The sequence below is a fragment of the Nicotiana sylvestris genome, chromosome 11 (genome assembly GCF_000393655.2).
Source record: "Nicotiana sylvestris chromosome 11, ASM39365v2, whole genome shotgun sequence".
Lineage (NCBI taxonomy): Eukaryota > Viridiplantae > Streptophyta > Magnoliopsida > Solanales > Solanaceae > Nicotiana > Nicotiana sylvestris.
In genome coordinates, this window is record NC_091067.1 from 143,400,776 (window position 1) to 143,472,864 (window position 72,089).

At 36.5% G+C, this 72,089-nt stretch overlaps 1 protein-coding gene and 1 long non-coding RNA gene across 3 annotated transcripts; one reads left to right on the forward strand and one right to left on the reverse strand.

The window, feature by feature from the left end:
- Positions 1-12,408: 12,408 nt before the first annotated feature.
- Positions 12,409-53,043, reverse strand: LOC104246271 (DNA-directed RNA polymerase III subunit 1). Of its 2 annotated transcripts, XM_070162431.1 has the most exons (28): positions 52,701-53,043; positions 52,482-52,611; positions 51,334-51,483; positions 47,637-47,814; positions 44,590-44,759; positions 44,372-44,484; positions 40,919-41,018; positions 39,001-39,216; positions 38,773-38,921; positions 38,548-38,689; positions 38,305-38,445; positions 36,535-36,723; positions 33,346-33,541; positions 32,955-33,048; positions 23,119-23,353; positions 21,723-21,914; positions 20,080-20,178; positions 19,534-19,737; positions 19,172-19,450; positions 18,654-18,801; positions 18,396-18,547; positions 16,091-16,246; positions 15,899-16,012; positions 15,704-15,801; positions 14,151-14,355; positions 13,850-14,052; positions 12,986-13,139; positions 12,409-12,628 (listed from the first exon to the last, which is right to left on the reverse strand). In XM_070162431.1, exons 1-27 carry the CDS (start codon positions 52,769-52,771, stop codon positions 13,091-13,093), a joined length of 4,173 nt encoding a protein of 1,390 aa, XP_070018532.1. In that variant the 5' UTR covers positions 52,772-53,043; the 3' UTR covers positions 12,409-12,628; positions 12,986-13,090. The 2 variants fall into 2 exon arrangements, with proteins under 2 accessions (XP_070018532.1, XP_070018533.1); XM_070162432.1 differs by lacking the exons at positions 51,334-51,483; positions 52,482-52,611; positions 52,701-53,043 and adding an exon at positions 48,258-48,627.
- LOC104246270 (uncharacterized) lies at positions 21,921-23,161 on the forward strand. The gene is made up of 4 exons (XR_715919.2): positions 21,921-22,248; positions 22,336-22,498; positions 22,588-22,652; positions 22,993-23,161. It is a non-coding gene; the product is annotated as an uncharacterized lncRNA (long non-coding RNA).
- Positions 53,044-72,089: the final 19,046 nt, after the last annotated feature.

Below are 72,089 nucleotides of genomic sequence, written 5' to 3' on the forward strand. Positions count from 1 at the left end.
TTAATGTTAGGCATGGGGAACAAGATATAATGGGTTGAGGTTGATGTATTTATTTAATGTAGTGGGGGACAAAGCATGCCATGAGGGAATATTTGGGGTTGGGGATTCAAGACTTGTCTTGCTATATATAGAGTCATTCTTGACATTAAAAGAGGACATTGGAGAGAGAGTTAGAACTTGAACAAAAAGAGAGAAAAGTAAGACTTGAGAGAAAAAAAACTTAGACTAAAAACTTGAAAGATATTTTAGGATTATTTTGAGAGAGGAACACATTCTGAAAATCTGAAGAGAGTGTGATAGAGTTTAAAAAGAGAAAACAAAAACAAAGTGAGAAACGAGTTTAGTTTCGGGTTTTAATAAACGTGTGGTTTGTTGCTGTTTAGTTGGTTTACAAACTTTGGGTTTGTTCTATTTGAGTTGTTCGGTTTTTCTTCAAAGTTTTCTGGGCCTTGAATCTGATTCGAATTGCTGTTGTTGGGTTGTTGTTGTTGCTGTGTATTTACACTACTGCTGCTTCTACTGATCTTCATCTTCCTTCCTTGCTTTCCAAATACCAGGTACACAAACTGATACACTGGTTCATCTTGTAAGCCACTCGAAGCATGAATACAAAAATGAGAAAGATTTGAAGTTGTAATTTAATGTAGCCTTTTCTTTCTTTTCTGTCTGTATGTAGAATATTCTATGCATTGCCATGCAAACTCCTTAAACAACTCACTTTTGGAATTTAACCATAATAACTCGAAAGTATGTAAATAAAGTAGGACCTTATCTTCATTCATTTTAGAAAACAAAAAATAGAAAATGTAGTCGTGCTAAGATTATCCTTTAAAAAAATAATGAGACGAGCCTCGCCAAATAAAAATGCAAATTACGGGGCCCTCAATAATTGATCATAATAAATACTTAGAATTTGGGATGGACTGTTTAGTGAATTTTACTGCCTTCCCCAAAGATAATAACGTGTTAGACTCTTTAGGCGCGACTTAATTAATTACATTCTTAAATTCGGGTGCGCATTTATGTGACCCAAATTCAAATCTCAACGGAGTCGAAATGAGGTAACAACTACGAGTGCATTGATTGTGACGTGGTTCGAGATGCATTTTCACGACATTGCAATTCTATAAAAATAAATGATAATAATAAAAGCGGTTTAAACTTAATAAAAGCACATAAGTCACAACATGTATTTAAATCAAATATTTAGCCATTATAACAATTTAAGCGACAGTGCTAGAACCACGGGATTCGAGGGTGCCTAACACCTTCCCTCGGGTCAACAGAATTCCTTACTTAGAATTTCTGGTTCGCAGACTTCATTTGGAAAAGTCGAATATTTTCCTCGATTCGGGATTCAAGATAAACCGGTGACTTGGGACACCAAAAGCCAAACCATTCCCAAGTGGCGACTCTAAATAAATAAATAATCTCATTTTGAATATTATCACTTAAATTGAAAAAACTCCCTTGCGCATTTAACCCTTCGGGGCGGGCGCGCAAAAAGGAGGTGTGACAGCTCTCTCGAGGTTTAACCCGTTAATTAGGACTACCATTCTCATGGGTCCATCCCAATTCCTTGTTGGAATTAATCTTGGGGTCATAGACTCTCTTTCTCAAGAGGATTCAAGACTCACTAAGCTAGAGTTAGTGTTTGCAACCACCAAATCTTAATGAAAACATAAGATTAATCCAAATAATAAATACCCAACATCATTCATGCACTAAAAAATCACACCCATTAATTACCCACACTAGGGTTGAGCCACAACCCTAGCTAATGGGTTTAGCTAGCCATAATAGAAATAGAAATTGAAGAAATAGAAGATGAAACAACCATATTAATTAATTGCTAATGTTAAACTACAATAATCTATGATGAAACTAAGCTAAAAATGCCCAAGATAGGCCAAAATATAAGTCTCACGAGATCAGCTGCTATCCGCCCAAAAACAGAACTAAAAAACTTCTGCTAAAAAGTAAAATGTTCTATTTATACTACACAGGAAAAACTGGACAAAAATACCCCTGAGGGTCTAGCGCGGACCGCGTACAAATGTCACGCTAGCCGTAGAGGGCAATAAGTCTTCAAGTCTTGCTTCTGGAACTGAGGGATGCGGACCACACAGATATGTCACGCGGCCGCATAGGCTAAGACGCGCGGACCGCGTTGAAATGGGATGCGGCCACGTAGTAGATTTTGCCCAAAACTCAACTCTCTAAACTTTTACCCATGCGGACCGCACTGATTTGATGTGCGTCCGCGTTGTCTTTTGCCTTGATTTTCTGGGTCTCTGAACTTCCATCAGTGCGGACCGCGTGGAATTGATTGCAGACTGCATGGCTTGACTTCAAACTTGCAAGGTCTCTGAACTCTCCTGTGCGGCCGCACATCAAATCAGTTTGATCCGCACAGGTCATCTTGTTCTGTTCCAGCCTCTGAAATCTCCTGCGCGGCCGCGCACCAAATCAGTACGGTCCGTGCAGGTCATCTTGTTCCCCACTTCAGTTGTCTTTTGACACTTGGCAGATTTCACTCCTTTTTGAGCCGATCTTTGATATTTATCATCTTGTCGCTCAAACCTGCAATCAAGTGTAATTTGTAAGCATTTTGGGACTAATATATGGCAATAATGTACAAAGCTCATGTAAGAATGGGTATAAAACATGTAGAAATCACAGTTATCAGTATCGTGCTTGTATAATGTTCTGGAGTCGCAACATATCTATAGGAACTGAATAAATGCAACATCATCCCTTTCTCCTTTTTTACCACATTCTTCCTTTACCATTCCATAGTTACCTGAACCGCTTAACTCTGACTTAATAGCATATTCCCCCCTTTAGGGGAGTACTAAGATTTAGTACTACGACGATCTACCTATAGATGTTTTACCTCTTTATCTTTAGAGTCTTTTCACATCATCAATGAACCTTAATTGCCTTATGGTAACCTTCTGTACCAAGGATAACTAAATTTCTTATGCACGAAGGTGACACTTAGTGTAACTGACACACTTAGTCCCTTAAGATTAACTCTGCTCAGAGTGTTTGCTTTAGGTAAACGACTTCCTAAATGACCTTTAAAGGTTATTCGCCTATTGTCTATTCTATTATTGTTGGAACACGATCTCTAAAATTCTCATGATGTCGACCATTATTAAATTCTCTGGTCCCTAATTCATGTTCGGTTTTATCTTGTTTACTAGACCATACTAATTTCTGTTACTACAAGGGGTCTAACTTAGCCTTCTGGTAATCGCGTTGGACTTACCAACTCATTTCTCAAAATGAGGATATGACCTTTGGCCTATACTTTATTATTGTCTCAAGGCCCGTTACCTCTTGTCTTTTCTTTCACTTGACTATAGACTCTATTATCGTGTCATATTTTAATTTACTGTTATCACCCATTTATCACATCTTACTCATAATATTTTATTTACTCTCTTCTTATTCTGTTACTAATATTTCTGTTTATCACCTTATTCTGGAAACTTCAACAAAACATTCTTTCGCTTTTAGCTCCCCTTGATCCATCCACTGGCTCTTCGGGTCGCCTAACAATCTCTCTTTACTAGGGACAGGAGTCATACAAAGGTAAATATTTATCTCTTCTAGGATTGTGTCGATCATCTAAATTTTCTGGACATTCTAGTATTTCACATCTAAATGTACTATTCTAGAGTGCACCATCGAGCTGTCTCACAAGGAGAACTGTTACCACATTTGCAATATCCTTCGAAAATGTTAGCTAATGCTGACAATCCATCCACCATTTTTTGTTTCTCTAACTCCAACCGGATCCTGATATCCCATATTTCTCTTAAATAATATTTGTTAACTCCCATATGGCATAACTGAGATGGGTGTGGCCAATTGTATAGATCTCTATTATTGTTGAAAGTAACTCATAATACTTATGTTTCTCTGCCTGAATTGTAAAAACTGATAATCTTCACTAACTGGATACCTTGTACCCTTCTTCACCTTGCTTCTTTTGCTTGTTGAAACTTGTATCTACCTACTGATTCTCTTATTAATTTTTACCATATGGGTGGATAGATATTCATGCTTTAGGGCTTCTTATCAAGAAGCTTACACGTCTTAGTACACACACAATCTACTAATGACCTTATATTTACTCATCATAAGCGTGATGCAGAATCGAGTTTCTCTAACTCAACTCTTCCAGAGCCACATTCAATCTCTTAGCAACTGTCTTTGTGGATGTAGGTATCGTTGTATTACAACTAAAGTCAAATTTAGGAGTTTGAATTATTACAACTGAGCTCTACCACACGATCTAGAATAAGAAAAAAGAGTGACAGTCCTAAATGCCATGTAGCCTCCTGCTTATAAGTGTGGTGCACAATATACCCATAAACAAGACTCTACGAGACACGGCTTGTACTCCCTAGGATGAAACTGCTCTAATACTACTTTTGTCACGACCCAAACCAAAGGAGCCCTGATGGGCACCCGGTGCCTTACTCAACCGAGTACCAACATAACATATCTTTCTTATCATACTATAATGAGTAAATGAGCCAGAAAACTCGTCATGAGATAACAAGAATAAAACATAAGGGAATACTCAACATATGACGACCCAACATGATATACAAATTTATACATGTGACATACGGGCCTATAAGGCCGACATGACCATTTCTGAACTCAAAACATAGGCCGACAAGGCCATACAAGTATCCATACACCTGACATCTATCTACAAGCCTCTAAGAGTATATAAAATCATAAAGGTTGGGACAAATCCCTGCCATACCAATCAATACATATCCAAAGCATACTGACCAAATAGGCAACTCCAGAGCAAATGGAGTGCATCAACACCTTTCGCTGAGCTGATAGCCTACTTGAAGGTCTGTCAACCTATCAATCGGGACCTAAGGGCATGAAATGCAACATCCCCAAACAAAAGGGACGTCAGTACGAATAAAGTACCGAGTATGTAAGGCATGAAAATATAAACAAGAGCAGTAATATAAAGAGAGATAGAGGAGATACAACATGTCACATCTGAGTGCTTCTAGGGGCTACTAACATGAAATGCATAATACATATATATGCATAAACGTTTAAAAACATATGCCTCTGTAGGCATCATCATCATCATATCGTACCCGACCTCAAAGAGGACTCGGTAAAAACTTACCTGGCCATCATAAGGCTCGGTAGAATCATACTCGGCCACGTGGAGCTCGGTAAACCCAACTGATCAGTTGTTGCACAATAGGTGTCGTACCTAGCCGACTATAGTGTGGCTCGGTAGAGTAAAATAGATAGTATATATAATGTATGCTAGACTCATAGAATCACGTTTTAAACCTTTTGGAGTGACTTAAGGTCGTTGCACCTTCGATTAACATTATGGACATACATACCCTTAATATGAACCTCAGTAGGATTCAACGATCATACATACTTGCATAGAATAACTTTATAAGGAAAGAACATCATGGGAAACCTTAGTTGCTAGGAGTAGATACGTTATGAAATAGCGTATTCATTTCACTTTAGATCATGCCAAAAGAAAGAAGGAAGTGTCTTAACATACCTTAACTCCTTTGAGTCCTTAATAAATTCCAATCTATTCTTAAAACAACTCAACTTAATCTACCATAGCATACGGATATTCAAAATCAGTGTTGAGTAAAGTCTAAGTCCGCAACTTAAACTAGTAGCTCGTTTATGTAAATTTGGGAAGCATCTCCCCTGTAACAAGGGCCTCATACAATACCATATACCAACAAAAACAACAACCAGAGAAATCCAACAACATATAAATATCAATAACAAGACACCATAAAGCAACAACAAGTCACAACTACTTCACGTCGAGCGGCAAGTTCCGATTGGAATCCGTATACCCCATATCGCCCATATAAACTTCTTAATTCATCTTAAAAGTATCATTAACATGATAATGAAGTCATTAATCAATGATTCCAGCCTTATACTATATATTTATAACAACGAACACAATCCACAACTTCAACTATCCTCAATTAGCAACTTTATTCACTAGTTCATGTCTAATCCATCCATTTAACTTAATCAACATCAAGATAACCTTTGGAACATGCAAGAACATAATATACATACCTCACACAGTAGCTTCAAGTTAAAATCCAAGTTATATTTAGCTTACAACAGCCCTCAATGGCAATATAATACCATAGAAGTGAATTAAGCTAATCCAAATATTATCTTGTAGTATCTTGCTCAAATAATGCTACAAACATACAAACAACTTCAAGAGCATGTAGTAGAGTCTTATACATGCCTAAAACAGCAGCAACCACGTGAAAATCAAGCCAAACACAGCCCACCACTATCCTTAATGACAACACAACCTCAAAGAGGTGTTGTTCTTCACTAGAACTAACTTTTGATGTTGAAATATGGTGTAATCCATTTGCAAAACTAGAAATAACCTAGGGTTGATATAAAAACCATGGGGGAGTATTTTACAGAACTTAAATCACTTAAAACAACCTCCCACACGAGCTGGAACCACCCAAAAATCAGCAACAACAACAAGAACAAGAAACTTACTAGCGCGACGGGCTTCCCGACACTTGAATTATGTTGTTTGTCCTTTGTTTGCGTCTTGGATCATGAGAGAAACTTGAGAGAGTGTTTTTAGGTGTCTAGGGTCTAAATATACCGTAAAACATGAGTTAAAACAGGGTTGAGGCTTCTTATATATATCCATATATCTAAACCGCCTATGTGGGTCTAGGAAGCTGCTTGGCGCAGTCTCACGAAAACGCGAATATCTCTCTACTCTAATATCATATTGATAAACGGTTTAATGAGTTAGAAAATAGACTCGTATATATTTTATTTGATATGTATATAATCCCTTGATTCCAAGTATATTGGGATAAAAGTGTAGCTATATTTGACCTAAATTTCAGCACATTATGAATGCAATTTGTGATGACCTTTGCCAACTTTTGTTCCACAATTCGCTTGACTTAAAAACATAGCACACAACTATCGTACGACTAAAATAACTCATAACTTAACCTCCTCATCATGTTAATCACCCTAGTCTCATCCCAAAAGTATATGTTATAACATTCCAAACTTGTCGAGTTTCGACGAAAGTTATTTTCTTCAATTTGTTTAGCGTCTAAGATTTCCAACCCTTTTGGTACTTGTTATTCATGATCTTAAAGATTTGTAACCTCCAAGATAACATGATGAACTTACATTATGTACTTTCAAAAACGATCTCAATTCCGAGATTACATCAATTGGCTTACGACGTACTCTCACGTACGAAAACTTGTGATGTAACAAAATATCATGTTGGATCGGGTCGTACGACCTCAACATAATTTACGCATGATAATTCTTTGTAACTCTCCATAATTGATATTGCTTAAATGTCTTGAACTGTAAGCTGTTAAATAAACTAAATTTGGAACTAATATTTGTGAAAGAAAAATTTATTATTTCGTGTTACTGAGCTTTCAGTATTATCCATGAAGTCCATGCTTAGTATAATATTTTTAATATATTATTGTTAGCCTATAGTAAGTGTCAAAGTTAACCCCTCGTTACTACTTCTTCGAGGTTAGTCTAGATACTTACTGGGTACATGTTGTTTATGTACTCATACTACACTTCTGTACTTAATTGTATAGGATATGAGGCAAGTGTATCTGGTTATCCGTCCGGTGTGCATTCTTGATCCTGGTTCGAGATTTCACAGTGAGTTGTCCCCCTTCTGAGCTATTTAGCAGCATGCCGGAGTCTCTCTTTTGTTTTGTTGCTATCTATTCTATTTCAGGCAGTAGGATAACCATCTTTTGTATATTCTACTAGTTGCCCACATACTTGTGACACTAGATTTTGGCACACATTAGTAGACTAGTGATTTTTGGGTTCTGTTCCTATGGTTATAAATATTTCTAACTGCTTTCATTTATTTACTTAAATCGGTTTCTTATTAAGTCTTTTAAATTAAGGTAAATTTTGCTACATGGGAAACTCGTGAAAATGGGAAATCACTAGGTTGTTCATTGTTAGTTTGTCTAGTAACGGTGTTGGACGCCATCATGACCTGATATGGAATTGGGTCGTGACACCTAAATTCATGAAGATGTCGTGGATATTAGCACACAAAAAATTAAAAATCGTCTCGAATTCCTATTTTAAGGCCCTAAAACGCAAAAAATAAAAAATAAGGAACGGTCACGGCAAATAAATGACTATTGTTCATTAGGTAATTTCTGATGGGCCCACAAAATTTTAGGCGATTCAGAACTCGTCGCCTGAATTCATGAAGATCGCATGGACGTTAGCACATAAAAAATCAAAAATTGTCCTGAATTCCTGTTTTATGGCCCTAAAATGCCAAAATGCAAGAAACAATCATAGTGAGCAATGACTATTGTTTACTCTTTTATTTCCAATGGACCTATAAAATTTTAGGCGATTCGAAGCCAATCGCCCGAATTTATGAAACGACATGGACATTAGCACATGAAAAAACGGAAATCGTCTTGAATTCCTGTTTTGTGGCCCTAAAACATCAAAACAAGGAATGACCATGGCAAAACAATGATTATTGTTCATTAATTCGTTTTGATGCGATCACAAAATTTTAGGCGATTCGGAGCTCATCGACCGAATTCATGAAGATGGAGCACATGAAAAATCAAAAATCATGATGAATTCCTGTTTTATGACCTTAAAATACTAAAAATTAAGGACAGATACGGAGAAGCAATAACTATTATTCATTAGGTCATTTCTGATAGGTCCGCAAAATTATAGGCAATTCGAGACTAATTGCCTGAATTCATGAAGATGGCGTGGATTAAGCATACGAAAAATCAAAAATCCTGTAGAATTCCTATTTTATGGCTCTAAAACACCAAGAAAAACGATGAACGGTCATAGAGAAGCAGTGACTATTATTCATTAAGTTGTTTCTGATAAGCCTTCAAAATTTAGGGGATTCGGGGCCGGTCTCCCAAATTCATGAACATGACATGGACATTAGCACACCGAAAATCGAAAATCGTACTGAATTCCTGTTTTATAGCCCTACAACACCAAAAAAAATAGTTATGGAGAAGCAATAACTATTGTTCATTAGGTCCTTTCTTATGGGCCCACAAAATTTTAGGCAATTCGAAGCCAATCGCCTGAATTTATGAAATGGTATGGACATTAGCACACGAAAAATTGGAAATCGTCTTGAATTCCTGTTTTATGATCCTAAAACATCAAAACGAGGAACGGTAATCGCAAAGTAATGATTATTGATCATTAGTTCGTTTCTGATGCGATCACAAAATTTTAGGCGATTCAGAGCCCGTCGCCCGAATTCAAGAGAATGGTTTGGACATTAGCACACGAAAAATCGAATATTGTCCTGAAATCCTATTTTATGGCCCTAAAACTCTAAAAATGGAGACAGTCATGGCGTAGTTATGACTATTATTCATTAGGTCATTTCTGATGTGCCCACAAAGTTTTAGGCGATTCGTAGCCCGTTGCCCGAACTCATGAAGATGGCATGGATATTTGCAAAAGAAAAACTAGAAATCGTCCTGAATTCTTATTTTATGATCCTAAAAACTCCAAAAGCCAAGGAACAATAAAGGCAAAACGATGTTTATTTCTCATTAGGTTATTTCTGATGCGTCCACAAAATTTTAGGTGATTTGGAGCCCGTCACCCGAATTCATGAAGATTGCGTGGACATCAGCATACGAAAAATTAAAAATCGTATTAAATTCCTATTTATGGCCCTAAAATGGCAAAAATGAAGAATGGTTATGACGAAGCGATGACTATTATTCATTAAGTCATTTATAATGGGCCTAAAAAATCTTAGGCAATTCGGAGCCCGTTGTCTAAATTTAAGAAGATGGCGTGGACATAAGCACACAAAAAATTAGAAACCGTGTTGAATTACTATTTAAGGACCTAAAATGCCACGAGGAACGGTCATAGAGAGGTAATGACTATTGTTCATTAAGTCTTTTCTGATTGGCCCACAAAATTTTAGGCGACTCGGATCCGGTTACCTGAATTCATGAAGATGGCATGGACATTAGCACATGAAAAATCAGAAAACATCCTGAATTCTTGGTTTATGGTCCTAAAAAGCCAAAAAACGAGTAACGGTCAGGACGAAACAATGACTATAGTTTATTAGGTCATTTTTGGTAGGCCCACAAAATTTTAGGCGAATCGGAGCTCGTCACCCGAATTCATGAAAATAGCGTGGATATTAATTAGCACATGAAAAGTTGGAAACCGCTCGAGATTCTGATTTTATGTCCCTAAAAGATCAAAAACGAGGAACGGATGTGGGAAGCGATGACTAGTGTTCATTAGGTTGTTTTTGATGGGCCCACAAAATTTTAGGCGATTTGATGTCTATCGATAGAATTCATGAAGATGCCATGGACATTAGCACACGAAAAATTAGAAATCGTCCTAAACTCCTGTTTTATGGTCCTAAAATGACCAAAAAAAAAAGGAATGATCTTGGCAAAGGATGACTATTGTGTCATTTGGTCATTTCTGATATGCCCACAAAATATTAGGTGATTCCGAGACCGTCGCCTGAATTTATGAAGATGGCGTGGACATTAGTACATGAAAAATTAAAAATTATCCTAAATTCCTGTTTTTATGGCCCTAAAACACCAAAAACGAGAAATGGTCATAGCGAAATAATGAATAATTTTTATTAGGTTGTTTCTTATGGGTCCAAAAAAATTTAGGCAATTCGGAGCCTATCGCCCAAATTGATAAAAGATGGAATGGTCATTAACACACGTAAAATTAAAAATCATTCTGAAATTCTCTTTTAGGATCCTAAAATGTCAAAAAACGAGGAACAATTATGACGAAGCAAAAACTATTGTTCATTAGGTCATTTCTGATAAGCCCACAAATGTTTAGGCGATTCGGAGTGCGTCGCCCAAATTTATAAAGATCGCGTGAATATTAGCACACGAAAAATTAGAAATCGTCATGAATTTATGCTTTATGGCCCTAAAACAGCAAAAAAGAAGAATGGTCATGACAAAGAAATGATTATTGTTCAATAGATCATTTCTAATAGGCCAAAAAAATTGGCGATCCAGAGCCACTCGCCCGAATTCATGAAGAGACATTGTCATTTTAAAAATTAAACATCGTCTTCAATTCCTGTTTTATGGTCCTAAAATACCAAAAAAAAATGAGGAACGATCATGCCGAAATAATGACTATTGTTTATTAGGTCGTTTCTGATAAGCCTACAACATTTTAAGCGATTCAGCCCGTCTCACAAATTCATGAAGATGGTGTGGACATTAGCACACAAAAAATTGAAAATCGTCATGGATTTTGTTTTATGGCCCTAAAACATCAAAAAGCGAAAAACAGTCATGGCAAAACAATGACTATTGTTCATTAGGTTTTTTCTTATGGGCCCACAAAATTTGAGATGATTCAAAGCAGTCGTCCGAATTCATGAAGATGGTGTGGACATTAGCATACGAAAAATTAAAAATCATCCTGAATTCTTGTTTATGGCCCTAAAATAATATTCTTTTATTGGTACATCAAGACTTTTCTGTATTAAGTAATACACTATATTTCTTGATTTCCTTTAAGAATTAAACCTTCCCGGCGAGATATTTGTATCCAGAAACTGAAGATGTGAAATATCTTGGTCATTTGCCTTATCTTTTTAAACAGTGGCCAACTATTTTTTACAGTCCAAGAAAGGGAAAAAACATCGCCCGACAATTGGTTCAGCCAAAAAGGTAGCGACTACCATTTTACACACAACACACACACACTCTAATAGCAATGTTGTAGAAAAAAATGTAATGTTATGGAACGCCAAAAGAATCAATTTACATCACCTTAACATTGTAAAAAGAAGGAACCTTTTGCGGACCATAAAACATCTATTAAAGTGACAGGTACATCATTGACCTCTTCACACATGTGAAAAGTCTTGCCCCAGATTTAAAGTCCAGAAATGGTGAACTCCAGAAACAAAAAGTGCAATTCCCTTTCTCACAAGTTACTTTTCTATCTTGACTCTAAATAAACATAAACTAGGAAATTTATGCCAAAAGCATAAATTCCTCTTCCGAAAATTATAATTCAAATTTCCTAATTTGCTTCTATTGCTTCACAGACTGTACACTACTCCTATTCCTCTAACAAATGGTTGGATAGCTAAACATTCTGCAATTCCCTGAGGGAAGATTCCCAATATGAGTTACCAATATGCCAAGACTTTGTGCAAATGCATCATAAGAAATACTAACAAAATCTGCATCAGCAACCATGGAGTAACATAAGGATGTGCTACCACAGGCTGGAGGAGGGACTCCCGAAATTACGTTTTGCCTTAAATAAAGATGAAAACAATGTCACCCGTAAACATGATTACCAACAGGGGCCAAAGTAACTTTCTACGTTATAAGGTTGGTGAAACCAATCTTCCAGGTGTTGGTAAGACTGCCTCCTTCGACGATTTCTTTTAAAATTCACCTGATGTTGCATGGTCAATGCTAGAATCTGCATATCACGCCACACGAAGAAAACATTGCAAGTCGTCTACCTGTACAATCAGTGCCAAAGAAGATAAAAGGTAAGATGGTTAAATCAAGAAAAGTAGCACCAAATTAATATCCAATAACATCTGACAATGCTCCAGCTTTTCCAATTCCTTCCTCCCCCAAACCCGAGAGTGGGTGCCCCATGATACATAGAAGGAAAAACAGTAAGCAGAAGGAAAAAGAGGAGAAATCTGAAAATACTATCCATTAAAGCATTTTGAAGAATAGTTCACAGATTAGGAACTATAAAAACAAATTTTGATGCACAATATGCAATGGAAGAAGAAAACAAGCAGCTGCATCGAAATATCAAGCCACAAAAAGAGTGCATATTCTCCTCATATTAAATTCATCTTTACCTCTGCCATTATCCTTCGAAGAGAATTCAGCAGCGCCTCCCAAATGCCATTGAGGCATTGACAAAATATTAACTTTGCAAAACCAGACAAATGCATTTAGAAGTCCTAGGATAACATAGGTTCTGATTGATAATTCAGCTCAACCTGCTGAACACTGGCATAGACAAAGGAAAGACAAAACACAGGGAAACAAGGGATTAGTTAACTTGGACTGTACGAAGAACATCAAACTATAAAAACATTCACAAGAATGACAAGAGAAGAGGGCAGGAATAAAGGATAAACTATGATAAGTGGAGGGATCAAAATAACCAAGTTATTCTGGAATTATCCTACCAAAGCAGACGTTTGGATTTCATTGGATTTTAGAGATTCACGATAGAAAAGACACTTTAATATGCAGCTAGAATTTAGGAGCTACTACAATAACTCCAGGTAATTGGAACAAGATAGAAAATCTTGTTTAGGACCCCCTACCCTATAAATAAGGCTTTGTTTATTTTGTTTCAGAAACTTGCACAAAAAAATGATTTAACCCTATGATAGAAATCTCTGTGGTTTATCTTATTCTTCTCTTGTTCGCCCACTTCTCTTTAATTTTCTCCCATTTATCCCATCTCCCTTCTCGTCCTGCATCAGTCGGAAGCAAAGACAGGCCAACACTAGATTATTATATGAAAAGAAACCATTCCTTAGAATATTACTTCTCTGATCTAGCAATAAGACCTTAAAGGTTGTGTAAACTAATCAATTTTCTCCCTTTGGAGCTTCTGATGATTAGCTTATTCAAATAATTACGACATACATAAAAGATATGTTAAGGTTCAAGATTAAAATTTTCATGCTAAAATATCAAACACATACCATTGCCGAAGTTTAAACATCCCAGTGCCTATCTGCATTGGTATGCCCATGATGATGCATTCGCTAACTCCTTCTATCTTATCATCCCTTCCATTTACAGATGCACTAAACAGGTGGTCAGTTGTCTTCTCAAATGAGGCTAACATCAGTACGCTATCTTTCATTTTCTGAACGCCATGTCTGGTTATTCCCAGAACTTCACCCTATGATAGAAAAAAAAAAGTGTCCATTAAACTTGTTAATCGGACATTAAAGGAATCCAACATGTTTTTGGATGAGGAAAAATTTCCAGGAGAACTACCTTATATGTCATCAGATCTGCTAGAAGCATCATGTGCCGCAAGTCTATTGTCATTCCATGACTTGACATGGTATAGTTAATCTCATCAATTATAGAGATCCTTGCTGCTTCAATGCCTAGTCTTTGTTGCACCTCCATTATATGATTACTCTTTGTATTACGCCCATCAACTCCGTCAATGCCCATTACGGCTAGGAGACCGGTACTGCAGAAAGGAAAGAGCAAATCAGGTATCGTGTGGAAGGACTTCTATTTTATTGCAAGAACTAACTGGATCATGGAGTCCCAGAAAAGAAAACCAAAAGCCCAAGCTGCTGAAAATTGAACCAAAACAGTAAGGTAGGACTGTTATTCTCTTGTACACTTCTTCACAAGATCGTCGAAACTATATTAGACAATATTATTTTGAAATAAAATTTGATTAGATGAGTTGCTAGCCTTCCAGTTAACCTCTCAATCAAACAAACAAATACAGATTTTCTGCACATACTTTATAATCCTTTCAAATCTTTTTAAATGATCTAACTGCAACAAACCAGCCCCAGAACAGCTCCAAATCATGATCTCGTGATTAAAATTGTTCCATTAATTACTTTTTTCCAATTGAAAAGATAAATTTCAAAGTAATTTCTTATTTGATTTTTAAAAATGTAACAGACCTAAACTTACATAGATAAATAAATATTTTACAGTGTTCCTTCTTTCTAACAACTTAAACTTTTAGATGAGGTAGGTGAGACGCTTCAATATGGTATCAGAGCCTCCAGAATCTTGGTAGAACAGTAATTTTCATGTAACAGCCGACAGCCTTACACTGCCTGCATAGACATAAAATGCAGCCCGCAGTTACAGTTTTTTGTCTTCTTTCATATATTTGAGATCATAATTGCATTTAATTTTTAAATTAGTTTGCTGTACTGTTATGATATTGAGATTATGTCTAAATCATTAATTGCAAACATAGCATGCGTATGCAAGTCCCAAAGAAAAAAATAACAGACAAATTTGTAACAACTTTACTGGATTTTAATGTATATTTGTAGCCATTGACTAGTTAAATACACTATTTTTGCTAATGAATATACTTTTAAAATTAAGATTTACCAATTTATTTTGATAGATACAATTAGATGAATATCTAATGTTAGAGCTATAAATAATTGAAGATAATCAATTTGGTAAGGGGGCCATTATTAGTCCGAGACTACCCTGGTCTGTTCAAAAGGAGGTTATAAAGACTAAGATTGACCCAAGTTCTAATCTACTTCACTTTAAGCAATTGTTTGAGAAGGAGGTTTCAAATTCTCTAGATTGGTGCAACGTTTTCGATAACCTAACTAGCCCTCCTCTTAGGTTATTCTTTAATTTAACAAAAAAGAATAAGGTATGTGAAAGCGAAATAACTTTTGGAATCTCTCTTCCGAAAAGAGAAATAAGTTCTGAGATCTTGAATACATCTAGTTATCAGAATATTGTAGTGAATAACAGGCTTGCCACACCAAACAGAGCACAACCAAATGATGTAGAATGCGGAAGCCGTACATAAAACTTACCCTTCAACAAGCAACTCATATGTTTCTCCTTTGGCATCACTCTTACGATCTCTTTCTTGTTCTTTGTTCACCACAGCCCTTTGAACCGTAGTAATACCCTGATATCCCGACAAGATTTACAAGTTGAAGTGAACAGAGTAGTTCGGACAAAAACTCACAGATTTAGTTTGATTTAAGTGTTGATAATTGTCATACCTTCACAACAACAGCAGGAAGCTTATTTTTCAACCGGTGAAGTTCAAAATGCAGTTTATCTTTATTAGCCTGAGGAAAAACTTCCAGCTTCCTGGGGTTCAAAACTTTTACTTGCTGCAGAAAATAGGAATTTTACCCAATAAGATATAATTAATAGATAAGCAGCCGAACCAGAAACACAACCTTTCTCACCTGTTCTTTCAATTTTATTTTTGGGGTCTGCAAAATCGATTGCTTGACAGTATAAGCATCAATACACAGTTGTGAAACCTGAATTGTCTCCATATCTAGCGTAATAGCAATTGATGCTAATCGAGACGCCATCACAATCTTTACACTCTTAGCCACCTGCACAGGAAATAAATGTTCAACTCACAAAGTACTTAGTTCAATGTCATTATGAGAGCTTCACAAATTAATCAAGGAGGTTTGAGTGGAAGAAGAAATGGCAGGGATCAAAATATATTGCTCTAAACAGGGCAAGGAATATTTTTAACATTATGCATAATATTTTACAGATTTTAAGTAGCTTTTCATGTACTTCATATTTTCCAGAACAAGTAAATGCTACATAAGTTATGTAGAAAGTTGAAAATATTGCATGAGTTATACCAAAGTTAAAACTTGAGTTCTTACCGGCGTTGCTTTCAGTATATTTTCAATTGAGAAGCCCAGTGTACTGGAATGTAAGGCTATTATAGGAGTCATTTGATAAAAGCTTCTGAGAAAGAAGCAGTGTAGCAATCCAACTAGGGCTCGGTAGTGTTATTATCGATGATTTAGTTGAAGATGCAAACTATGAAGTTAAAAAAAAAAAAAAAAAACAACCATCTCTAGCAGCATTCTTGCACAGTAAGCAGTTCAAGTAACTAAGCAGCTATTATATCATGAAAAAAATTGCTTAATACCTAAATTGACATCTCACTTGTCCTGGTCTGCAAAGACGGCCCCCGACTCCCCTTTTCCCATTTAAAGACCTATACTTGGTAAAAACACATATTTTAAACACCTTCGACCATTGACCATGTTCATGAGGCATCGGTTTCGATGATGTGGCTTAAAAGCATGGGTGGAAAGCAAATATGAAGAAAATCATCCCTGTTATCTTTCTTTCTACTTTCTTTTTCTTTGATCACCACTCTCCAAACACTACTATGCTTTCTGCTGCCATCAAAATTTAATATTTTTCTGTAGAATTGGCCTAAAAACCAAAGGTCAAAATAATCAAATTACCAAATTCCTCATGATCTTCAATATCCCCAACTCCAAATCCCATTCTTTGAGTTCTATCCATACCACTCTTACCCAACTTGAATTTTGAAGCCAACAAGAGCAGACCGGACCTTTAAGAGTTGTAGGAGGTTAGATTCGTGATTGAAAAACAAGGATCCTGCCGGTCAACAAAGAAAGCAAAATGGCTAGGAGGGCAGTGGTGGGCGTGCACAAGGAGCACTGTAGACGGGTGGAGGTGAAGAGTATACAAGAGAGGAAGTGGTGGAGGCCTAAGTTGCTTGGACTCTTCACTTTCGGTGCCGCACCCGTGTTGACACGACATGGGTGTGGGTGTAGGATCCGTATCAGATTTGGTCAACTGATTTTGGGTACTTTGACCAAAATCGACGGAGAAATTCGGGACAGATACAATGATTTTTTAAATCAAAATAAATGCCAAGATGAATTTGAAGAAAATGGAATACCTTGTACATAAAAATTTCTATATCGGTCCTTTTCCTTTTATCTCCTCAGATTCTCCTCTTGATCAATATTTTTCTCCTTCTCGGAATACCTTGTAAGTTTTTCACATAATGTCTCATAATTTAGAAATATTTATATAACTCTATTTTTAGATATTTGAATTATTTTTAGCCGAATCCCTACACCCACAACCGTACCTAGATCCGTACCCCCGAATCTTAAAATTTAGATCATGAAAGATCCAACCTCTAGATCCGCACCCATATCGGACACCCGCACCCGAGCCCAAGCAACTTAGGTGGAGGCAATATGCTCGGTGGTGGCAGTGGTGGTAAGGCAATGAGGGTGGAGGTGAGTAAGAGGTGAAGGCCTGGTGCTGTTGGGATACCCACTTGAGGGCGCTGGCAGTGATAAATGGTGGAGGAGAAGAGGACGCAGAGAAGGTGCAAAGGAGATAAGGTCGTCAAGGGAGTGGTGGTTGGAGTTGGCGAATAAAGAGGCAGTCAAGGGGAAGGAAAGGAATGGCTTCCAGATGAATGTGTTGCCAATTATAGTATGCCTTGACGTGTCATTCTTTTGTCTGTGATGTGTCAAAAAGTTATACGATGTGTATAACACATAAGAGTGATTGAGAGATACGTGCTATTTCTATTTTCAGAAGCGTTTGAAATGTGTTTTTACCAAGTACAGGTGTTTAAACGAAAAAAATGGAACTTAGGGGCCAGCTTTGCAGAACGGAATAAGTTGAGGTGTCAACTGAGGCATTAAGTCTAAAAAGATTTAGCAAATACAATTAACTTACCTGTCCCAAAAGAGTTTTCTCAATGCGGGCTTTAATCATCCTTGCTGCAGTTAAATTAGCAGCAGACAGAAGTTTTGCAGTAATAATAGGAGTATTGATCTTTTTTGCTGCATTTATAATTTCTTTTATTCGAGGGACTCCAAGTGTAACGTCTACCAAAGAGTTAAAGAAACAGGATAATATGATAAAAACCCATCTAGACTATCCAAAAAAACCAACTTGAAGATGCAAAATTAAGCTCCAAATAAACAAGGATACTCATGCTTGCAACTCCAGCAAAGTGAAAGGTTTTCAATGTCATCTGTGTCCCAGGTTCCCCAATACTCTGAGCTCCAATTGCACCAATAGCAGTTCCCGATTCTAGTCTTTTCAGGTGATAGCGAGAGATGCACATGTTGAGGAACACCTACAAAGAAGCAAGGAAAAATAAAAACCCACACATCACACAGTGCTATTAGTAACTTTATTGCTTGGAGAAATTACAGATACTCTCTCTTTTTAAAATAGAAAAGATTTATCTCTTTGTTTCTCCTTTCTGTCTTTTCCTAAATTCCCCATTGAAAGTATTCACTCAATGAAGTACAGCTCGTAGGTCTTGTAACCTATATGATACCCAACCGTTCCTAGAATACTGGACACAGATTCATGTCAATTTTTACATGCTATATCTTTATTTTTAAGTCCTACCACAGGGGATATTATAGAATTATTCCTTGATTCCAATTTAAATGATTTTGGCTAGCAGAACAGTTAATATAGGATAACACTCTATTTACCTGTAGTTGCTTCTTTGTAATACCAGATATGTTTAATGCAACGTTTTCAAGATATTCACGGTCACCCCCTGCATACTGCTCTTCACCCAATAAGAGGGCTTCCCGTAATCTCTTCAAGGTTTCAGCTAAATTTTTAATCAGAAAATCTGATAATGAAGCCCGGAATGCCTCTGAGCACCCCCCTTCAGGACTCATATCATGATACGAGAGCCTTTCATTGACTATCTCGCAGATTTCCGAGTAAGACAAACCCTTCTCACCTCTAGGAGGACACGTTGCCTGTAAATAGAAATTATTATCAAAATTTTCTAACCTTCGCCATAAAACTGTTGAGAATTCTATTAAAAAATTGAAGCTCATACCTTAACTTTCATAAATAATCTGCTAAAGTTCAGAGGACGGCCTTTTTTCTCTTCCATCTGTGAAGGATCCATGCCATCATCACCATACATGAACTGAATTATACTTGCGCTGGCATTTCGTACAGTGTTGTCATAATAAACAGCAAGGTCCTCTAAAGCTTTCATAAGTCGACGAGACATGTATCCGGTGTCAGCAGTTTTAACCTGTGACGATCGAAATGGATGAACATCCAACACTGGCAAAACTTTAGCCTTGACACTTAAAGGAAGACACCAGCAAGAATCTGTTGGATCCGGACACATCCTATGTTACATGCACTCTCATATCTGATACAGGTGTGTTAAGCATCCGATACGAGTTTTTGCAATCTTTTTGTTAATTTTTAGTGCATTTCAAAAAATCTACAAGTATCCGCACTTATATCACATCCGTTCCATACAAGTATGTCAAGGCAGACAAATGAAGAATTCAGGTAAACAAATCTAATGTCCGAATGAGAAATAAATAGTAACGCCATCAAATAAGTCGAAAGAGGAAATCCATACTGCTGTATCAACAAGGCCTTCTCTTCCTCCCATTGTGTGAAAAAAGAACTCAGTTGCTGACAAACCGTCAAAAAAGGAATGAGCTACAAACCCTTTAGCCTGAACCAAAAACATAACTGTAATCAGCATCCACGGGCGTACATACAAGCAATTTGTACAGTTGAGTGCATAAGTAACAACAATAATTACTTTAAGCATCTCTTCCTTAAAATAACATAACTGCAATTGATGAATCTGAATAAACCATTTTAAAAGCAGTTGACACAACCATAAAAGCACCTTCCTACTCACTGACATGCAGCATAAAGTATTTGTCCTTCTCTCAACCCAGTCATACCAAGCTTCTGAGCAATCAATGTTCTCCATGATGTCATATAATTTATTCCCATCTCTCCGTCATTATATCTCAATTTTTAACCAATCACTTAAAAAGTGATTGAATAAAACAAAGAAAGATCAAAATCTGAAAAGGAATGTCTTACCAGGAAACTACAAAGAAATTGGATAGTCTTCCATTTGACACCTATAAATAGGTGTGTCCTATAATCATCAAATCGTCAAAACCATCGAAGTATCTGCTTCTCTCTCTTATTTTTATATCATTAATACTTAACCTAAGCGAAGTAAACCGTCCCCTCCCTTTCCCATTCCTGGAACCAAAGATAGTGCACCACATGACCACTTAGACCTACATATAATGGCTTATCAAAGGAATAATTCTGGGATCTCACAGTAGAAACAGCCGTGAGGCCCGTGACATGGAGAGCCCATTTACTCCTGCTGCAGAACATGGTAAATGTGCCTAGTCCCTAGGATACGTCTTCCCACGGCCCCACCAAAGAAATGTTTCTCTTCCCACAACAGATGGCAGCCAGCAAAAAATGTGTTCCTTTGTCAAATTCAGAATCATCCTTATGCTCAAAAGCACCACATTTATCCGCTCTTATTAGGTTTCCAGTTCATTACCATTTCTTCAGCCAACTCAAAGTAACTAGAATATACGAGAGGCAATTGAGCTGAGGTGAACTTCCATTGGTAGAAGAGATAGACCAATAGCTAACGAGTGGGCAGGTGTGAACTTCCATTGGTAGAATAGACAGACACAACAGTCACTAGCACTATCTGCTAAATGCATATCTCACCCAAGGCATCCGGTCAATCATTTAATAGTACAAGTACAGTCACGTACGTGAATGAGAAACAATTGTAACGTGTAGTCCGCTTAAATAACTATATATGACACTGTGTTACTGAAAACACGTCACATAAAGAATTAGATACGGAATCATGATAACTGTATGGCAGCAACAGACAACAACAACATACCCAGCGTGATCCCATAAGTGGGGTCTGGGGAGGGTGGGTGTACTCAGATCTTATTTCTACCTTGTGTAAGGTAGAGAGGTTGTTTTTGATAGACCCTCGGCAGCAACAAACTGATGCAGCTTAATAAATTTAATTGAAAAGATTGAACGGGAAAAAAAAAAAAAAAAAGTGAACACAGTAGGAGGATGTTCTCAGGGATCCCACCTACTACTAGCATAGAGGCGTACAAGAAAAGACCTTGAGCTCTTGTCGGAAGAGCGATGACTAAAGATCCAGAGAATAACAAATAAACTGATAATGTAACATGAAGTACTCACAGCTGGAAACTTTGATTTGGTAGGAAAATGAGGAAGACTTCGATCTATGAATCCATCAGGAGCACGACGACCGCCAACGGACTGCTGACCAACACATGCAATCATCTGGCTTATGTTAATTGGGGATCCTTTTGAACCACACTGTGACATGATCAGAGGACTATTCCTCCAATGTAGTGCTTTCATACAAATCTGTAAAAAAATTCATATTCAGGAAAATTTGCTCCATCATCCCGTATCAAAATGTGACATTATGAGTTAACAACTAAACATCACAACAGCTATATCTCTGGGAGAAAGCTACAAGAGGAAACAAAGAGACTGCAAAGAAGCATGCCTCCTAACTCTAAATATTATTTGATGCAGGCCTTGGATGCAAATGATCACTCAATTTCTTTTTTTCATAGATTGGATTTGGTAGGACCTTAAAGCGACGATTTGCTTTAAGGAAGAAAATTCTCATTACAAGTTGGCACTATCACTGACTGGGCTCTCTTCTTTGATGCAAGGAGACATTGTTTTCCAGGTGAAGAACATGAATATAATGTATAAATCCACATATAGTTGGCCACAATTTGATTAAATCATAAAATGGTTTGTGCAATTTGGCAAGGGTTTTTCTAATGGACAAAGTTTTGATAGAAGACCGGGGAAGAGGCGCCAAAAAGAACTATGGAAACATAAGGTCTTAGGACAGTAGATTTTGCAGGGGGGCTGGTTTTTGAGGATTATGTCTAAATTAGGCTCCTGGATTGTGAAGGCTTTGATGCACACAGGTTTTCCTATACTTTACATGGGTAGGGAGTAGGCAAAACTCTTTAATTGACGAATTGAACTTTAACATCATCCGTTATGGTTTATTCAGATTGACTTATGGTGTTCCATTCGAGCTGCTGTTTACATGATGAGCACTTCAGTCAGCAGCCAAATGTAACTCTTTGCCTTCTATACTTACTATTTTACTCTCACAAGTTTAGCACTTCACTCGGTCTTGAAGTTTTAAATGTTTGTATATTGTGGCTAAGGAAGGGGAGCCTTGGAACAACGGTAAAGTTGTCTCCGAGTGACCTATAGGTCACAGGTTCGAGTCGTGAAATTAGCCACTTATGTTTGCATCTCGGTAGGCTGCCTATATTACCACCCCTCGGGGTGCGGCCCTTTCCTGGACCCTGCGTGAACGAAAGACGTTTTGTGCATCAGGATGCCCTTTTTTTTAAAATACTGTGGCTAAGCTCTCCTTGTCCATGCTTTCCCTCCTTTTATCTGTCAGGGAAGCTAGGAAGAGATTAAAGACATGAAGGTTCTAGCAGTAAACCTGTTATGACAGATAAAACCCCTACAAGTGACGACTGTTAGTTGGAAAAAGGCAGCACATGAAAAGATAAGTTGTTCTTACTTTTCCTATGTCGTCACGAACTTTATTCAACGCCATAGTTACTTCAGCCTCCAGAGTCTGGGCAGCATCACAGCCTGGTTGCACGGCAAGCTTTCCTTCATTAAATTGTTGAATACGATCTTCACATTTCTTGTAATTTTGATAAATCTCTTCTTGTTTTTGCTTAACTAAGTTTTCCCCAGGTGTGACATCATCAATCCCTATAGAAAATCCATGATTACCAATCCACCGAGCACTAGCAAGACACAAACAGAGATAAGGTCAGTGTTTGTAATAAAGAAAAGCGCAACAAGACGATAAGGTCCATGGTGCTGAAGCGAAAAGGTTGATGTAAAAATGCATGCTTCTTTGAAATGGGCGCACAATTTGCTGAAAATTCAAAAACACCAAAAGAGTATGAACTTAGTGCTACAATAGTAAACTTGCAATCGAGGGTTTCAATGTTCAAGCAGCATCAGAGCTTATCGCTGAGAATCTCCAACCGGTGAAAATGCTGTCACATAGACATTTATGATTAAGAAGAAACTGGCGAAGAAGCAGAGGCAAAACAGGCCCATTCCTTACTGGATCCGTATAAGGACTGACAACACTATCAGGTACCATGCTAAGCGAGGCACTGGCGTAGAACCAAGCTAGGGTTTTAAGGTGGAACACCCGTGCTTTATTTATGATTTTAATGGAAAAAAAAAACTTGTCGGATTATGTCGTTTCATTTTATAGGAGCTTATGCTGTGATGAAACATGATGTGTTTTAATTTCAATGAAGTCTATATATTGAATGAAAAAAAAAATCAACTTGCAACAGAGTAACTAATTTCAGCATCAATATCGGTGAAAGAGACTTTTCAAGCTTAAATAGCCAAGAATTCACAAAAAGAAAATTTCCCACTCACCTGCTATAACCAAATGGCAACCGCAAAGAAGTTTCAATTTTATGTAGAACCAGCACCACCCTTGTAAAGGTGCTGATAAAAATTTTAACAAAATTGGGTAAAAACTGGAAACCATCACATAGTCCAGTGGTGGCCCCAACTCTGGGAACTATCTGTAGCATTTTTGGTGTGTGCTACATGATGTCTTTATCAGGTAAAGAGTTATTTTGCTGGGAAGGAAGAAAGATCAGGATAGAACTAAGGGTAAAAGAAAACAAGGGGGATCCAAAAGAACAGCTTGTATTGATTGGACATTAAGGAATGAAAGGAATAAGAGATGTTTTAAAAGGAAGGCTATGCCTTGCTTACCTTATAACTGATATGTCCTAGCGTGCGAGCCCTCTGGTGCAGTATATGATGAATAAAGAGTGATACATTTCATAGACTCCTTACACAAGAAAGCAGCTTTTGTAAGATAGATCTGTTTTTAATGACCAGCATTATCTTTTTTGATAACCAATGACCAGCATTATCAGAGTGCTTGGCTTTTGGGTTATCAATGAAAACTTATGCTTAGGTTAAAAAAAATAAACTTGGAAATGTCAGCATTCAAAATCTAGTATCATCTGTTTCCTTGGTAGAGAGGGATAATATAGTTGAACGTGGACTTGATCAGAAAAAAAATATGGTTGACGCATTGATAACAAAGAAAAACGATATCAGGTTGATAAGGGATCTAAATACTGAATCTACATGTCATCAATGAATAGCTACGCTCCAGAAACGCCTCAAGGCAACAAAAGCCAAAGATGACAAAATGCGGATAAGAAGAAATCAGGGACAAGAGTTGGAAGCGAAGGAAGGAAATGGAAAAAGCACTGAAAGAGCAAACTATAATTAAGAAAAATGGAAAGGAAGGGCAATCAGAGGAAAACTCTGAAAAGGAAGGAACCGAGGGACAAGCAATGTTGAGAGGTTCTCTAAAAGATCCTTGTGAAAATCTTTATTTCCAGTCACAAATCAATTGATGAGCCTTAACATTTACGTGCAAAACATATAAACAGAATTCTAGTTAGTTAATATATCAAGAATAAAGATCAACGTCTGCCAGAGCCATCACCTTTTTTCTGATAAGGTAATGTTTTATTAACGAAGGTACCAAGATGGTACAATTACACCAGACCAAAAACTTCCATAATAATTTTCAACAACAAATCAACTATCTCCTCTAAGAAATCTATATATTGTTCTAGATTTTTCATAAAACTCCTTTTGCACCCAAAAAAACAAATTCAAAAGACATCTATTTTTAATCCAGGATACATGTCGTCTTATCCCTTAAAAGCAAATCCTGTTTCTCTCCAACCATATTGTCCATAAGACACAAAGGGGGATTGTTCTCCACACTGCCTGCTGAATTCTTGCCAGTTTTTGATGTTGCCATGTCTTCAGCAGACTTTTACATTTTGTGGCATACCCATTTAATACCATACAAATCAAGGAATAGCTCCCAACCCTGTCTTGCCACTTAATGAATGAGGAGATGATTGACTGTTTCTAATTCTTCTTCACACATATAGCATCTATTAATTAAAATAGTTCCTCTCTTCTGGATATTATCCTGAGTTAAACAAGCTTCCTTTGCTGCCACCCACCCAAAACATGCTATAACAGGAGCTTTTCATTTCCATATTGCTTTCCATGGCCAATCAGATTCATACCTCCCCTGTTGCTTCTGTAAAAGAGTATAACCTCTGCTAACTGTGAATTTCCCATCATTGCTTGCTGCCCAAATAATAGAATCTCTCCTATTGCTGTCCAAACTGACACTGTCCAGCAATTGCATTAACTGAGCGAATTCATCTACTTCCCAGTCATTAAGACCCCTCCTGAAAATCAACTGCCCAGTCATTACTCGAGTAAAAGTCTGCTACCTTCCCAGTCTTGTCAGTGGAGCATCGATATAAAACTGGAAATTTTGATTTGAGACTTCCATTCCCCATCCATACATCAGTCCAGAATTGGATATTATTACCACTCCCCAGCTCCAACTTTACAAACTGACTACATTCAATCCATAGACTACTGATAGTGCTCCAAACTCCCCTTTTAGGAGAGGATTGGACTGCGCCACGAGTCCAAAAATCCTTCTTGCCATATTTGACATCTATGAGTTGTTTCATAACCTATTGCTTTCATGATTATATCTCAAAAGCCACCTAAATAATAGGCTTTTGTTGTGCAGCCTTAAATTCCTTACACCCAAACCTTCTCCTTTTATTCCTTTCATCACTTCCTGCCACTTAACCAAGTGGAGCTTCCTTCTATCAGCATTACCTTCCCAAAGGAATTTATTTCGCATAGCACTCAATTTTTTTCTCCACTGTTGTTGGCATTCTAATTATTGACATCAAATAAGTAGGCATACCATCCAATACACTGTTAACCAGTGTAAGTCTTCCCCCAAATGACAAGTGCCGTTTCTTCCATGGAGCAAGTTTACTCCTACACCTGTCCAGAACTCCCTGCCACATTCTTCTGGTCATTCTTTTTAGCTCCTAAAGGCAGCCCTAAGTAAGCCGTAGGGAGCTGCTCCACCTTACAACCAATAATGTCTGCCAAATCACCAATGCAATGTTCTGCGTTAATACTGAAACATTACTCTTCGCCGAGTTCACTTTAAATACTGAGAGAGCTTCAAAAGCTAATAGAACTCCTCTAAGATGTAAAATTTGATCTATCGCAGTTTCACACAAAATCAAAGTATCATCTGCATAAAGTATGTGTGAGATTTCTCCCTCACTTCTTCTACACTTCAACCCTCTGATCCATCCCAAATTTTCTGCATTTTGAAGCAGGATGCTTAGAATCTCCATCATCAGCAAGAATAGATAAGGAGACAAAGGATCCCGCTGCCTTGGCCCCCTGTAAGACTTGAAGTAACCCTGAGGACATCCATTAATCAGGACTGAAAAGTTAACTGTGGATATACAATATTTTATCCACCCAATCCATCTTTCACCAAAGTCCATTTGCTTCATGAGATATAGTAAACATGCCAATTAACATGGTCATATGCCTTTTCCAAATCTAGCTTGCAAGCCACTCCTTTGATCTTTCTTTTGAATAGATACTCCAAGCATTCATTTGCCACCATAGCAGCATCAACAATTTGCCTGCCTTTTACAAAGGCATTCTGATTATCTGATACCAGTTTTCAGCCATCAGCTTTGCAATTATTTTGTAAAAACTACTAGAGTAAGACCTATATGAAATAATTGTGTCGAACCATGATGGTATTTCAGGATTCAATTGCAACAAGGTATTCCTCTTGAACAGAACAATTTTGGTGTTATATACAACTTTGATACAACCTAGCATCCGTGGACAGGCTTACTTGCGATAAAAAAGTGCTTGACTAACTTAATTCAAGAATATTTGAACGTAAAATGCTATATATTAACTTCTATGTGTTGACAGTATTAATCATAAAATTCAGAAAGATCAAATTTCTTTTAACATTGGATATAATAAAAAGTTTAAAGTTCAATTTGCAAGGCAAACAATCTTGTTACAGCTTTTCTGTTGGGGATTTTTCCCTTGGAGAATTTCTTAAGCTTCATTAAGTTAGCAATATTAATTCAGTTGCACTAAAGAACTACACTCTATTAATATTTCAAGCATTCAAAATGATACGAACAAACACAAGGAAGCTAGTTTATGACTAATATCAAGGAACGGAAAACCCTAAACTGAAATAATTGCCACTAATTTTTGTGTATAATGCATCTCTGCTGCACTCTTTAAGAGCTATCTTACTCTAATCCTTTATTTTCTTTGATGTTCCTTTGACCTTCTACACTTAAAGGCAAGTTCTACAGAGTGGTGGTTAGACCGACTATATTGTATGGGGCTGAGTGTTGGCCCGCCAAGAAGTCTCAAATCAAGAAGATGAACGTAGCTGAAATGAGAATGTTGAGATGGATGCATGGGCACCCCAAGAAAAGACAAGATTAGGAACGAAGTTGTTAAGTAGTTAGTCATGTATAGTATCCCACATCGGGAAGTAGATACCTATTATTATGTAATCATTGTATATAAATAGGGTTGTACAACACTTTAATTAAGTAATAATATTTTTCTCCCGTACTTTCTCACATGGTATCAGAGCAATTGTGAGAGTTTATCGCTGTGCATAAATTCCAGCGACTCCGGGAAGAGTAATCAGTCAACCGGAAGGCTTTTTCCGGCAAACACAGGGCTGTTGCAAGTAAAAGGCCACTATCCATCAGTATTGTGCAAAAAATAACACCACCAGGAAGTAGATCAGAGCTCGGCGACCAACCCGTGAAAAAATCTCCAGCAGAAAAGGACGCACGCGCCCTCACGCGCCGCCGGAAGAATTTCTCCGGCGAAGCTCCGACATCCACGCGCCGGCGCGTGAGGCAGTCTCCATCCCGAATTTGGGAAAACTCCTTCAGGGCAGTGTCTTCTCTTTGCAAATCCGAGCATACTCATCCAATTTAAATCAAATTCCGACCACTTTTATATATTTTTTGCGTGAACAGTGATTTCCAGAAAAATTCTGCTTTTTCGGCGCAGCATTATAATGGCATTCGTATCAGAAGCCTTTAACTCACAATCCGTTGGATCCAATTCATTGAATCCAATCCAAATGGTTTCTTTATCGGATTATATTGAGTTCCTTCATTACAAAACATGTAAACAGACATATTCACGGATAGCTTTTGTTGTTCAAACAGATAGTAGCGTGACTTGTGTCTCCCAACCTTCAACCTCTGAGTCTTGGGTCATTGTTTCAGATGTATCTGATCATATTTCTGCCAACAAATCTATTTTCACTACTATTTCATACCCTCAATCTCTTCCAACAGTCACAATGGCCAACGGATCTCAAACCATGGCAACTGGAATAGGTAAGCAAGTCCACTTCCTTCCTTACCTTTAGACTCAGTTCTTTATGTTCCCAATAGTCCTTTTAATCTCATAATCGTTAGTCGCTTAGCCAAATCACTTAAATGCATTGTTTTATTTCTTGATGACCTTACTTTTATACAGGAACGCAGTACGGGGCAGATCATTGGTACCTAGAGTGAAACAGATTGACTTTATTACCTTATCCTTGCAAAATCATATGGACTCACATCTTGTCTTCCTTCAATAACTTGTCTTGTTACCGATTCACCAGATTTATTACATAAACGGTTGGGACATACCAGTTTGTCAAAACTTCAGAAAATGGTACCTGGTTTATCTCACTTGTCCACTTTAGAGTGTGAGTCATGTCAGCTCGGTAAACATACCTGCTCCCATTTCCCTTGGCCTCTAGATAATCGAGTAGAGTCACCTTTGGCTTTAGTCCATTCAGATGTTTGGGGTCCTAGTCGGGTCAGTTCTACATTGGGATTCCGCTACTTTGTCAGTTTCATTGATGATTATTCCAGATGCACTTGGATATTTTTGATGATAAACCGGTCTAAGTTGTTCTCTATTTTCCAGATCTTCCACGCTGAAATTCAAAATCAATTTGGGGTTTCTATCTGCACATTTCGTAGTGATAATGCCCTAGAGTATTTGTCTTCCCATTTCAGCAGTCTATGAACTCTCATGGGATTATTCATCAAACATCGTCTCTGTACACATCTCAACAAAATGGGGTAGCTGAAAGAAAGAATAGACATTTTATTGAAACTACTCGTACCCTACTCATACAATCTCATGTTCCGTTGCATTTTTGGGAGGATGCAGTTCTTACATCTTGCTATCTTATTAATCGTATGTCATCTTCAGCTATCCAGAATCAAGTTCCATTCTCTGTCCTATTTCCCCATTTACCTTTATTCTCTCTTCCACCCTGTATCTTTGGAAGCACGTGTTTTGTTCATAACCTTACTCCAGGAAATAATAAGTTAGTTCCTCGTGCTCTTAAGTGCATATTTATGGGTTACTCGAGAACGCAAAAGAGGTAACGATGCTATTCTCCTGACCTCCAGCGGTACCTTATGTCCGCTGATGTTACCTTCTTTGAAACCCAATCATACTTCACTGGTCCAGGTAATCACTTAGATATTTCTGAGGTGCTACCAGTTTCATCTTTTGGAGATTCAGTCACTATCTTCCATTCATCTTCCTCTACAACTCCAGCTCCACCACCTACAGCTCCAGTTGCAGCTCCACCACCTACAGCTCCAGTTGCAGCTCCACCACCTACAGCTCCAGTTGCAGCTCCACCACCTACAGCTCCAGTTACAACTCCACCACCTATAGCTCCAGTTACAACTCCACCACCTATAGCTCCAGTTCCACCACCTAGTCCAATTCAACCTTCTGCAACTCCACCACTCTTGACTTATCATCGCCGTCCACGTCCAGCATCAGGAGGAATCTAGTGGTCTTGTATGCTAATTGCGCAGGTCACTATATATGGTTTGAAACAGTCCCCTCGAGCTTGGTTTGGTAAGTTCAGCACAGTTATTCAGGAGTTCGGCATGACTCGTAGTGAAGCTGATCACTCTGTGTTTTATCGGCATTCTGCTCCTAATCTTTGTATTTATCGGGTGGTTTATGTTGATAATATTGTTATTACTGGCAATGATCAAGATGGTATTACTAATATGAAGCAGCATTTCTTTCAGCACTTCCAGACTAAGGATCTGGGCAGATTGAAGTATTTTCTAGGTATTGAGGTCGCTCAGTCTAGCTCAGATATTGTTATTTCACAGCGGAAGCATGCCTTAGACATTCTTGAGGAGACTAGAATGATGGGTTGCAGACCTGTTGACACTCCTATGGATCCGAATGCTAAGCTTCTGCCTGGACAGGGGGAGCCTCTTAGAGATCCTACGAGATAGGAGGTTGGTTGGAAAACTGAATTACCTCACAGTGACTAGACCTGACATTTCTTTTCCGGTGAGGGTTGTAAGTCAATTTATGGATTCTCCCTGTGATAGTCACTGGGATGCAGCTGTTCACATTCTTCGGTATATAAAGTCAGCTCCAGGCAAAGGGTTACTGTACGAGGATCGAGGCCACGAGCAAATTGTTGGGTACACAGATGCTGATGGGTAGGATCACCTTCTGATAGACGTTCTATGCTTGGATATTGTGTTCTAGTAGGAGGTAATTTGGTCTCTTGGAAGAGCAAGAAACAGAATGTAGTTGCTCGATCTAACGCCGAAGCCGAATATCGGGTCATGGCTATGGCAACATGTGAGCTAGTTTGGGTCAAGCAGTTGTTCTAGGAGTTGAAGTTCGGAGAAATCAGCAAGATGGAACTGGTGTGTGATAATCAAGCTGCTCTTCATATTGCGTCAAATCCGGTGTTCCATGAGAGAACGAAACACATTGAGATCGACTATCACTTTGTTAGAGAAAAGATACTCTCAAGAGATATTATTACAAAGTTTGTAAAGTCGAATAATCAGCTAGCAGATATTTTCACTAAGTCTCTTACTGGTTCTCGTATTAGTTAAATCTGTAACAAGCTCGGTACATATGATTTATATGCACCGGCTTGAGGGGGAGTGTTAAGTAGTTAGTCATGTATAGTGTCCCACATCGGGAAGTAGATACCTATTACTATGTAATCACTGTATATAAATAGGGTTGTACAACACTTTAATTAAGTAGTAATATTTTTCTCTCGTGCTTTCTCACAGAAGTTATTATGGATAAGGTGGGAGTGGCCCCCCCGTGGAGGACAAGTTGCGAGAATCGAGACTGAGATGGTTTGGGCATGTGAAGAGGCAAGACATAGCTTCCCCAGTTACGAGGTGTGAGAGGTTGACCATGGCGGGTCTGAAGAAGGGTAGGGGTAGGCCTAAAAAGTATTGGGGTGAGGTGATTAGGCAAGACATGTCACTCAGTGGCGAAGCCACATGGTCATAAGGGTGGTGAATTGACCACCCTTCGTCGAAAAATTACACTATGTACATAGGTAAAATATTACATTTTAGAGGTATATAACACATATTGAACACCCTTTGTCGTGAATTTTTTTCACTTCCTTTAAATTTGAACACACTTGGGAAAATGCCTAGATTCGCCACTGATGTCACTGCTTCAGCTTACCGAGGACATGATCCTCGATAGGAAAGTGTGGAGGACGAGTATTAGGGTGGAAAGTTGAGAGTTAGTCGTGAGTCGCTCCTAAGCTTGCCTGTTTTACTGGTTCTATTGTTGTATTTTCTTATTCCTGTTTCCTATTCGTACATGTTGTGTTATTCGTTTCCATTACCATGCTATCTTGTTGTTACAATTGTTTGTTGCTTTAGTTTCACTGTTCCTTGAGCCGAGGTTGGTCTTCTGGAAACACTCTCTCTATCTTCGTAAGGTAGGGGTAAAGTCTGCGTACACACTACCCTCACCAAACCCCACTTGTGGGATTACACTGGGTTTGTTGTTGGTGGTGTTGTTGTGATGTTCCTTTGACCTCCTAGTGCTAACCTAGACGCACCAAATCCTTAACATACACAGTAAACTTGCTAAAATCAATCACAGCAAGAACCCTTATTAGACACAGGCGCGGATGTAGTGTATAATTTACGGGTTCAACTGCACCCATAATTTTCGACGCGGAGTAAAAATTTGCATGTAAAAATTCATTAAAATTGCAAAAATAGTAGATATGAACCCATAATTTTAAAAATATAATGGGTTCAATGTTAAAAACCTTAAAATTGACCCCATTGGATTTAAATCCTGGATCCGCCTCTAGTTAGACATTCGTATCCAACTACAAGTAAGAAGGACAAAAAGTGTGTTACATTTGATCTTACTCAGTGAAATTGAGATCCTCCAATCATTTATTTTCATCTAAAAGTCTAAATACCAACTACAAAGCTGAAGTATGAAGTACACTTCTCTAATGTCAGCATAAAAGATTAACTTCAGTTGACAGCAAAATGCAGAAGTAAATGGCTGATCTGAATCTAACTAGCGCACCTTAATTTTGCAAGCCGATTCATGCATGTTGCAGCAGCATGTGACTTGTAGTCCCTCAACAGAACAGAGTATAGACCATCCTTATTTCCATTTCCTGTTGTCATCTCACACAAATAACAACTACTGTCACTTCATTATTGATTACGGTCTTGAAATCCAAAAAAAGAACAGACCATAAGTTAAAAGGACAATACACGTGAGAACTCCTTCCAATGTAATCAATCAAAGGGTACGAGAAAAGATTAAGGCTGTGCTATAGCAACAATAGTGCATAAGCAGGTGGCGTTTTGCACATGTACCTCATGAGGGGAATCAACAAAATCAAATTATATGGCAAATAATATAAAAATTATGTCAGTTTCGATTGAATGGGCACTAAAGGTAAACTGACCTAATGTAGCCTTCCCGAGTTGCCCGCTGATCAGTTCACTATTACGGAAATAAACAAATCCATCACTTGGGCACATTGTTTCCCCTTTCCCGCTGTAACTCTTTTCTGTGACTGTTAGATTTACATAGACTCTCATCTTTGAATATGGACGCAGCAGCACGCCAAAGAGTTGTTTCCCAGTCCAAAGCTCAACCGGCTGTAAAAAGCCATCTCAGTCATTCGAACATCCAAAGACAAGACAAACAGTAAATTCTACTGGCTTCAGAACGTAAAAAAAGATGGAAACAAAACTCAACCAAACCATACCTACTAATAAAAAAAAAAGAAGGGTGTGCACTATGATTTTGGTTAGTGCTAATATGCATATTCCAATCCAAATCAAATATCTAGGAAGAATGATGATTTGTTGCTTCCGCCAAAAGCTTCAAAGATCAAAATTTTCAATCAAATGATATTTTTGAATTTTAGCAGTATTAACATAAAAGGTCAAATGTCACTAATAGTTTCCTTAATTAGGGCAACTACTCTCTTCGCTAACTCTATGTTGCCAAAGAATAAAATAAACTAAACGATATTAAGAAAATACGGAAAGAAATTGTTGAAACAACTGCCCCCAGCCATTCTCCAAAGCACCTCTCTCAAGGACCACATCCCCAATCCCCCCCCCCCTCCGATTTCCTTTTCTTCCTCTCAATTACACACTTATCTACTACTTGGGTTAACACAATCTCTCTGTGTGTGTGTGTGTGTGTGTGTGTGAGAGAGAGAGAGAGAGAGAGAGAGAGCACATTAGGGGGGGAAGTATGGCCATCTACGGACTATTCCACCCACAAATCCGACAAGCCCTCATGAGACACAGGTCAAAAACCTAATTCCAGAGTACTACTTTATGATGAACTACAAAGGCCTCGCATGCTTCTTTACTGACAGATGGAAAGAGGCACCGACGCATACTTGCAAAGCAAAAAAGTGGAGATCTGCTGATGGTGTGGGTAAGGAAGTCCCATAACCAGCAAATTCCTAAAAAGTTCTTGCCATAATGAGTCTACAAAAGCCTCACTGTTATATCTTTACTGAAAAATACAAAGAGGTAGCTAGTAACTACACATGCTTGCAAAAGCTAAAAGGTGTTAGTCTGCTTATGCTGGGTAAGGCAGCCCCAAGACCAACCAAAAAAAAGGAAACAAAAGTTCATTGCCAGCCCATCCGATTCTTTGCACACCCTTTCCACAACCACTACACTGCCTTCCCTTCACAGCAGATTGGGAGTGTCAATTTTTTTCAACCCCCTAGGAAACATATATTTTCCTCAGAAAACCATGTAAAGACCTGTTGATCACCAAGCCAGCATTCCAAAGTAAAGCCGTCCACGCTTCCAGGGAATAAAGTAGTCGCAGAAACTAAAAACATGGACAATAGATGAGAAATAAGGGAAGACAAGTTTTTTATGCATATATGCTTTTATAGACTTTAAACAATGCTTAAAACATTCTTCCACTGTAAGAGTATATACGCAAACAGTATTCTAACTGTAGAAGTGTGTGACCAGATGCAAAATCAAGAAGGTCAAGAATCCAAGAAATTCAAGAAGCCAAGAATCCATTCAAGATTAGGATTTCTTTTCCTTGAAGATTAAGATTTCTTATTTCTTGTTTCGTAGTAATTTAATTCTTGTTTCGGTAGGATTATATTTATAGTCTAGTCAAACTAGGATTGTTAGTTAATATCCCATCCTTACTAGAATACCCCATGTTATCAAAGGCGAAAAGCGCAAAAAAGCTCTAAGGTCCGTTGGAGTTTTTAATCGCAAAGCGCAAATAAAGTGTGGGCTTTAATGAAAAAGGCGCAACCGGAGAAAAAGTAAAAATATGTATATGTAGTCCAAGCTTAATAATTATACGCATAAATAACAAATATATGGACAAAAAAATTGCAAAAAATTTATGATAAAGTGAAATATCAATTGTTTAATGACACATTTTCAGGATTACACTCATTGACAAGGAAAAGTATGCCTTAGACCTTTGATGCCACACTAAAGCGCCCACAAAGCGAGGCGAAGCGCTCAACATGCTTTGAGCCTCGCTTCAGGGTTTAAGCGCGCTTTTGACAACACTTATACCTTTTCTTATTTTAGTTAGAATAAGTTTTTCTTAACCTTTTTCTTATTCTAGTTCAACTAGGATTAGTTTTCCTTAACCTCATCAATTATACTCATTGTAAGGCCTATTTAAAGGGCTCAATATGCTGAAAATAAACATTGGTGATTAGTTTCTTTGAGCATTAGCTTCAAAACGTGATTGACTCTTTCGTTTCCTCTTCTTCGCTCATTCAACGCTTCTTGCAATCTTGTGGGATTGAGGAACGTGTGGGTGGGGTTTCTTTTCATCTTACATTCTTCTAACGTGAGTTTGAAGAACGCTTTCGCTCGTTTTGTGAAAAAACTTTCGCAGGGTGCTTTTGTTTTTCTCTCTTCTTTGTGCTTGAGAGGTGCAAAACTTTGAAAGTACATCACCATCTCATCTAAAAGCTTAAGATATTAGAGATAGCATACTTTATTTACTTAATTGTCTTTTCACACGCCCCCTCCACAGGCTTCATTCATATTTTCATTGGCCAAGCACGTGGAAATTCATTCTCTGTAATGATTGCAGTGAGACTCGAACACAGGACCTATGCCTGCTCTGATACCATGTTGAAGTGTGTGACCATCTCATCTAAAATTTCAAACTATTAGAGAGAGCACACTTTATTTACTAAATTGTCTCTTCAACACTAACATTCTAACATAAAAACAATAAAAAAGATATCAATTGAACGGAAAAAAGAATTAATTGAAAGAATACCTAAACTTCTAAAATTAAAAAAATGCAAATGGCACATCCATATGCATAATATTTGTGAAAGCACTTCCAAGAAAAGTATTTCATAATTGATTTATTCTTGATAATCATTGCAGTTCACATGTTGAACTGTGCAATTGCTACTTAGAATTTTCAAAGTTCTGTGAAAACACTTCATTGGCTTGTGAAACCTTATGTCTGATCAATCATCAATCAAGTTGGAAACATGAAAGGAGCACATGGAGGAATAGAAAGAGGATCAAAGAAGAATGTTTGAAAATGAAAACTTCATCAATTAGGCAGCAAGCAGAAGTAAAAGTTCACAAACTCTTTCGAAGTTACCAACCTTAATCAGTGCTGGAGTTGGTAAATCTATAGGATCCATTCCGTCGCCCATATATGAGCATATAAGTGAAAAGGAAGCGCGATCATAGAATGTGTCCTTCCTCGTGATGAGAAAGGAAGACGTCAAAAAATCCTGGGTAGAAGCAACCAAAATTTCTCCACTCTTCGGAGTGCATAAATTGTTTTGAACCTGCATTACCATCACAAACACTTGAAGGAGAAAACTAATGTAGGGACAAGCAAAGAACAAGTTCGATATTTCTTCATATCCTGTTTTGGTCATAGTTAGAGGATATCGAAACAATTTCTGCCCCATTATACACAAAATATCATGAAAAAATAGAGTTTTGAAGGGTCTGCCTTTTAAGTTTCCAATTATAATTTTCAGGAATTTTTTTTTATAGCCAATTATCAGTAAACTTTCTAACCGAAAAGTAAGATTACTAAAGCATAGATAATGAAACCTTGACCTCACATAAAAAGCCTTGAGAAAAAATCTGGAATAAAGGAAAATTAGAAGAAGAACCAAATCCCTCCCCCTAGATCTTGTAACATATGCCTATACATCCAATTAAATAACTTCAGCTAGGAAGCAGCAGCTAGGGATGTCATCATGATATAAGATGACACCATCCTGATACGCCAATGGAGCTTTCAGACAGACAACACCATTGACAATGGAACAAGCAAATCTATATTTTATCCCCAACAGGAAACGAAAGTATCGATCACAAAAAGATTGAGTAGACAGGGGAAAAGATAAGTCACCTTGCTTTGGGAAAGGGAAAAAGCAAACTACATCGAGAAAATGGAGATTTTGAGACATCACGGTCGTCAGTCAAATAGATGTCCTGAAGCAGTAAACTCTAACAGCTTGTTTGGATTGTTGTTACATATCGTTTTATAATGTATCGTATCATATTGTATTGTATTGTATTGTTTGATAAATACAATATTTGGATAGATTGTATCGTTTATCGTCGTTTCATGATGTCATGCACCGACAATATGAAGAATAAACTTGCAATATTACTAAGAAAAAATAGGAATATGGAGTAAAATTATTATATAAAAGAGTAGGGTAAAGGATAAAATATGATTATTTAATAATAAGGAAGGGCAAGATGAGAGAAAAAAAGCAAGGTAACGCCGCCGCCACACCAAATCCGTCGTTCCATAAAGTGACTTTTCATCATTATGTACGGACGGATTTGACGATACGATACAATAAAATTTAAGTAACAATCAAAACAAACATTGTATTTAAAGTGACAATACGATACAATACAATAGGTAACAACCATCCAAACAAGCTGTAAGCTGCATAAATGGAATGAAAACACCCAACCCGGCATATCATCATCCCATATTGAATCTAAATTTTTGGTTCTTCCCAGAAATTGTACTACATTATGTATATAAAATAAAACTGTGGACCATACCAAGAAATTTTTTATTGTGAGGACTATACCAAGCAAATTACTTCTCTTAAAATTTGAATACAATTGAAAATGTTAGTCAAAACAGACTTTGTATCGGTTGGATAGTATATGCCATATTTCTGTCTTAGTCCAACCACAAAAGGTTGACACTTTTCTCAACACATCAAATGTTTACCCTCAAAACACTAAGATGCCGCCTTTTCTCAACTGGACTTCTCTTTTTCACATTACTATTAATTCAAATACTTGTCTAGCTAACTCAAACCACTACCATTTTACTCAATTCTTCACATATGTCAGGTAAAGATGGACGGAAGGAATAAACTTACCCCCATTAACATAAGAGCCTCTGTTCTCGCCTCTTCTGTTTGTGGCACATGCATATTCATCTCGTCCCCATCAAAATCAGCATTATAAGGATTGCATACAGATTCATTAAATCTCAATGTGCGCCATGGCATTATCCTTGCCTGACGGAAAAATTAAAAATTTAAAATTTAAAAGCAGAATTAATCCACTGCCCGCACGAACAAAACGTCCATTCACACATCATTTGATCAAATAATAGTCACCCGATGAGACATGATTGACATCCTATGAAGACTTGGCTGTCTGTTAAACAGGACTATATCTCCATCTTCCAGATGCCGATCAACAATATAACCAAATTTCAATTCATCAGCATGACGCTTTCTAGAAGAGAACATCAACGATCTGCATTATACAATTAAGACAGGCTTTAGAAGATTTATGGATGTGTTTTACAGGAAGGGGTTAAAAAAATTAATACTTCATACATCTCAGTTCCATCAGGATGCTTGATAAACTTTGCACCAGGATATTTATTTGGTCCATTACGAACACATTGCCTCAACTTCTCTATGTTGTGCTGTGAAACTCGCTCAGGATATGTCAAAATTCGAGCCATCAGTATTGGAATGGCAACCTGCATATTTATTTGTGATTCTACCTTCACAGTGAAATAAAACGACCAATATTGATCAAACAATAGTTTCATGGCAGACCTCTGTAATTTTCAAATTTGGATCAGGAGATATAACAGTTCGGCCAGTATATTCCACACGCTTCCCCGAGAGATTTCCACGGAATCGTCCCTGCTTTCCTTTAAGGCGTTGAGTGAAACCACTCATTGGTTTACTAGCTTGCAAATGTAGTGGCACTCCACGAACATCACTGTTTATATACTGTGCAACTTCCATTTGCAGACCAACCCAAGCATTCTATATCAAAGTTGTAACATCTAGTAAGCCAAAAAAACAGGAAGGTAGCATGAATAGGCAGAAAACATCTGGTCCTAATGCATCAGAAAATTGACAATTATCCATGCACGGTACAAAACTTCCAAATAGCTCTAACGTTTGGAAAAACCCTGCCTGTTACGCGCCTCGAGTGCAGCCTAAATAGACACCTTTTGCTGACATATATCTCTCATAGGAAAAGCTCATATTAAACATTCAGTAACTATGTCAAACCAATGTCAAAAAATGCATGATCATTTTGTAGTGTTCACCAGGGAATAGAAAGCTTGGCACACAGTTAGCAGGATTGATATCTAGACTCTCGAGTGACTGCCATAGTGTTCAATAAGACTATAAAAAGAAACAGGTATATCTTTCCAAAAGGAGATAATTTGGTGAAGTAGTGCTAGGATTTGGCAGAACTAACAAAACTACCAGACAAACCTAGTCGAATCGCTTATACAGTAGTTAGATTCAGAAATCTACCCGACACTATCCTAGACATTTAATCTTGAAGACACAGTAATTTGCAATAGTGTGCGGATATACCAAGATTTAACAAAAGCACAAGGCTTTTCCGTTTCAACAGTTCTAAAACAATTTGATAAATAATTTACCTAACATAGGTTTAAAATCTATTGTTGCAGCTATCTCCACAGGTATAAATGGATAAATTCTCAAATTCATATTATGGAAGTAAAAGGTCAATTTGGATAGGAGAGAATGTAACCCTGGTATTAGTATTCACCCCCTGAGGACAACTTAAACTGCTAAGCCAGCAAGTACAAAGGACTAACCCACCAGTGTTAAAGTGCATAATATATGAAAGAATTCCCATCAGTTGTAATTTGCATGCTATTGCATCATAAATATCTTAAAGTACATCTCTAACTTAGAAATAAAGTTATCAACTGGTGCTTTTCCACAGCCGGCAAAAGATGATGCTAGAAATAACATGCTGAGAACCTGATAAGAGTTAACAGAAACTGGCATGGTGAAAAAAAGCTGGCAGAAGCAGAAATTCTCATGTGGTCGAGTACAATTTTCACCAAATGAGCTAGTTTTTGAGGCTGAATCAGACTCAAGGTAAATGTTCTTCAGAATTAACAAAGTGTGTCTGAGATACCACACTAAAGACCTAAGCATCCAACTGAAACATTCATGCAAAGGGTGAAGCGGCCCAAAATCTTTATAATTTGGATGTTCTTATTTATCTAATGAGGATTTTATATAACTCAACAACTTCAATAAGGAGTAAGACCAATTGAGATTCCTCTTAACACTCTACTCTATACTTGTTGTAAGAAAAACCAACCACAAATAGCCACCCACAATTATGGAACGGGAGATATAATCATATTAGGTTTCTGAACATCACTTATAAGAAAATGGACTCCTAAAATGTCGATATGCAATGTAAAATATTTTGGCAATGGGTGAGATGCAATAGATATCAAAACATGCCTAGTACTTCTCATTCCAGTATGCAGAGTTCGACTATAACATAGCAGCAATACAGCACATATTGAATATAAAGTCCATGAAAAGTATATTAAGATTTCCATCTAATTAACCAAAAAAAGAAGCTACAAAAAGCTGATAATTGATAACACTGAATCATTGATTTTCAAAATGAGAAGGAAGTCTTTGATCACAAAAGATCAGGAAGTGAACTAAAAAATACCAGACTCTTGTTTTGAAAACTGGTATCAGAAATGTCTTCGAGAAGTCTGGCATTTTCTTGAATAATACGCTTAAGCCTCTCTGTGATGTCGTTCTCATTGCTGCAACATGCAATTGAACAACTTCAAGGCATTAACAAAAGTATTTGAATCATACGGTGACTGATAATAACACTACAAAGGACAAAGCTTCATGTGGTAATTTGAGAGTCTATATCAACGTATTAATCATGAAAAGCTGAATGATTTGGCCATAAAATCAGGACTCGAGTTTCATAGACTAAAAGTTAACACTGAAAATTGTTGTTCAATATCACAAAGCAATAAAACTATGCTTAGTCCTCATTTGTTTACAATTAATGAAGGTCTAAATCTTAATCATTCATATCTCAGTCATTAAGTGTGTTTATTTTTTAGGTCTGAATCCTAATAATCAGATCTCAATCATTAAGTGGTAATTCAAAGATAATAACACTGCAAAGGACAAAGTCAGACTTCAAGTGGTAATTTGACCATCTATCAGAATATGGATAGATATATCAACGTGTCAATCATGTAAAGCTACAAAAATGAGAGGAATATCGGCCATAATATTAGGAATCAAGTTTCCGTGGACTATAAATTAACGCTGAAAATTGTTGTTCACAATCACAACGTAATTAAACTATGCTTAGGCCTCATTTGTTTGCACTCAATGAAGGTTTGAATTTTAATCATTCATATTTCAGTCATTAACTAAAGTTTGTTTTTTATGTCTAAATCTTATGGCATGTTTGGCCAAGCTTCTCTAAAGCCAAAAGCACTTTTTTCAACCAAAAAAAAAGTGCTTTTTTTTTAAAGTTGAAGTGTTTGGCCAAGCTTTTAGAAGAAAAAAAAAGTGTTTTTGAGTAGAAGCGGTTTTGGACAAGTAGAAAAAAATAACTTCTCCCCAAAAGCATTTTTGAGAAAAATACACTTAGAAACACTTTTTAAAAGCTTGGCCAAACACTAATTGCCGCTCAGAAGTGCGTTTTAAATTAATTAAGCCAAACACAAACTAAAAGTACTTTTGAAAAAAGTAACACTTCTCAAAATAAGCTGATTTTGGAGCTTGGCTAAACAGGCTATTAAACATTCATCTCTCAATCATTAAGTGTGACTATTTTTTTATTTTACAACCATTTGATGGGTCTGAATAAATCTGAACTATCAAGACTTACAACAAAGTATTAATATCATTAAGATGCTACCCATTCTGAGATTTCTGCAAAAATGGCATTTCACCACCACTTCATCCACTTTCATCGCTAATCGTCGTCATCGCCAGTAGCACCGCCCGTCATTATTAACTACCACTGCCCACTATCCACCACTCACAAGACACAACCACCTTACTCAGCCACAACTGTCGCTGCTGGTCACCACAGTCAGCCGTTTCCATCACTGGACACCATTTACAATCATCACTACCATTACCATAACAACCACTAATCACTACCGACAATCACCATCATCCACCACCTGCCACCACTAATCAACCACCTATATCAGTCACCACCACCATTAGATACCACAATCATCCACCACAATTATAAGCCGCCACCACCAACTACCACCATCGTTAACCACTATCGCCCTGCCATCATCACCACTAATTACTACCTACAACTACCACCGTCAGCTAACACTACCACCAACCACTACTCCCAGTCAGCACCCACAACGAGTGGCGGATCCAGAATTTTATTCAAGTCGGGTCAAAAAAAATATTGAAGCCCCATAAGTAATCGACATTAGTAATTATAATTTTTTGTTAATTCCCATAATACTCCTGAAAATTTTCATTTTGAGGTGGTATTCTACTTTCTTTTTTTTTAAAGAAGGGTGAAAATCATTCACATCCCCCGGGTGAAAATCATAGAAGACCTCAAATTTTCCTTTTTAGTCTTCAGTTAGATTTTTGTGCTTACTCTTATAGTTAATAGCAATAAAAATATAGAAATTTGAAACAAAATAAACATAGAATTTACTAAACGAATAAATAACTATATAAAAAGCAAAGAAACCTAAATTTCACCTATCCAAAAAGAGGGCATACAACTTTATGAATTGCACAATTGTTAAACTATAATATAAAACATGCAGTCATGAATTTACACGTACAAGTAACTTTTAAAAATTATTATTTAACAATAAATAATATAACCTTAATTATTATTAATGTTTCAATAGTAGATCTCAAAAATAATAAATGATAAAGTTAATAAACTAAAATATTATACTCACAATAGAGAAGTCTGTTGCGACTACAAGGACCTAGGAATTATCTAATGTTTTAATGCACGAAGTGTCATGCATTAATGCATGCACTCTCGTGGCTTTAGAAAAACTAAAAGTACAATAACACACGCCTGCGGGAATCGATTTCAACTCTCTTGGAAACAAATGACCTTGCTAGACCGCTGGACCACAGCCTTAATGTCTTCCCAAGCGGATTCATTTTTGTTATACCTTCTACTTTTATATAAAATTTATACATATAAACACCAAATTTTTTTTTGACGAAGCGGGTTCAGTTGAACCCTCTTGATATAACGTGGTTCCGCCCCTGCCCACAACCCACTAGTCATCATCACCACCAAACACCATATAATTTTTTAAAAATTATGTTGTTGATATATTATTTCCTTTCATATTCTCTATTGCTATCTTCGATTTAGTTTTCTAATTATTTGTCTTGTCATTACTTGCTATCCGGGTTTCTCTCACCTTCTTTATCCGAGGGTCTATCGGAAACAGCCTCTCTGTCCTTCCAGGATAGGGGTAAAGGTGCGTACATCCTACTTTCGCCAGACCCCACTTGGGATTATATTGGGTGGTTGTTGTTGTTGTTGTTTGTTGATATATTATTAGATTAATTAGTATTTTATTTGAATTTCATATCTATTAATTTCAAATAAAAAAAAAACTTTTTTACACCCAAATGTTAAGAAAACAAGCAATCTTAATTATTTAGTATTCAAATCTTAATACAACATCTTAATATTTAGATGTCTTAATCCTAATACACATCTTACCATTGAGACGTGTATCCAGATTCATACGTCTTAATCTCAACAGAAACAAATGGGGTCTCAATGTCCAATTAGAAATTATTTAGCCTATGTTAGGTCAGCGATGTAACAATTAGTCACAAAATATCCTGATTACTGCCAATCTCCTCCAACACTAGACGTTTGTTTGTCATATTTTTATATCTCGGGCAAACATAAGATTGTCGACGACCTACACCTCGAAAAGTTTACATCCCAAAACAAGTAAAACAGCTACTTATGACCAAAATTGACAGAACAGAAAATTATAAACAACTTAAAAACTTTCAAGTGGGGGGAAAATCTGTGCATTAAAATATCTTATATTGTCTACGAATATCTAGATCAAATTAAAAATTTATAAGACAAATAATTGCATATGACCTCTGTGTTCCACCATCCACAAATACTGAAGGGCGAATAGCTATTGGTGGCACTGGGATACTTGTGACAAGAAGTTTTTCTGGTCTATCGCTGAGGTAGAGTAGCTCACAATCCTGCATGTGAAACAATGAGAGAACAATGGTAAAAAGAAGAATAAAGGATTGCACATAAAAAAATGAGAGAAAGGAGTACAAAAATTAACAAATATCAAACAATACCTCATCAGACATATTCTTAAAAAGGGAGTAAACTGCTTTTGGATCAATTTCTGGAGGCACACTAACAGATGTCTTGAGATCTATCTTGTGAGAGATAGCCGCATTAAACTCGTCCAAGAAACGATTTCCTCGTTCATGGATGATTTTTAACTGACCCTTTTTCACCATACCTAACAATTATAATAAAATAAAAGAATAAGATAAACAATGAGGTCATGAAGATACTATCACCATGCAAAAACCATAGAGCACCCACAGCCTCCCCTATATCTAATAAAATTTTCAGCCCAACCATTCGAAATTGTTGAAGGCATAATTAAGAAAAAGAAGAAGCATTCATAGCCTTAAACATAGATGTATTTTTTGGTGGCTTTTTGGTGAAAACTGGTTAATGTAAATGAAGTAGATACAATGCTAAAAAGAGACGCAATTTGCAACTACGCTTGTTCCACTAGCTTAGTTCAAGTATTTATATAATATCTTAATACTTATCAAAAGTGCTCGCTGACGGTTTAAGCTTTTATATAAGTTGGTCACACACTTCAACATTGCATACTAGCAAGCAGAGGTTCCGAATTCGAGTCCCATCGCTACAGATTATCAAAGAGGATTTCCATGTGATTGGCTCATGAAAAAAACTCAGATATGCACGTGAGTGGGCATGTTGAATACATAATTAAGTAAATAAGTGTGATATCCCTAACGGCTTAATTTTTTGGATGGGATGGTCACACAATTCAACAAAAATTATATAAGCTTCGACATTTTTTTTAAGGTAAATACTTTTATTAATAATGGAAAAATCTCTCGTATACAAACAATATACAAAAAACTAGAGAATTTACAACATAATATGAGTCTCTATGAATGATACAGAATCTTCTATATACATTGGAATCTCATGGGTGCACCAAAAAGAAACTAGGAATGACAGGCTAATCCTCAAGTGTACATAGTCGTTCTCTATGTTCTCCTATTACTTTCGTTCCACATAACCCAAATAAATCCTAGTAGTGCAACATCTCATGCTCTTCAAATTCTCTTTTGTTCTTCTAAATTTCAAGTTGAAGAGTGCCTTCTTCACTGTACCCAGCATGGCCCACTGCATCATAAATCATCTCAAAATCCCACATGACAAGCGAGTTACCGCTTAACAATATAGTTGGATGTGGTCCCCATCTTCACCTAGACATGTGCACACGAAGCACCAACTTACATATGCAATTCGCCTTTTTCTCAAATTCTTGTTGCCAACCAAGCAAAAAAGCAAACTTTTTTTGTTGTCCTATGGGAATCCAAATCGATATGTATGGAAAACTCTGACTCATCCTTTGCCTAGAGCTTATGATAAAGACTTCACTGAAAATAACCCATCTACTCCTACCCCTACCTCCATGAGTCCTTACAGAGATATTTTATTTACTTATCCTAGTGAACAAATTCATCGCTTATCAGAGAACTACATGGCAAGTATCTACTCTATGCATAAAGAGAAACCACTGAAGCAAAAACCAATCAATCCATAACTTTATTCCCCATTTAAATCATCTCACATTAACATTATACAACATAAAAATAAATATGAAAAGTGCTAGACATTCTCTATATTTCCTAGTCGCATAAGAATATCTAATAGCGCTAGAAGACTCCTACAAAGTATAGGACGTTAATAAACGTCTTAACATGACTAAAATACATTCCTAGCTACTCCCTCCATTCCATTTATGTGGCACTCTTTCCTTTTTAGTCTGTCCCAAAAAGGATATCAATTTTCTATATTTGAAAACAATTTAACATTAAAATTCCATGTTACCTTTAATAAGAAGATTTATAGTCACATAAATATCTAAGACTTGTTTTAGACCACAAGTTTCAAAAGCCTTCCTTTCTTTCTTAAACTTTGTCCTTAGTCAAACGATGCCACGTAAATTGGGACGGAGTAACTGATATTGCATATACAAATTTTTTCTTTCGCTAAATCTGCATTGATTCCGAAAGATTGTAGGTCTTTTGAGACAACTTCCTTCCAAGTGATTTTAGGTCTACCTCTTTCCTTTTTAACACCTTTACCCACTATGGAATATAATCCAGCATAAAAAAGAATAAATGCAACTCGGAACAAAGATCCATCCCAATGTAAATTAGTAGGTATGGTGACTATTTATCTACAAGAGGCATTATAACAATTGGTTTCTTTATTGGTCTTACCGGCAATATGCATGTTACAATGAGCTTGAATTTGACAATTAGTATTAAGGAATTTTTTTGTTGAAGAATTATCTACATATTATACGATTCACATGCCAAAAGAAGTATTACAGCATTGTTTCTATAAAGAGAAATGTGAATTCCTCAACGTAAAAGCTAAAACAAAATTTAACATTCAACACTAGATATCAAGAAAAATTCAAGGCCCAACCTTCTAAACAATGGAGCATTTGTTATCATAAAGTGTCGAAAGTCTTCTACGAAAATCCTTATCAATTTTTGTGGAAAAAAGAATTCCAACCAAATGCCATTTCTAGATAAAAGTTTTTAGTTATTGTAGGAAACTAAAAAAACACCTCTGGAGACTGGAATAGCATTTCAGCTTTTAGAAAAATTGAAAAACATTTACTTGGGGAAAAAATCGGAATTTTTTTTCAGCTTTGGAGAATCTGAAGCAATTTTTCAAGAAAAAAGTTTCACCAATTTTCACATATTTTTCAAATTTACAAGTTAAATAATATCCGCTCACTTTGATTTTGATATTATAGATAAAGCAATTTTCCTAGATTTATTCAAATGAATGCCCTTCAAAATCACGTAGAAATAGTTGCACATGCATAATAAATAGTCAACAGCAATGCAGATGGCATCTAGTTAGAACCTATGTTGCTCGGACTCTCCAAAAGTGTTGCCGCAACCGTGTCGGATCCTCCAAAAATGCACTAAATTTGGATGATCCGATAATTACCCAACAACATTTTTGAAGAGTCCAAGTAATATAGGTTAGAACAAAGGACTAGCTGTAGCCAAAAAGATGAAGACGAAGAAGAATATCAAACCATTCATGTATCCGCATTTGGAACATGTGACACTCTTCTGGCCACTTGTCATGGAAGTACACTTTTTCACAACCTTTTTCTGTAGTTCACTCTTCATCAAAGGCTCAGTTCTTGGATTTCTCATCTTCTTCAAAAAGACTCGACGCTCCTTGTCATCTAGAAGTATTGAGGAGCAGCACTGATAAAAAAAAAAAAAGTGGTTGCATAAGGAAAAATAGTAAAGCACTGCAAGCAAAGTAGATACCAAACTCTTGAGCACGGTCAGAGGAAGGAAAAAAGAAAACAAAACTCTGACAGGGCATCATAAATTACTAATATCACTCGTACTATCTCCAAACCATTTTCTTCTTTTTCTTTTCTTGGTTTTTTCATTTTGTTTGGTTTGGTAAATACTACTCTCCTAACCAACTTCACATGGGAATCTTGGTGAAAGTATCAGACTCAAATAAATGGTCCTGGCATGGATGACTACCAATTAGCTTTTGAGGTCAGGATTGTTCGATTTGTACCAACTCTATTGCTATTCCCAGTCATGTTTATTTTAATTAGTGACCTGTGCTATATCCCTATCTGAGCTAACTTTTGCAGTGACCATTCTCCACCAGGACATCCTAACTTTACCTTCAGCAGATGAAATCCATCGCAACGCTTTTTTTCTTTATATTCGTAAAACGGGCAATTTCGTGTTTGCACATATAACACGCCTTAAACCCTCACGCCATGATAAGTCTACCCTTACCCTATCTGTCATCTTTTTACCTTCCCCCCAAACTAACTCACCTTAAAACTATTTGTATCTCTCCCCTACAACAAACCCATCAGAGTCCACTTCTTCTTTCTTCTAAATTTGATTCAAAGATTCTGCTGCCTCCAAAACTAGTTTTTACATGTTAATTTAAAATTACTGCATAAATAGCATACTCCCCAAACATCCCATCTACTTCCTCTACCATGCTAATTCAGAATTACTAGTTTTTCAACATTAACTTCAAATTACTGCCTTTTTTCCTCTTACTTTGTTAGAAACCAAAGAAGTTCTATATTTCATATCTAGAAGAGAAGATTACAAGGCCTATTTATAATACTAATTCACCTAATCTATTAGTTGCCATACACCTAATTACACCTACTATACAACTCATATACATGTGCTAGCTATGATGTAGTACATGTGTATACATGTGCTACACAACTTGTATTACACCTACTATACAACTCATATACATGTGCTTAGCTATGATGTAGTACATGTGTATACATGTGCTAGACAACTTGTATGTCAACACTCCCCCTCAAGTTGGAGCATATATATTGATCATGCCCAACTTGTTACAGATATATTCAACTCGAGCTCCATTCAAAGCTTTTGTGAAAATGTCTCCCAATTGATCTCCAGTTCTAACATGACCTGTAGAGATGAGCTTTTGTTGAATCTTTTCACGAACAAAGTGACAATCTATTTCAATGTGCTTAGTCCTTTCGTGAAATACAGGATTAGAGGAGATATGAAGAGCAGCTTGATTATCACACCACAACTTTGCTGGCAATGTAGTTTGGAAGCCAACTTCACTTAATAGTTGATGTACCCATACAACCTCACACACAGATTGTGCCATAGCTCTGTATTCTGCTTCCGCACTAGATCGAGATACGACATTTTGTTTCTTACTCTTCCACGAAATCAAGTTTCCACCAACAAAAACGCAATAATCCTGTCGTGGATCTCCTATCGGCTTTTGACCCTGCCCAATCTGCATCTGTGAAACACTCAATGTTAGTGTGTTCATTATTCTTATATACTAGACCCCGTCCTGGAGATCCCTTTAGATAACAAAGAATCTGCTCCAGAGCCGCCCAATGCCTGACTGTTGGGGAAGACATAAACTGACTCACAATGCTGACAGAGTATGCGATATCGGGACGAGTTACTGTAAGATAGTTCAGTTTTCCAACCAATCTCCTATATTTCTCTGGATCTTCGAATAACTCACCGTCTTCTTTCACGAGTTGTGTGTTAGGAACCAGTTTCAGCTAACAAGTCAAGAGTATATTTCCTTTGGGACAAGAAGATGCCTTTCTTGCTCCGTGTAACTTCAACTCCCAAAAAATACTTTAGTTGCCCTAAATCTTTCGTCTGAAATTGAGTGTGAAGGAAAGACTTTAGAGTTGAAATTCCTGTAATATCACTTCCAGTAATAACGATGTCATCAACATATACTACCAATAAAAGAATACCATCATCAGACTTTTTATAAAACACCGTATGATCGCAATTGCTTTTCTTCATCCCATATTCTAGAACAGACTCACTAAATCTGCCAAACCAAGCACGGTCATTCTCGTCTATTTCGTTCTTTTTTCCTCTTTCTTTTCTTTTTTGGGAGAAACAATTTCATAAATAAACGACCAAGTCAGTGTCATAATATGTACGCCCCACTTCTTTTTTGAATTTGTTTCAAAAATATTTTGTGCCTCCAAACCAGCTTCTACTTTTCATTTAAATTTTCCATAACTAAAATTTTGATACCAAAACGACTTTATATTTGATCTCTAAGAGAGTTTCTATTTTTTTCTCAACTAGAAACAAAAATGTTCATAAGCACCAGACATGTTTTTTGACCTCATAATAATGCTCATAATAACCTTAATTTTTTTTAAAAAAAAAAATTAATGACAGCCAAAAATGTTTATTATTCTCAACTTCATTCTTCACTAATTATTTTGGACCACGACATATGAGAACTTTGAAGTATACAACAAGCAAAGTAATAAAAACAAGAACAAGACTATAAGAATCAAGGTCTCTCACTAAGAGTTACAAGATCTTAAGGCTTTCCCTCCAGAGTTCATAATCGTTAACTGGAAAAATCAGATTACGTATTTTTTGGAGGACATCTGCTCGTACCCATGTTTTCTTATCCTATTCTATATTAATGAGATATTTACGACAACTGCAATTATCTGAAAATTTTATTGTTAATATAATTTATAATAAATGAACGCCTACTCTAAACTGAATATTATGTTTGTAATTTGGAGATTTGCACAAGTATTATGAAAAGGCACATCAATTACATGGAGTTTTGATCAATATACTGCTATTTTTGTCTTGACAATAATGGGAACTTAGGTGTCTTTTACTCATTATTCTACTTAATGTCTCTAAAATAATTTCACAGTTCTAAAAATATAACTTAACATAAAACTATCACAAATTTTCATCATTCAACAGCTTAAAATTAAAGTTATAAATGACTTCTTTTTTTTCAATCAAAGAAATTTTAAACAATTTGTATACAATTTTTCCTCACTACTACCAATATGATGTGGAAGAAAAACTAAATTTTCAACCTCTCTGCCCAGTTAAATTGCATTCTTGAAGTTGTATAAAGTTGATATATACCAGAAAAGATTAAGAGGGTGTTTGGATTGGCTTTTAAAAAAGTAGCTTATAAGCTAAAAGCCAAATGCCATAAGTTGGTAATACCCAACTTTTGACTTGTGGCTTATTTTTGTACTTTTCATGCCTAAAGTAAGTGCTTTTTAGTACTTTTTATCATTGTCAAACACCACAAAAAAAAGTGCTTAAAAGCCAATAAACACTTAAAATAAGCCAATCCAAACACCCTCTAAGTGAAAACTACAAATAGCTTATTGCCGCAGAAATCAAAGGGGTTAAGTTCAAACAAGATATCACCTTGCATATGCACTTCAAGAGGTCCACAACTGTGCCTAAATATCCAACATTATAAACAGGTAGAGTAAGCACCAAGTATCCGTAATGACCTGGACACTCTCTAAAGTTCCCATGACAAGTTTCACAACCCCCATTCTTGTTTGGAGGCCCCTGAAAATCGAAAATTTCGTATAATCAAGATACGGAAATCAGCATCAAAGAAATAAAAAAAAGTTATTCAAACTCAAAGAGAAACATGAAGCTCAAGGTTGTTCCTTTCCATCATCTAATGATAAATCAAAACAGCTTTATTTAGCCTCCACTATTTAAACTGACATGCACAGATCATAAACTGTTAGCAACTAAAAACCTGTAAACAACTCGCTCCAAAAATAATGATTAAACTGCATTATACACCCAGCATGCCTAAAAATAATTCCCAGAGCAACAGCTACACCTCTATACAATAAACTACAAATTATATACTTTCTATGTGACATAGTTTGACTTGGTATGGATATTAAAAAAAACGAAGACTTTTGAGATCTTTGGTCTTAAATATGTTGGAGTATTTGTATGGCTATAGAAGTTTCTCAGTAAGTGCAATGGGAAGTTAAAGTTAAACAGTTTCCAAATATTGAAATGTTCCATTCTTTTTGAAATGTACTAATAACAATTTGTTTCGATGGTTGCTATGTATTGTTTCATCATGTATTGTACTGTATTGTATCGATGAATACAATGTCTGAATAGATTATATCGTTTTACAATGTCACATAGCCAGCAATTTGAGGAATAAGCTTACAATAACATAAAGAAAGAGTAGGATACTAGGTAGAGTTATTAAAAAGGAGTAGGGTAAAAGGTAAAATGTAATTACCAAATAATAATTAAGGACAAAATGAGGGGGAAAAACAAATAAACAGCGTGACCACACCAAATCTGTCGTTAATAAAATTTAAGTAACAACCAAAACAAATGGTGTATTCATCGAAACAATATGATACAATACAAACAAGTTGTATGGAAACAGCGTCACATAAAATGGAACGGATGGAGTAGTATATAGACGAGTTGGGACCGGCCTTCTGTAAACAGTGTTCAATGGTTATTTTGCTAAATCAGTTTAAATGTGATTATTATGTGAATTAGAGTTGAAAGAGGATTACCATGCGGGGATCTAACAAGCCATTAGGAATAGGCTTTTTAGTAGAATCATAGTAAACCCCACGGTAGACTTCAACTTCTCCTAACTTCAAAATTTCCACCTCTGAGAATAGAGAAAATTGAATGCTTTTTCTGTTCCAACAATAATATTAAAAAAACAATTGATCAAAACATTAACAAAAAACAGAAACAAAAAAACAATAAAAATTCAATTAACTGACATTTTTCTAGGACCAACATCTTCAATGTAGGGCTCTTTAGTGAATTGGATTATCTCTTGTGTTCTCTTCATCTCAAAAAGATTTTTTTTTTCCTTCTGTACTGAAAAAGTACAGAGGAATGGAAGTGTGAGGTGTGGGGGTTTAAGGAGAAGCTGCTTATTGGGCGGGAGGGTTGGGGTTTATGCGCTACTGACAACGACGACTGAGGCGCTTAAATAAGGAGACAGACAAACCCTACACATACTTGTATAAATGGTGAAGTCGGCGAAAGCTGTATGCCCTGTAGATCAATTGGTAAATGCCGCTTGGAGTTTTAGCCCTCTTTCAAAGGGTCTGGTGTTCGAATCCAGAACATAATGAAGACCTTTATTTTTGTTTTAACTGTTGATTTACCTTTACTTTTGTTTGTACAGTTGTACTTATTATTTTGATGTACTGTGTTTTTGGTCTCTATTATTGATGTTCTATGTGGACATAGTATATTCCACCAATCCTTTTGTCCATACAAATTATTTCATTATTTCAACTTCAATTTGATATGCTATTAAAAATAAATTTTTATTTTATAATTTGGTCTATTATTTCTATTTCAAGATTAAATAATGAAATTAAAGTTTTCAACTTATTTGAGGAGTATTTCAAGTAAAATAATAATTTTCAATCATAGAAGTTCAACTTTTTTTTTTTTTTTTGAAGTAAAGTTCAGGTCAAACTCATTTTCTAACTTGATACTCGTATTCAATTTCAATTTCAAATATTATTCATTCTTTCAACTTCAAGCCTCATATAGCTCCAAGGTATTGTAGTAGTTGGGAGGATGTACTGGTATATGAAGAAAAAGAACATGTGTACGCTCAAAAAATAAATTTTAGACATAATTCAATTCAAGTTAACTTGTGAGATGATTGTTGTCTAATCTATCTATACTATATTAAAAGTACGAAGGCCCTTAACGAAATGTCGTTCGGCTTTTTTACCCTTTAAAAATATATTTTACATTGGACAAAATTGTAAAATAAAAAAACTTTCCTTATATTTAGGAGTTCTAAATAAAAAAAAATCTAATATAATTAAGTGTTTGATATCTTCTCCTAATAAAGATAAAGATACAATATATTAAGACGTAAAAGAATACAAAAAAGTAGGAGGAAATTTTTTTGTTTGTTTCCAACAAGAAAACTTCACGTTTTTGTGTGATATTTTTGTTCTTTGTCCTTGTTTAATCATTAAGACCAATTTTACCTTTATTTTTCTTTCATATGATTTATTTATTTTTTGAAAAATTAAATCATAAGTATTTTCTTAGAAGCTTGGTTGTTAAATTCGTTAAAATTTACTACGGCATTAGGTTTTGAAATAATAATTATTGTTGAAAATATAGTAATCATTAATTTGTGATAAAAAATTAATTATCATAATTTAATTTACAGAAATACCTAAATTACCTCATTGTATATGTTAAAATAAATAAATGGAAAAGGACTTTTATTTTTTGGTAAAAAAGAAACCAATATTATTACTAAGAAAGTTTGTTATAATTTAACTTTATAAAACATGAATTAGTTACTACTAAATTCATCTTATAGCTAATAGGATTTTTTATAATATATAACTGATTATGTCACTAAGTAAGATTAGCAATGAATTTTATTATTTAACTACATAATTTATCTATCGCTAATTTTTCTTCTCTTTGTAGATAACTTGTCTTAGAATACATGGTACCTAGACGACTACTTTGATACGAAATTAATGTAAAAGAACGAGATACATAATAACATCAAACTTTCAAGATTATCTTGGTTGTTGTCATGCTTAGATAGGCTATCCGTTACTTTTTTCGACTAAGTAGGCTCAATATTTATCATATTCAAGAGCTTATATTTTTAAAAATCTTATTTTTAGGGGCATATGTTTTTTTTTATAATTTTGTACGCATCAATAAAAGGTACACGCATCGCGCGTATCCTAGCACGAAGCCTCTTAGCAAAATGTCATTCGCCTTTTTTACCCTTTAAAAATAGATGTTATATTGATTATAATTATAATTTAATTATTCTACTAATATTTAATACTTTAAAATCAACTAAATGTTGGTCAGAAACTCCTAAATTTTAGGAATTTAAAACCAAATAAAAATTTACTTATAAATCCTTTCCTTAAATAAATTGTGTAAAGTAATTATAACTTTTTCTTATGATTATTAGACAAAATGTATATAAACGTGTTAGAAATCTACTAATAAAATTTTAGATCTAATTTTAAGTCTTCAAAAATTAAAGATTATTAATAATATGTAAACCAAACTTACAACATATTAGGTCGAGTATGAAAATATATATAAATAAGTTTAATATGATATGCTTACGTTTTGAAAATAATAGTAGTATTTTAATTTAAAGTAATAAGTACTTTAATGTACTTTGAGTTAATTATTATTTGACTAAGTTGAATACATATTGAAAATTTATACACATATTAAATTACAAATCCAATTACAATACTCGAAAAGTAAAACATAGATAAGATAAATTTATATATTGAAATTAATGAAAATAAATTAGAAACATTTAGTCATAAGTAATTTAAGGTAGTAGTTAAAACAGAAAAAATAAAACATAGACATCTTTTTTTTGGTCAAAAAAACATAGACATTGAAATGTATAAATTGATATTCCTTATTGAAATAGCTATACAAAATCAATATCTTTTGTTAAAATAAATTTACACATTTATTTTAATTCAAAAAAATATTTATATAAATTTTTAAAAGTTTTATACTTATTTAGATAGGTTACACGCGCAACGCGCATACCATAAGACTAGTACTATATTAAAAGCACGAAGGCCCTTAGTAAAATGTCGTTCGCCCTTTTACCCTTTAAAAATAATTATCACATGGGATAAAAGTGTAATTAACTATTTTCCTAATATATAGGACTTCAAACAACAACAACAACAACGACCCAGTATATAGGACTTCAAAATGAACTAAAATTTGATTTATTAAATCTTTCCTTATTTGAAAAGTCTTATCAATATTTAAGAATTTAAAATTAATTATTTTGCCTTATAAAAATTTTCCTTATTTGAATAATAAGAAATATATACACCTTTTACCATTTTAAATAGAAAAAAATAAATTTTAAAAAAGGAAAAGAAGACTAAAGTACGTTCATAAATCATAATACACTTCATTTAATATAACTTTATCGTCTTTTATATTCTTAACTAAAACATTCCTCATCACAAATGTATTTTAGTCCAATCAGAATTCCTTTTGTCTATAATGATTAAAATAAACCTCATGATATACGTAGGATTTTGACACATAAGGTGTGATATTATTAAGTGGTTTAAGCTACAACAATGTTGATTATTAATCCCTTTCTCGGTACAAGTATTAAATTATTATTAATAGTAAAGTTTCTCTTTACGGGGAGTTATTTTATAATTATATTACTTTTTATATCAATAAGGTGCGAAAGTCAATAATAATAACGGATATGCAAATTGAAAGATCCAAAAATAAAATGTTGATCAAATATTTATCATTTGAAAATAGAATTTTGATTAGATAAAATTATACTAAAGTTAAATATTTAAAATCTGGAATAAACTCATATTAAGAATTCGAGTTAACAAAAATTAAACTATCCTTTTTACTGTTGAGAACACATGATTAATAAGTCTTTAAATTAAATATCTAGCAAAAAAACATATTCGAAAATTTTCAAATTCATTATACAAGTAAAAGAATTTTCAGGTTGACAAAATTCTTTGAGTTCATGAACTTTTTTACATAAGAAGAGCATTGACAACGAATGAAATTAAGGAATATAGCAAAATCGGTCATAAATATGACATTAAGAGTCAAATTGGTTAAAAAGAAAACACGAAGGAATGTGCATAAAATAATAAAAAACAAAACATATCCTAAATGAGTTGTGATTGTTTATTTTTCTTTCATTTTTCATCATTCCAACGAATGATTTTTATTATTTTTTAAATATTAAGTTCTTTATATAGAATATTAACTCAATATTAGTCATATTTAGACTCTCTTTCTATTTATGATTAACATTTCAAAAATCTAGTTCATATCATTTTTTTAAACACTGAGGATATAAATTCTTTAACAAAATAAGTTAGGAAAATCAGTCAAAAATCTCATAAGGGTTCTACAGGTCGGCACAAGGCCCCAAGCATGGCAACAAGCCCAATTCACAATAATAAAATATATGTCTCAATCAAAAATGTAGTAAAATATCATTCGGGATGGACCAAGTCACAATCCCCATACCATTGAACCTCACGCTCGTCACACAACGTGCATCTCAACTTAGTATAGCACTACGTTGTGCAATTCCGGGGTTTCAAACTCTCAGGACATCATTTAAAATCATTACTCACCTCAAACTGGCTAATTCTCTAGCTCGCGACGCCTTTGCCCCTCGAATTGGCCTCCACGCGCGTCGAATCTATCCAAAATCAGAACAAATACGTCACAATATGCTAAGGGAACAAAGCCCAAGCGAAAACATTCGAAAAATATCCAAAAAACCCGAAATTAGCGAAACCCGAGCTCCGGGCCCACGTCTCGGAATTGGGTAAAATTTACATTTTCAGAATCCTCATACCCTCATAAGTCTAACCATACCAAAATTATCCAATTCCGATACCATTTGGTCCTTCAAATCATCATTTTATATTTTTTTGAAAGGTTTCACAATTTTCTTCCCAAATTCCATCCCAAATCATGAATTAAATGATGAATTCAATGATAGATTCATGTATTCTAGCCAAATTTAAGTTAAAATCACCTACCCCGATGAATTTCTTGGAAAACCTTCAAAAAATCGCCAAAATCCGAGCTCTCTAGGTCAAAATATTAAATAAAATCCAAAACCTCGTATTTATAGGTACCCCCTTAGATTTCAGCTACCGCGGCCCGCACTAAATCGACCGCGGTCCGCGCAAAAACAACTGCGGCCGCACATGCCTCCCTCTACAGTGATAGGCTTTAGTATTTTGGCCATAACCTTTTCTACGGATGTCCAAATTTCGGTTTTTTTTACCTTTCTGGAAACTAGACACGAGGGGCTACAACTTTCGTTTTTAAATCACTTCAAAATTCCTTGTAGATCAAACGATATGAGCGTCCGAAGTTGGACCAGCGGGAAGGTTCTTCACTGCAGCCGCGCCCACTTTTGTGCGGTCCGCGCGACGCCTACCGCGCCCGCTTTTGTGCGGTCCGCACAGCACTCACCGCGGGCGCACTCATTTTTGTGCGGACCGCGTGGGTGAGTTCCGGGGCCTGCAACCCTCCTCGACCTGGTACAACTATGATTTTCGGCCTAAAACATCCCGGAACCTACCCGGGATGCCCGAAACTTCAAACTAATTGTACCAACACATCCCATGACATCGCTCAAACTTGTTAAACACTTCGGAACGCTTACAACAATATCAAATTACCAATATAACATAGGATTCAAGCCTAAGAACTCCAAGAACTCTTAAATTATATTTTCGATCAATAAATCTATCAAATCTCGTCCGAATGACCTGAAATTTTGCATACACATCCCAAATGACACAACGAAGCTACTGCAACTCTCGGAATTTCATTCCGACCCCTATATCAAAATCTCGCCTATCAACCGGAATTTGCCAAAATATCAATTTCGCGAATTCAAGCCTAAATCTTCTATACAACTCCAAAACTCATTCTGATCGCGCTCCTAAGTCACAAATCACCTCTCGAAGCTAACCGAACCATCAGAACTCACTTCCAAACTTTTTAACACATAAGTCAACATCCGGTTGACTTTTCCAACTTAAGCCTTCTTAAAAGAGACTAAGTGTCTCATTTCTTACCAAATCCTCTCCGAACTCGAACTAATCAACCCAATCACATAAAACACAGATAACGAAGTGTAAATAAGCTAAATAGGGGAAAACGGAGCGGTAACTCATGAGACAACTGGCCGGGTCGTCACATCCTCCCCAACTTAAACAAACGTTCGTCCTTGAACGAGTCAAGAAACATACTTGAAGCCTCAAACAAATGGGGATATATGCTCCGTATCTCCCGCTCGATCTCCCAGGTAGCCTCCTCCACGGGCCGACCTCTCCACCGCACTTTCACTGAAGTTACATCCTTTAACCTCAACTTTCGAACCTGGCAACCCAAAATAGCTACTGGCTCCACATCAAAGGTCAAATCATCATCCAACTGAACCGTGCTGAAGTCCAAAACATGAGACGGATTCTCAATATACTTCCGGAGCATAGAAACATGAAATACTGGATGCACACTCGACAGGTTGGGTGGCAAAGCAAGCTCATAATCCACCTCCCCAATCCTCCGAAGCACCTCAAAAGGCCCAATGAACCGCGGGCTGAACTTGCCTTTCTTCCCAAACCTCATAACACCCTTCATGGGTGAAACCTTCAGCAAGACCTTCTCACCAACCATATAGGACACATCTCGAACCTTCCGGTCCGCATAACTCTTCTGATGCGACTGCACTGTACGAAAGCCTCTCCTGAATCACCTTCACCTTCTCTAAGGCATCCTGAACCAAATCTGCCCCCAATAGTCTAGCCTCGTCGGGCTTGAACCACCCAACCGGAGATCTACACCGCCTCCCGTACAAAGCCTCATACGAAGCCATCTGAATCTCGACTGGTAGTTGTTATTGTAAGCAAACTCTGCAAGCGGTAGACACTCATCCCATGAACCTCCAAAGTCTATAACACAAGCACGCAACATGTCCTCCAATATCTGAATCATACGCTCGGACAGTCCGTCCGTCTAAGGATGAATAGTTGTGCTCAACTCCACCTGAGTACCTAACTCTCGCTGAACAGATTTCCAAAACTGAGAAGAAACTGAGTACCTCTATCTGAGATGATGGAGACCGGAACACCATGCAACCGAACAATCTCCCAGATATAAATCCCTACCAACCGCTCTGAAGAATAGGTAGTACATACAGGGATGAAGTGCGCGGACTTGGTCAGCCGATCCACAATCACCCAAATAGCATCAAACTTCTTCACAGTCCGAGAAAGTCCAACCACAAAGTACATAGTGATTCTTTCCCACTTCCACTCGGGAATAACCATCTGTTGAAGCAAGCCACCCGGTCTCTGATGCTCATATTTCACTTGCTGACAATTGAGACCCCGAGCTACGAATCCCACAATATCTTTCTTCATTCTTCTCCACCAATAGTGCTGCCCCAAATCCTGATACATCTTCGTGGCACCCGGATGAATAGAATACCGCAAGCTATGGGCCTCCTCCAGAATCAACTCTCTAAGCCCATCTACATAGGGCACACAGATCTGGCCCTGCATCATCAACACGCCATCATCACCAATGGTCACATCTTTGGCATCGTCATGCTGAACCCTGTCCTTAAGGACAAGCAAATGAGGATCATCATACTGGTGCTCTCTGATGAGATCATATAAGGAAGACCGAGAAACCACACAAGCCAACACCCAACTGGGCTCAGAAATATCTAGTCTCACAAACTGATTAGCCAAGGCTTGAACATCAACTGAAAGGGGCCTCTCCCCAACTGGAATGTACGCCAAACTCCCCATACTCACTGCCTTCCGGCTCAAAGCATCGGCCACTACATTGGCCTTTCTCGGATGATACAGAATAGTAATATCATAATCTTTAAGCAATTCTAGCCATCTCCGTTGCCTCAAATTAAGGTCCTTTTGTTTAAACAAATGTTGAAGACTACGATGATCAGTGAATACCTCACAAGATACGCCATATAAGTAGTGCATCCAAATCTTCAATGCATGAACTATAACAGCCAACTCCAAATCATGAACATGGTAGTTCTTCTCATGGGGCTTCAACTGAAGAGAAGCATAAGCAATAACTCTACCCTCATGCATCAATACACAACCAATCCCAACTCTCGAAGCATTACAATACACGGTATATGAACCCGAAGCTGATGGCAAAACCAATACTGGAGCTGTGGTCAAAGCTATATTGAGCTTCTGAAAACTCTCCTCACACTTGTCTGACCATACAAAAGAAACGCCCTTCTGAGTCAACTTGGTCAAGGGCGATGCGATAAATGACAATTCCTGAACAAACCGGCGATAATAGCCTGCCAACCCAAGAAAGCTACGAATCTCTGTAGCTGAGGACGGTCTGTGCCAACTCTGAACCGCCTCTATCTTCTTCGGATTAACCTGTATACCCTCGTTGGACACCACATGCCCCAAGAAAACCCCTTAACTAAGCCAAAACTCACACTTGGAGAATTTTGCATAAAGCTTCTCCTTCCCCAATCTCTGCAACACAACCCTCAAATGCTCCGCGTGATCCTCCTGACTACGCAAGTACACCAGAATATCATCAATGAATATGATAACAAAAGAATCCAGATAAGGCCGAAATACAATGTTCATCAAGTACATGAACGCTGTAGGGGCATTGGTCAGTCCGAAAGACATCACCAGGGACTCGTAATGACCATATCTGGTCCTGAAAGCAGTCTTAAGAATATCTAAATCTCTGATCTTCAACTGGTGATAACCCGAACTGAGATCAATCTTGGAGAACACCCTCGCTCCCTGAAGCTGATCAAATAAATCATCAATGCGAGGCAAAGGATACTTGTTCTTAATTGTTACTTTGTTCAATTGCCTATAATCAATGCACATTCTCATCGTGCCATCTTTCTTATTCACAAACAAAACTGGTACTGATATGAGGCCGAGGGCCTGAGATACTTATATACGCCACGAGGTGGCTTGATTGATATGAGGCCGAGGGCCTAGTTTTGATACCACAAGATGGCTTGATATTATGCTTGGGCCGTAAGGGCCCATCCCGGAGTCTGTATACCCCCAGTGTTCGCGGGTACCCATTGTGTTCTGATATTGAGACTGAGGGGCTATTACTGTTTTGATATTGAGCCTGAGGGGCTGGCACTGTTATGATATTGAGCCCGGGGGCTGGTACTGTTCTGAGATATTGCCCGAGGGGCGGCTTTGTTGATACCTATGCCCGATGGGCAAATTTCCATTTGTTACTCACTTTTAAACTACTTGTTTTACTTGTTGGAAAAAGGGATTTTTACTTGACTTTTCACTGTTTTACTATTTAAAGTGATTTTACTGCTTCAGTATGGAATGCCTTGTGTTTTTACGTGATTTCTTATCTTCAGTCATTATTTATATTTATTATTCACTGGGTCTGAGTACTCACATTACTCCCTGCACCATGTGTGCAGATTCAGGCGTTGCTGGTTCCGCTCCTGAGTGCTGATTCCTCCAGTTCCAGGCGGCTTTCAGGGATTACAAGGTAGTTGTTGACGTCTGCAACCCCGTGTCTCTATTATCTTGTCTTCTCTATTTCTTTCGAATATTTGTACTAGTTATTGGATCTAGCAGACTTTCATTATGACTCGTAGATGCTCATGACTTGTGACACCCCGGTTAGGGCTGTGTCGGGTTGGATTTCCGCATTGTATCTATATTTCTGCTATTTAGTGCTATTAAACCATGTTTAGACGATATTTATGCTATTTAGGAAAAAAAAGAGAATTTGGTTCAATTTGTTGGCCTCGTCTTCACGAGAGGCGTCATCACGACTGTATTCGGGGTTAGGGTCGTGACAAATATCTGGTATTTATGGACTAGTACATATGACCATGATAATAAGGTGTATAAGGTGTGTTAAAAGTGAGTAGTAGTTTAAATAATTTGAGATAATTCTTCATTATGTGGATAATCGGGTAATTATTGATTTTAGTGGGAGATTAATAATTAATTAAGGAATTAGTGATTAAATAAATCAAGATCTTGGATAAGATTAATAAGCCAAAACGTGGAAGCCCAAGACTACTCTTAGTCATTAAAATAGGTGGCATGTAGGGGCCTTAAGGCCAAGGATTAGTCACCTTAAAGTAGGTCCCACTCTATTTGATAAAGACACCAAGTCATTAAGAGAAATGATATGTTAAAATTCAATGGGTTACAAAAAAGCTCTTATGAAGTATGATGCTCTTAAGAGCCAACATACGGATTGTCACGACCCGGATTTTTCACCTTCGGGAGTCGTGATGGCGCTTACTAGTGAAAGCTAGGCAAGCCAACCAACTGAACTATCTACCTTATTTCCATTTTTAATCCGATAACGGTTAAGAGCCAACAATTAGATATCAACAGAATTGAATAAGCAGAAGACTTCATTGTAAAGATTTAATAATACTGCTAATACCAATCCATAACAATTCTATCCAAGACTGGTGTCACAACTTCACAGACTGTCAAGGAGTACTACAAATAAAGGTCTGAAAGAAATAAATACAACACTGTCTCTGGAAATACATGAAAGAAACAGTAATAGTAGATAGAAGGAGATGCCAAGGCCTGCGGACGCCTGCAGGACTACCTCGGATCGCCTGATGAACAAGAAACAACAATCTCACTGCGGTCCGAAGTCTACCGCACTGGGATCTGCACAAAAGAGTGCAGAGTGTAGTATCAACACAACCGACCCTATGTGCTGGTAAGTGCCTAGCCTAACCTCGGCGAAGTAGTGACAAGGCTAGGACCAGACTACCAAATAATCCTGTACAATATAATATATAAAAAATATTAGGAAGCAAATAACAATGATGGAAACAATAATCAACTAGTGATATAAAATGCAGGCAACAAGAACACCATAAATGTTTCTCAACAAATAATAATTACAAGTGCAATCAATTAATCAAGTCCTTCAAATATAAATCTTTCGCCTATAATTCCTTCAAGTAATCATCTCTAAGATAATATGCTTTTTCAATAAATATATTTCGAATATATTTCTTTCAAATAAATATCTTTCAGATAAGCATCTTTCGAATATAATTCTTTCGAGTAAAGGTCACCTTGTGACACCTCATTTCATAATCATAAATAATATAGGTCTCGGCCCACTTTCATATTTTCTTAGCACCTCGTGCCCATATTTATGTCACAATCGCATGGACAACTCACGTGCCATTAAATAAAACCATAATATTTTCCCCGGCATCTTGTGCCCACATATTTCTGTCTCACATTGCATAACAATATTCTCATGTTACTCAGCTCATAGGTTCCATAACCCAATACAATTAAGAATGTTCAAGGAGCCTCATTCACTTAACATAAAGTAGAGTACAACTTCCAACCCAATTAGGAAATCAACAAGAAAAGATGAAGTTATTTTTAGAAATCATTTGATAAAGAAAATACCATTTTCAATTAAAGTACAATATCGAAGGAATCATTACCTTTAATACGAGAAATTAATAAATCAAAACATAGTAGAAATTTCTTTTTAAGTAAAGTACAATCTCAAACGGTTTAACGAAACTTTATTTGAGAAATCAATTGAGTTAAAAATGTAACAATTCTTGAAATTTGAAGTATTGAACATATTAAAAAAATAAGGCGAGTTATTGTAAACACTATGGATTCCAACACAAAGGATCACAACAGTAAAGGGATCTAAACAGTTAATACACTTGAACTGTTAATAACAAGTAAACACAGCAAACAGAAAGTGCACGGCATCACCCTTCGTGATTTAGCACTCTCTCACCAAAATAATACACGGCATCACCCTTCGTGCTTTAACACTCTCTCACCAAAATAATACACGGCATCACCCTTCGTGCTTTACACTCTTCCTCACCCAAGCAACAAACACAAGACAAATAGGGTAAGAGAATCTATAACATCGAAATAAAATCAAGTAATAACGGAAAATCAGTAAATAAATGTACATGACAACATAACTCAATTAGAATTAGGAAAAATCAAGTACAAGTGTACGGCATCACCCTTCATGCTTTTACTCTCGTCCTCACCATAAGAATTAATATAAACTGCACGGCATCACCCTTCGTGCTTTTACTCTCTTCCTCACCCAAGCAATATATAAAATAAAACTGTACACGACATCACCCTTCGTGCTTTTACTCTCTTTCCTCACAATATAATCAATAGATATCAGTACGGAATGGCACATCGTACGGCACAACAACACCCTTCGTGCTTTACACTCTTTCCTCACCATATCAAATAATACACGGCATCGCCCTTCGTGCTTTATCACTCTTCCTCACCCAAACAACAATCACAGATAAGGGGCAAGGAAGTAAACTAGATAATAATCGGGATTCCAATAAGGGCACAACAATTAACAATAAAATTCCTGGCAAGGAATATATCAACAATTTCACAATTATCTCGGCAAGGGAATAATTCAATAATTCTTTCTCTTTCTTTCATTTCTTACTTAGTAATTCATTTTATAACTTGAGCCAACGCTCCTCAAATATTAAATATCACCATTTCTTTCACATGCCCTTCACAACATATAGAAGTCATCATTTAATCATGGAAGATATAACAAAATTCAAATATTCGTGATATAAGGACTCACAGTCATGCTAGACACCAACGTATAGATACTCGTCACCATGCCTATACGTCGTACTCGACAAATAGCAAGTAGCAATTAAGACTCAACTCCTATTCCCTCAAGCTAAGGTTAGACCAAACACTTACCTCGCTTTGCTACCAATTCAAAATTTCAACAAGCCTTCGCCTCGCGAATTCGTCCGAAGCTTTAAATCTAGTCATAAACAATTCAATTTAGCCAATAAAAATTATAGGAATTAATTTCATATGAAATTTTACATTTTCCATTAAAAATTTGAAATTGCACTAAAAATTAGCCCGTGGGGCCCACATCTCGGAACCTGACAAAAATTACGGAATATGAAACCTCATCCAACCACGAGTCCAATCATACCAATTTTACCAAAATCCGACATCAACTCGACCCTCAAATCTTCAAATTAAACTAAGAGGGTTTTCAAGATTTTTCCAACTAAAATCACCAATTAAATGCCAAAACTAGTAATAGATTCGGGTAATCTAACCAAAATTAAGTTAAGAACACTTACCCCATTATTTTTTTCTGAAAATCTCCCAAAAATCGCCTCTCCCCGAGCTCCAAATTGGTAAAAATGGAAAATCAGTTCGTCCTATTTTCAAAACTTAACATTCTGTCCAGAATTTCCGAGGTTACTATTCACGAGTTTTTACTGTTCATGGGAACTGTTCACGGTATTGTTCATGGGTACTGTATATGGGGTACTGTTCATATATACTGTACACGGTACTATACACTGAGTACTATTCATGGGTACTGTTCACGGGATACTATTCATGGGTACTGTTTCTACAATTTTCTGCAATTTTCCTACGTCCGAGACACCTCTGAAACACTCCCGAGCCCTCGGGGCTCATAACCAAACACATACACTAACTCAACAACATCCTACGAACTTAACCATGCGATCAAATCGCCAAAATAACGTCATATACCACAAATTAAGCTTTAAAATCTAAGAATTCTTTCAATTTTCATAAAACATCAAATTTTCCATTTTGAGTCCGAAACACGTCAAATGACGTCCGTTTTCAACCAAACTTTATAGAAAGTGCTTAAACCATATATAAGACCTGTACCGGGCATCGGAACCAAAATACGGTCCCGATACCATCACTTTCTAATCAAATTTCATTTCCATTTTCCTTGAATATTTTCAGAAAACAATTTTACTCAAAAATTCATTTCTCGGGCCTGGGACCTCGGAATTTGATTTCGAGCATACGCCCAAGTTCCATATTTTCCTACGGACCTCCCGGGACCGTTAAATTATGGGTCCGGGTCCGTTTACCCAAAATGTTGACCGAAGTCAAATTTATTCATTTTAATATCAAAACTTAGCAAAGTTTCACAGAATTTCATATTTGAGCTTCCGGCTACGTGCCCGGACTGTGCACACAAATTGAGGCAACTATAAATGAGGTTTTCATGGGCTCGGAAGCTCGGAATGGATAAGAAAACAGGTGATGACCCAAAGGGTCATCACACGGATGTTCCCATGTCACTAAGAAAGTGAGGTGCTTATGTTTGCTAAGCTATCAGATGAAAGCCATAAAATTCATACGAGACTACATAATATTATAGCAATGAGATTTTGCGATTCTAAAGGAGTACGGTGCAACCTTTCACAAGAATATTATATGAATTTTTACCTACTCTGATCTCTCCGTTTCGTGATTTGTTGCAATTGACATATATTAGAGGGATTGTCAAGAGAATCTGCTCAGGTATGTTAAGGCTATCCATTTTTTCTTTTGGCGTGATCCATATGATACAAACAAAATGAGCAAGTGCACAACTTCCATAAATGACTCTATTCATAGAAATGCTAGTGATGCTTATGTTCTTGATTCCCCATGTGTCATATTATTCTATCACCTGTTCATGGGTCTCATAAAATACGTAAGTTGGTAAAGTTTATTTTATGATATTAATCTGAGGCATAATCCTTACGACTTACTAAGAGATTTTATTAACGTATTTCTATGCATTTCAAGCATTTATACATGCACATTGACTCATGATCAGATGGCTTTATATATATATATATATGGGATATGGGAAAGGTTATGGCATTATATACGCACCACCACATGATAAGCTGGTATACATTGATGATTTGCCCACAATGGCCGAGATGATATAATGGGATGCCCTCAAAGGCTTGATGATGTTATGAATGCATATACCCATGCATGGTATGGAGTTTATACGCATATGAATGATATTTTAAATATTAAAGGATTCATAGAACTATTCAGACTTACATGTCGAGTCTTTTACTCCATGTTTCTCTCATGTCTATTATTTAGTGATTTTCATTCCTTTCATATTGGTACATTATTTATACTGACGTCCCTTTTGCATAGGGACACTGCGTTTCATGCCTGCAGGTCCCGATAGACAGGTCGAGAGTCCTCCAAGTAGGCTATCAGCTCAGCGAAAGATGTTGGTGCGCTCAATTTGCTCTGGAGTTGCTTATTTGGTCAGTATGATTAGTGCATGCATTAATTGGTATGGTGGGGCTCTTTCCTAACCCCTATGATATTATATATTCTTAGATGCTTATAGACAGATATAATGTATACTGATTCTTGTATGGCCTTGTCGGCCTATATTTTGAGTATATAAAGGATCATGTCGGCCTTATTGGCCCGTACGTCATATGTATAAGTTTGGTTTACATGTTTGGTCGTCCAATCTCGAGTATTTCCCCATGTTTTATTCTACTTATCTCATGATAGCCTCTTTGGCTCATTTACCTATGATAGTATGATATGAGAGATACATTACGTAGGTACTCGATTGAGTAAGGTACGGGTGCCCATTACGGCCCATCAGTTTGGGTTGTGTGATGACATTTTTCATCACTTGTTTTAAGAACAAATTCCATGTTCCGAGGCCTTAAAACCCTCTTTCAGTCTCACTTCGATTTGCATGCATAGTCCGAGCGCATAGCCGTAAAGCCATTATGTGAAAATCTGTGAAAATGATGAATTTTGACTTTAAAATTAATTTTAGTTGACTTCGGTCAACATTTTGGGTAAACGGACCCGGACCCATGATTTGATGGTCTCGGAGGGTCTGAATAAAAATATGGGACTTAGGCGTATGCCCGGAATCGAATTCCGAGGTCCCAAGCCCGAGAAATGAATTTTTAAAGAAAATTGTTTTTGGAATATTTATGAGTTTTTGAAAGTGAAATGTGTTTAAACCTTGATGGTATCAGACCTGTATTTTGGTTTTGGAGCCCGATACAGGTCTTATATGTGATTTAAGATGAGTCTGTGAAATTTGGTAAGAAACGGACTTGAAATGACGTGAATCGGATCGTATTTGAGAAAATTGGAAAATTTGAAGTTCTTAAGGAATTGCATGATTTTGATGCTAAATTCATAGTTGTTGATGTTATTTTAGTGATTTGAATGTACGAGCGAGTCCGTATGATATTTTTAGGTTCGTGTGCATGTTTAGTTTGGAGTTCCGAGGGCTCGGGTGAGTTTTGGATAGGCCACAGGGTAGATATTAGACTTGAAAAATTGCATGCTTCAGCTGTTTCAGTGCAGGTCTGCAGGCTTCGCATTTGCGAATCCTGGCTCGCAAATGCGAGGGCTGAGTCACAAATGCCAAACAGCCCAGGCCAGCCCATCATCGCAAATGCGATGCTCCCCATTTAGGCCTGTTATCGCAAATGCGACTGTATTTTCGCAATTCTGACTTCACAAATGCGAAAGTTGCCTCGCAAATGCGAGCTTACAAGAGCCTGGGTTCGTAATTGTGAACCCTGATCGCAATTGCGATACCTGCAACCTGTAAGTTCATAACTTAGACGCATTTTCAACCATTTTTCACATCTTCTCAAAACATAAACTCTCTAGGGCGATTTTGCAAAGGCAACTTCACTTTCTAATCGATTGTAAGTGATTTCTAACTAGTTTTCTTCAGTCCTTAACATCTTTTCACATGATTTCAACTAAAAATCATTGATTTTCATGGGGGAAATTGGGTGTTTTGGGTAAAACCTAGGTTTTTCAATAATTGGGGATTTAGACCTCGATCTGAGGTCCAATTTCAAAACAAATTATATATTTGGGTTCGTGGGGGAATGGGTAATCAGGTTTTGGTTCGAACCTCGGGTTTTGACCATATGGGCCCGGGGGCAATTTTTGACTTTTTGGGTAAAACTTTGAAAAAGTTTTTTTCATGCATTAGAATTGATTCATTTAGCATTTATTGATGTAATTAAGTAACTTGTGGCTAGATACGAGTGAATTAGTGGTGGAATCAAGAGGTAAAGCGATAGTTGAGACTTGAATTGTATTTGTGGCATCGAGGTAAGTGTTTGGTCTAATCTTAACTTTAGGGATTAAGAGTCGAGTCCTATTTGCTATGTGGTATTTTTTGAGTATGACGTATAAGCATGGTGACGAGTATCTATACGTTGGTGTCATGCCCGTGAGTCTTATATTGTGATTATTATGACTTCGTTGTACTATTCATGCTTTGATGATGATTTCTATCGTTGGGCATAGTTTGTGGAAGTAATTGTGACATTTGAACATTGAGGAGCGTTGGCTCAAGTTATATAATGAAATGTGAAAGTATAAATGGTAATTGAATCTTTTAGAGCATTGGCTCAAGTTGTGAAGTGAGTTGTGAAGTAAAAGTGAGAAAAAGAAGAGAATCATTACGTGGCCTCCCTTGCCGGGATATTGTTGCTTTTAATGTTATCTCTCTTGCCGGGATGTTGATGTTTCTTTTGATGTTGTTCCCATGCCGGGACTTGATTGTTGAATCATTATTCCCTTGTAGGGATTATTATTGTAATTTCATTTATTTCCTTACCCTATTGTTTGTGATTGTTGTTTGGGTGAGGAAGAGCGTTAAAGCATGAAGGGTGATGTCGTGTGTTGTTATGGTGAGAGAGTGATAAAGCACGAAGGGTGATACGTGTATGACTTTGTGAGGAAGAATGTAAAGCACGAAGGGTGATGTCGTGTCGCACGATGTACCATTCCGTGCCGATTATACTGATTTTATAGTGAGGACGCGAGTAAAAGCACGAAGGGTGATGCCGTGCAATTTATATTTATTCTTTTGGTGAGGACGAGAGTAAAAGCACGAAGGGTGATGTCGTGCATTTCTTTGTCAAGCTTTCTTCTTCTTTTATGGTCATATCAATTAATGGTCATAGTTGTATCGATTTCCAATTTGAAAAATGTGAAAAAAAATCCAATTTTGGGATAGTCGATTTTTCAGGTTCAAATTGTTCAACTAGTACTCCATCCTTTTTAATTTATGTGAATTTATTTATTTTTTAGTCCGTATCAAAAATAATAAGTTTTTTTCTATATTTAAAAACAATTTACCTTTACGCAATGATTTATAGTCACACAAATTTAAAAATCTTCTCGAAATAGAGTAACAAGCCAAAAAGGTGTCCACTAACATCCTCCATAAACTGTATTTAATCATCTTTGAGGATCATTAATTGGACGTTTAATGGGATTCATGGAATTATATATGACAAACGTCCTTCTCCATTTATGTGTTCTATTTCTATTGTTCCGAAGAAATAGTTACACAGTTATGCGTAAGCTTCATTATCGTAATTAGTCACCATATTCCACACACACCAAAAAAAAAACGATAAATATAAAACGTATCAAATGCACCTACACTTAGAATGTTACATTTGTGTGTGTATATATATATATAGGTTCAATATTCCTTTTATGCAGAGGACTGCTAATTGGCATGTACTTTTGGAAATTTCATTAAAAAATTAAACGTGATACATGTCTGTCAAAAGAAAGAAGAATGAACATTCACTAACATAGTGAAAGATAGAAAGAATCCATATTTAATGATACAAATTAAAGAGTCTAGACATTGTATGTAATTAATTCATTATCGTTATAAGAAGCCAAGTAGTGTATCAGAAATTAGTCAGCAAGTTTCTAGACTTGGTAACACTGATCAAAATTGAGTTGTGTACGCTCACTATATAAACTTGACGAGAATGGAGTTTCTTCCAAAATCCTAAGGCCAAAAATCATGAAATTAGTAAGAATAATAGTGTTAAGTGGGATATTATACTTGAGATTGGTTTTTGGAGAAATTAATAAAGAAGAAGCGTGTGGATTTCCAGCCATATATAACTTTGGTGATTCGAATTCGGACACAGGTGGAAAATCAGCAGCTTTTCATGAGGTGCAGCCACCCAATGATGAGACTTTCTTTCGCAAACCTTTTGGAAGGGTATGCGACGGTCGTCTTATCGTTGACCTCATAGGTAAAAAATGTCAGTATATATATATATATATATTAAGCTTAAATTAAGCTTAAATTTGTGATTGGTTTTTTTTTCTTCCTTTACAGCGGACAGGTTGGATTTACCGTACTTGAGTGCGTATTTAGATTCAATTGGTGCAGATTTTAGAAATGGTGCTAATTTTGCAACAGTTGGTTCATCTATCCTACCTGGTGGTTACAGTCCTTTTTACCTTGGTGTTCAGATTTCTCAGTTTTTACAATTCAAGAAACGTACTATTTTGCTCAGTAATTTAACAAGTGAGTTATCCTTGCCTTAATTTTCTTTATTTTTTTTTTACATATGATTCCTGATTTTTTTTGCTGATAGTTGACATATGGCGTTTCTTGTATTTACTCTCTGTATTTCTATTCTTAATTGATTTTTCCTCGTAGCATGTTTCCCCTTCCTATTCTTGCCTGTATATTACAGTTCTTCTTTTCCGATGTATATAATTTAACTGCACAGGATTATCTGGCAGTCCGGTCCTAGCCTCGTCACTACTTCGCTGAGGTTCGGCTAGGCACTTACCAGCACATGGGGTCGGTTGTGCTGATACTATACTCTGCACTGTGTGCAGATCCCAGAGCAA

Bases quoted from the DNA above. Each gene is read 5' to 3' on its own strand.
- LOC104246271 (XM_070162431.1), bottom strand. From the start codon at position 52,771: ATGAAGAGAACACAAGAGATAATCCAATTCACTAAAGAGCCCTACATT. The intron at 38,922-39,000 runs GTCTGCCATGAA...ATAAATATGCAG, and splicing joins CAAATTTGAAAATTACAGAG to GTTGCCATTCCAATACTGAT. The intron at 16,247-18,395 runs GTAAGTTAATTG...TTTCCTGTGCAG, and splicing joins AGAAAACTCTTTTGGGACAG to GTGGCTAAGAGTGTAAAGAT.